Here is a 71,895-nt window from a genome sequence, read left to right as displayed (position 1 = left end):
CCCCCCCCCGGGCAGCCCTGCCCTCAGCCTCCCCTCGTAAGTCCCCTGCCCCCTAATCATTTTTGTTGCCCTCCCCTAGACTCTCTCCAATTTGTTTCTGTAGTGGGGGGGGGGCGAAAACTGGACGCAATGCTCCAGATGTGGCCTCACCAGTGCCGAATAGAAGGGAATAATCACTTCCCTTGAACTGCCGGCAATGCTCCTACTAATCCAGCCAATACGACCAGGTACCCATATTGAATGCAGACCAAGCAATATTTGATAAATTGGTTACTGTCCATTCAGGAGGTTATTTCCCACCTATTCATAAATAATGGAGATGCTCTAAGCGGAGGGGAGAGAGCTGTCCCGTCCGTGTAGTTAATCCATCTCCCCGAGAGGTGGTAGCTATGTCGCTGGGGGAAGCTATGGGGGTGGGTGTGCAAGCTGTGGTGTTTACATGGATCTATAAGTTTAATCAAACCCCATTTTTAAAAGCACTGTGGTCTGGGAACAGAACAGGAGATCTCTGAGGCAGGGCCTGTCCTTCAAAATCTTTAAGATCTCTGACTTACCTACATAGCAGTCATGGGGATATAGCTCAGTGGTACAGTGTTTGATTGCAGTTTAAGTGGTCCTTGGTTCAAATCCAAGTGCCCCCTTACAAACCTCTTCCTTTAACAAAAGTAAGGGCATTTCCATTATGTTCAGGAGTTCCACTGAATAGGGATCCCTGAAATGAATAGAAACACTCAATGTTTTCCTGTGCAAATGCATAAAAACCTAGCAAACATGTGCCTCCACTGAAATCAGTTCCAATCCTCTAAAGGATTAAAGAATCCTTATTGAGGTTGCAGGAAAAAAACATCCCAATGTGTAGAAAGAATAGTAAATATGGCAGGCGACAAGTTTGGCTTAACAGTGAAATCCTTGCTGATCTTAAACACAAAAAAGAAGCTTACAAGAAGTGGAAGATTGGACAAATGACCAGGGAGGAGTATAAAAATATTGCTCAGGCATGCAGGAGTGAAATCAGGAAGGCCAAATCACACTTGGAGTTGCATCTAGCAAGAGATGTTAAGAGTAACAAGAAGGGTTTCTTCAGGTATGTTGGCAACAAGAAGGAAGTCAAGGAAAGTGTGGGCCCCTTACTGAATGAGGGAGGTAACTTAGTGGACAGAGGATGTGGAAAAAGCTAATGTACTCAATGCTTTTTTTGCCTCTGTCTTCACAAACAAGGTCAGCTCCCAGACTGCTGCACTGGGCAGCACAGTATGGGGAGAAGGTGACCAACCCTCTGTGGGGAAAGAAGTGGTTCAGGACTGTTTAGAAAAACTGGACGAGCACAAGTCCATGGGGCCAGATGCGCTGCATCCGAGGGTGCTAAAGGAGTTGGCGGATGTGATTGCAGAGCCATTGGCCATTATCTCTGAAAACTCATGATGATCGGGGGAGGTCCTGGATGACTGGAAAAAATCTACTGTAGTGCCCATCTTTAAAAAAGGGAAGAAAGAGGATCTGGGGAACTACAGGTAAGTCAGCCTCACCTCAGTCCCTGGAAAAATTATGGAGCAGGTCCTCAAGGAATCAATTCTGAAGCACTTAGAGGAGAGGAAAGTGATCAGGAACAGTCAGCATGTATTCACCAAGGGCAACCAATGCCGAATAGAAGGGAATAATCCCTTCCCTCGATCTGCCGGCAATGCTCCTACTAATCCAGCCAATACGACCAGGTACCCATATTGAATGCAGACCCAGCAATATTTGATAAATTGGTTACTGTCCATTCAGGAGGTTATTTCCCACCTATTCATAAATAATGAAGATGCTCTAAGCGGAGGGGAGAGAGCGTGCTTATGAGGGATTGAAATACCCACATATCTGCTGGGAACACACACACAGACACTGTGTCAGTCTATACCCCTGTGTTCACGCTTCTAGAAAATTATGATCAATTTTGTACGCAGTATGGCTTGTGAGGTTTCATTTGAAAATGCATAATCTACTGAATATTATCCTCCTGTTAAAATGTGCAGTAACACTGTATGTAAAGTTATGAGATTTTACAGTATGAGATTACTGAAAATGTTACAATCCTGGGGAACACCCACAGAGCAGTTCCTCAGAGACAGCAAGGCAAACAGCTGGTCAAACAGCCATTCTCCTGCAGGGGGAAGGTGGGAAGAAGACATTTACATTCCATCACAGGGATCTCTTGAAATTGTTGCGGAAAACGACCACACGATTGATTTTGAATCAGCTCAGCCTGAGGCTCTTTTCTTGGTTAAAAGTGCGCAGGGGGCAACAGCTATTGGAATACTGTCCCCCTGAGCTAAAAATCACACAAGCCTTTTAAAGCTTAAAACCCCAAACAATGACACATACGTTGCACGTTAATTTCCTTATTTGGAATATATTGCAAAATGTGATGCAGGTCAAAAGCAAGCTGAACAATCAGTTTTCCATATTCGGCCTTTCCTCTTATTGTTATTACACCTGGTGATATGGGAGCAAGACTCTGCATGTCTCAAGAAATGTCACTACCAACCTAGGCCATTTTCACATGCTGGGTGCAATCCAGAGCAGTCAGGAGTTGTTTCATCTGTAATCGTGGGTGAGATTCAGTGTTCTGCTGCTGGAGCTCCCCTGTCTGGATACCCCCAGCCAGCATTCAAGGACGCACCGAGTGTCTGTGTGATAAGTAAACCTGGACCGGCAGCTCTGACTCCAGCCACCTGCTTGTTACAGCCCAAGCACATTCTGGTTTGGGTAGAGAAGGCTCAGGGTTTGAGAGAAGGCCGGGGGTAGGAAGCTTCTGTTTGTTATGCTGGACCTAACCCCCAGTTTTACTTGAGTAAAGAGGAGATATTTGAGACTGTTAGAATAGTAGAAAATTGGTAAAGAAAGCTATCAGAAATCAATGACCAATCAATGACAATAAGAAGGAAGTTTTTAAAAGTATATTAAGTACAAACTTTACTAGACAGAAATGGCAGAATTATCAAAAATAACACAGAAGAGGTAAAAGTCCTCAATAAATATTTCTCTCCTGGATTTGGAGAAAAACAGATGATGTACTCGTATCATAAGATGTTGACAACAACACTCTTTCCATTCCAACAAGAAGTCATGAGGACATTAAACAGCAGCTATTAAAAATCAGACATGTTTAAATCAGCGGGTCCAGATAACTTGTATCCAAGACTTTCTAAAAGACCCTGACATCTATACTCATCAAGAGAATGAAGCAGCCAATACTGGATTTCATTCATTAATAAAGAATCAAAGAAGGGTAATATGATTAGTGCCCATTAACAAAGGTTTAGAGAAAATAGATCCTATCAAACTAATGGGATATCCTTATTGGATGAGATCAAAAGTTTGGTTGCAGCTAATAGTATTGATGTAATATACCTAAACTTCTGTAAGAGATATGACTTGATCAGCACAATATTTTTACTAAAAAAAATTAGAATGATACAAAATAAACATGGCATACATTAAATAGATTAAAAACTCTGACAGTAAATGGGGAACCATGGTCGAGTGGATTTCTTTCTAGCAGGTTCCCGCAGGGACTGGTTCTTGGCCCTGTGCTGTTTAACATTCTTATCCATGAGCTAGAAGTGAGTATAAAATCATCACTGATAAAGTTTGCAGTTGCCACAAAGATTGGGGTTGGTGATAACTAGTGAAGTGCCAGTAGATTCAGGCTCCATCACTGGGAGTCTGGGAAGTTGTCCCAGCCCTGGCTGGAGGGTTATTTCCTGTTCCACAAAGAAGGGAAGTTCCATTCCCAACTCCTATGCCTTGAAATTAGGCCCTATCTGACACTACACCCCCATATTCATCATAGTGGTATGGTTATAATATGATTAGGACATAATTATGATGTATTTTGTACAAGATGCATTATGTGTGGTGTCACTGGAAAAGTTATGATTTGCTGAAAATGATTATCCTATTTGTGTGCATGGATCATGTTTGTATTTGAAGTTATGGATATTGACTCTGTATCTGTATTTCAAATGTTACTCTGGGTAACACCCACAACGAGCCTTTCAGGTAGAACAATGAAGAAGCCAGACAGTGTTCATGGCTCATCAACAAAGACAATGGACTGTGGAAGAGCTTAGCCTTCCTGTGAATGTTTCAGCCAGCCTATGAGTCATGGCTACTATGACTCAGCAGGCCATGCTAGGGCCTGTGACCAGACCACATGACACTAAACTCCATTTTGGTACCTGTATTTTTCCACAGACTGGACTGGGAACTGAGTTTGGAACAAAGGGTTCCTGCCATATGGAAAAGCTACGTAAGGTGGGGTGTGACATCATCTCTTGGTCTCATTCCCCACACAAGAGAACTCCTGGAAACACCTAAGAAACAAAAACTGAAGTGGGGGAAGTGCTGGTCCCAGGGAAAAGGGTTTTCTAGCTTGTGTATGGAAACTTGGTGGTCTGCTTGTATCATCAGTCAGGGTGAGAAACTGCTAATTCAAATTCTATCCAGATAATATGTTAGGCTTAGTTTGAGTTTCAGTATTTGCTAAATAATCTACTTTGATCTGTTTGTTATCACTTATAATCAATTAATCTACCTTTCTGCAGTTAATAAACTTGTTTTATGCTTTATCTTAACGAGCGTATTTTGAGTGAAGTGTCTGGGGAAAATCTCAGCTGGGTTAGCACAAGCTCGCTGTGCACATCTTTCCCATATCGAGGGGAAGGCGAACTATATTAATGAGCTGACATTATAGAGATCCCTGTTCAGTATAAGAGGGTATAATTCTGAATTTATACTACAGCAGGGGTGCAAGGTTGGGGAGCTGGGAAATTGGCTGTTGTCTCTATCTCTCCTTGAGTGTCTCAGGTAAAGCACTCAGGTAGCTCAGTTGGGTGTATGGTGCCACCTGCTGTCATGCTGGGTGATAACAGGCCCTGGAGAGGCTGGCTGAATCTCCAGCAAAGCAGTGTGAGAAGGGCCAGCCCAGCTTGAGGGTTAGAGGCCACAGCGGTTCCCAGACTGCCCCCTGGGGGTGACAACCCATCACACCCTAAACTACACTAGTGTCAGCAGGTTTGTCACATCCTATCCCCTCCCTTTCTCCACCTGAGATATTTCCTGCCTCCTACCACCTCTAGCAATTCCCACCCTCCTATGCATTTACTACTCCTCTCCCTCCAAGCAGAACCCACCACCAGCTCCCTGATAATCCCTTACCTGAGCCAGCTCCATTGCAGCCATTTCCTTCCCCCTGGGAGGACGGGATGCTCTGGAGCAAACCATGGACGTTATTCTGTAGCCTGCTGGGGTGAAAAGGGCAAGGTGTGAGAATTCAGACGGGGCTTTTGTCCATTCCACAAGCCGATTCCCCCCAGGTTTTCCCCTGCTAATGGACATTCTAGGTTCTGCCACACTGTGAATCACAGAGTGACCTTATCCTAGTACAGGCCTAGTGCCCTCCCACCAGGGTGTAACCCTCTGACACATGGTGAAACCCTCCCAGTAACAGTCTCTCTGTTACACTTATCAAGTTTGTGGACAATACCAAGCTGGGAGGGGTTGTAAGTGCTTTGGAGGATTGGATTAAAATTCAAAATGATCTGGACAAACTGGAGAAATGAGCTGAAGGAAAGAGGATGAAAATCAGTGGGGACAAGTGCAAAGTACTTCACTTTGGAAGGAACAATCAGAGACCAGAGAAGAGCAGAATCCAAGGAGTCACTTTGGGGGATTCTCCCTGTCATTGTCCCCAAGGCAGCTCTCTCAGGTTTACAAAGTTGTTTGATGTTCCAGCCTTTATACAGTCTCTCCTGGGAGTGCCCCTTTCATCGGCTGGGCCTAGTTTTAGATTTCGGTAGTTAACAATCTTGGTTTATTGTTTATCTAACCAGTGTGTTTGGATTAAAGTGTGTTGGAAACTCCGTTTGGGATAACAAGGCTGGCGCATGTCATTTTCCACTGATGAAATGACAGACTTCATATGAGCTTGCTTTGTTCAGTAGCGTGCTGGACAGTGCAAGATGCACATTTCTGGGGGAAATTTGGGCACTTGAGAATTTGCTGGTTTTCTCCTGAGGTGTAATTCAGGAGTGGCTGTCTAGCAGCACTCAATACTGTGTAGCTGGGAGTGAGTTCCATGCTGGAAACTGTGTGTTAATTGGCCAAGAGGGGCTGTTCTCACGGGAAAACAGTGGAAAAGGCACCCCAGGTTGGAGAACTGAGGGGACACAGCTATTTAACAGTCCAGATTGTACTCTGGCTAATGTCACAGACCCTCATTATGACAGAGCCTCTTACAACACAGAGAAAGTAAATCCATGTCCCAGAAATCGAAGACTCCAGACAGAGGGCAACTGTCCATGGCACTGCTTCTTTCTGACAGAAAGGTTCAGAGACAGTGAGAGAGTCCTGGGGAAGCTGGGAACAGGAAGCATGGGCTGGTGGGGTTCAGTGGAGAAAGGGAACAGGAAGGGCAGGGATATCACTGAATGCAGGATCTCAGCAGTGCTCGATGACAGGATAGCACATAGTGCAGCCCATTGGAAAACATAATCCCAACTATACATACAGAATGATGGGGTCTAAATTAGCTATTTCCACTCAAGAGATGGATCTTGGAGTCACTGTGGATAGTTCTCTGAAAACATCCATTCAAGTTGCAGCAGCAGTGAAAAAAAGCGAACAATCTTGGAAATAATTAAGAAAGGGATAGATACGACAGAATATATCATATATCATAATTGTAAAAACAGCAAATAAATCCATGATAACCCACATCTTGAATACTGCATGCAGATGTTGTCGCCCCATCTCAAAAAAAGTTATATTGGAATTGGAAAAGGTTCAGAAAAGGGCAACAAAGATGATTAGGGGTATGGAACAGCTATGCCAGACCTAACTCCCAGTTTCACTTGAGCAAACAGGAGCTATTTGACACCCTGCAATACGGCTCCTGTGCTCTGTTCCCAAAGTGTTCTGCAGCAGGAGAGGGTCTCTGGTAGTGTGTGTGTGTCACTGGCATATTGGGGTGATGCTGAAACAGGATAGAGTAGAGGTGGCATTGTGGGCTGGCATGAACCTTAACTCTTCATTTCCCCTTCCAAGATCTGAGGGGACAGGAACCCTTACCCAGCGAGGTCACAGTTTCATAGTTCTCCTGCATGACATCCCAGTAGAGGGCTCTCTGAGCGGGGTCCAGCAGAGCCCACTCTTCCCTGGTGAAATGCACAGCCACCTCCTCGAAGGCCACCGGCCCCTGAAAGAGCAAGAGTCCAACACTCAGTACCTGCTGCCCCACTCACAGCCCCACTATTTGTTGCAGAGAGGAGCAAATCAAATGGAAGCTCTGGGTGGATCACAGTCCACAGAGTCCCACCCCCACCCCGCTCAGCGTATCCAGCAAATACCAGGTTGAGGGGACGAAGAGAGAGCCCCTTGTCTCTCCCAGCAGATCCATCACACACCTACTGGCCACCGACCGATACAGGAGATGGAGCCCCTAGCAGGGTTTAGGGAGAGCTCGCTGGTAGGAAGCCCAATAACCTCCTCATTGTGAGGAGCGGGATATGACGGGAGAGGCAGCTCCAATAAGCCTGACTCATGGGTTCCCCCTTCATATCTCACAGCAGCCGCTGGTTAGTGAGCTCAGGCTCCAGCACTGGGAGTCTGGTCGGTTTGACTAGCTCCATGTAGGTGGGCTATTTTCTTTCTTCACAAATTAGGGCATTTCCACCTCCAAACCTCCTGGGTCTGTTCCTAGAATCTAGGGCACTTATTAAATAACTCCCAGCAGGTTTGCCACACCCTGGCCTCCTCCTTTCCCCACCCTGTGCATTTCCTGCCCCGCACCAACCTCCAGACCAGACTGTGCAAACCTTCCCATCTCCGGTGTATTTGCTGTCCCTCTCCTCCAGCAGGAACCCACCAGCAACCCCCCGATAATCTCTACCTGAACTGACTCCACTGCAGCCATTTCTCTTCCCTGTCCCACGCCAGGCTGGGATGAGCTGGAGCAAAACATTCTGCAGCCTGTCTGGGGGAGAAGGGCAGTTGTGGGCGTTTCAGAACCAGTTTTAGTTAATTTCACATCACAATTCCCCCAGGCCCCTTCCCTGCACACAGACACCCTAGATTCTGCCATGCTGGGAAATGCTCAGTCTGTTTATTACAATGTAGACCTGGCCCCTCCTGCCAGGCTAAGCCCAGACACACTTTTAACCTCCCTTCTCCCTCCCCTCACCCCGTAACAAAGTCTATGAACACAAGGCTAGAAAAGAGCAGAACCAAAGGAGTCACTGTGGGGGATTCCCTCGGACACTGACCCCACGGCAGCCACACCCCAGCAGGGGGAATATGGAGTCAGGAACTGGCTTTTCCTCTCTCTGATCCTTGTTTTGTTCACTGGAAAGTGGTTCTGCCCAGGGATGCAGCAATACATGTGTCTGGGTGGATTAGAGAGCTGGAAATCTCTCCCCCCTCATTTCTCCCACTGCCCCTTTCAGTCTCTCCTTCCCCTGTCCTCTCTCCCTGCCCCTCTGGCTGGGACAGTCCCATTCCTGGGGGCTTTGCTCTCCCAGGGCTGGATTTTCTCCTGGCAATTGCTACTGGGAGGAGAAATGAGGAGGGGCTGTTTGTGCAGAGTCACTTTCTTGCCAGTCCCCAGCACTTTCCCTGAGGTCTTTCAGTTACCTGGAGACTCTGGCTCAGAATTTAGTATTAACAGGGCCCAGGGCTGCCCTAGGGGGCTAGGACCAGCTGGAGAAAGTCATCCCCTCGGCTGGGCAGAGAAGCAGCTTTAATTCAGGTCACATCCCAGCACAGAACCCCGCTGGGGGAGCAGCAGCTACTAAGCCTGGTCTCCCAGATCACAACAGAGGCTGCAGCGTCTGACCCAGGAAGCTGAACCCCAGTATCCTGAGCAGAGAGGGACAGAGCGTCTGAGCAGCTTCCCTCCTTTAGCTCTCTGGGGAGAGCAGCTAATGAGAGCCCCTCCTCACAGGGAGAATTGCTGATCTCATTTGCCCCACTGTCCATCCAGAGTCACTCCTTGTCTTTCCATACAGTCACTCTGGATTAACATTGGTCTCAATGAAACCAGAGTTCAGAAAGAATGAGTCCAGAATGCTGTGGAAGGGACCATTGTGTGGCAGTGCTGATCCCCCTTCCCACCTCCCTCACCCCCAGATCCAGGACAAGGACTGGACAATCTAGGACAATGGAACTGGACGTTCCTGCAGTTTTCAAGAAGGGAGAAGAGCAAAAATCTGTGATTTCACCTCACAGTGTCTGATAAGTGGCTAGAAAGTTATCACAGTGACTGGGCCTGGCCGGGGAATGTTGGGCAGTGCTTGGAGCCAGGATTCTGGCATAAGCTAATCAGGTAGAAGAAGCGAGGCCCCAGAGCCCCAGCCCCACCCCCAGATATTCCCTGGGACCCAGCCCCCAGAGTCCCTGGCCAGGGACCTCAGATACCCCTCAGAGCCCCACCGGCCAGAGAACCCCCACCAGACCATCATTGACAGGTTGGGAATCCCAAAGTGTTCCCCCCACCAAGAGACCCCAACAGCCAGAGACCCCCCAAAAGGGACCCCCACTGGGAACTCAGTCCCTCACTGCCTGCCTAGTATCCCCCCCCCCGCCCTCCAGCAGGATCTGCCCTGCCCTTTGCCTGGCACCCCCTCTGCCCCCCTGCGGGATCCCCTGGTGCTTTACAGGGGCACCCCCTGGCCTAGCGCTGGGGATTCTCCCACACACACTCTGTGCACTGGGCACGGCAGCGATCCCAGGAGTCTGCGGGGGAAGCCCAGACGGAGCCCCTGGCACAGCGCCAGGCTCCCTCTAACCCCCTGTCCCGCCTCCCCAAGAGACGCCCACCCCGGCTGTTCTGCAGCCAACAGGCCCCCAGCGATACCCACCTCCAGGACCCACAGCCTCAGGGCTGGGCACATCACAACCACCCCCTGAAATCCCAAACCTCCAGAACCCACCAACTTCACTAGAGTACCCTGCCCAGCCACCCAGAGGCCTCCCCCCACCACAATCCCCCTTCAGCTGCTATCTCCCCCCACAGCCCCACCCCCACCCAGCAACACTGTTACCTCACAGTGCCTGAGAAGTGGATAGAAAGTGACCACCGCCCCCTGCTGGCCAGTCACACAGGCAGAGGGAGCCCTGGGGGATGCTTCTTTAACAGGAGAATGGAAAACCTGGAGGGACAAAATAGGTAAGAAATGTCCATGGCCTGTCACTAGCAAATAATGGCCACCATGGATCCACCCCAGAGGTGGCTGCATCTTAGCACTGCGGGAAGCAACCCCTCACAGAGGCCATTTGCCATGGGGTTTGGGATACTTCTCAACTCACACTGCACTCAGAGTGACCTCCTCATCCCGTGCCAGCTGGAGAAAAGAAAAGAGTCCAGCCAACTCTCTCGTTACCAGCTGGGAACCACTGATCCCCAAACAGGGGGAGGCCTCTGGCTTTGATGTGTACTAAATATCTGGCTGGTCTCTTTCTTCGGCAAACATTTTAACAGAGGTAAAGGAGGGACCAAATGATTCACAAAGGAGTCGGGAAAGATGATCTCTGGGCAATTTCACCCCCTACAACATCCAGGATGGAGAAGGACTCAGGGCAACAGGTTCCCTCGAAGGAAGAAGTTGGTGGGATTTAGAAACACGGGGAACAACCCCAAACCTGAGAGGATTTTTAATTGACATTTGATAATGACATAGAAAGAAGCAAAACCTGAGCTTTGAGAGCAACATTCAGAAATGAAAGAGAAAGGGTGGAAATCTGAGAGATTTTGGATCCATTTTGCAAATTATAGAGAGGAAAGTGGAAAATCAGAGGGATTTTATATCAGTTGTTGATAGGAGGCAAAATCTGAGTGTTTCACATCTATATTTGATAAATGAATAAAGAGGAAATGGGCAACATTTGCAAACATTTTATATCCAGGTTCAAGAAGATGAGAAAAGGTGTAAATCTGAGATTTTCTTGGTATTTTATAACTAGAGAGACAGGAGGAAATCTCAGGGCATATTCAATTAGAAACAGACAACTAGAGAGCAGTGGTGCAAATGTTTAGGTTATTTTATATGAATCTTTGAGATTTGCACAGAAAATGTGCCACAAACTGCGTATTTGATAACATGAGAGAAAAACACCAAGATCTGAGGGGATTTTATATTGCTGTTAACGAACTAGTGGAAAAGGGGGACTGTTGGACTGGATTTTATACGACTGTCCAATACATAAATACAAAGTGATGGTTGCCCCACCCCCACCATTCCCATGGGCAGCAGGGAGCCCTTTGAGGAGCTGATTAAAAGGGAGCGGGAGGGGGAGCTGAAAGGTCCCTGGATAAAGGAAGGGGGCAGCAGTGGGGGATGGGCGGGTGACTGGCAACTGATGGTTGGGGGCAACTGTGTTGGTAGTTAGGGGGCAACAACTGGGATTGGGAAACGGGGTCTGGGCAGTCCCCACGGGGGACACGTGCGCCTCCCTTCCAGTGATGAGCTGCGAAAATCTTAACAACCAGTTCCCTATAAAAAGTTCTGATTTAAGAGATGTGCCACAGTATGGATTTTTTGTACCAATAGGGTTACCATACGTCCGTATTTTCCCGGGAGGAATTTTTAAAATTTACCACCCAGACAGCGATTTAAGAACCTAAAAGCCTGACATCTCTGGGAAAATACAGATGTATGTTAACCCGACCTACAGTTCTTTTTTACAAAGATGGGCCTGAACTAGAACGGAGCTCCATTTCCCATGTGTGGGTCCCCGCCACTCCCTGGGGTGTGCTAGGGTGACCACATGTCCCAATTTTATTGGGACAGTCTCAATTTTGGGGTCTTTTTCTTATATAGGATCCTATTACCCCTCACCCCCTGTCCTGATTTTTCACACTCGCTGTCTGGTCACCCTTGGGTGTGCACAGGTGTGGGTCCCAGCTGCTCCCTGCCCCCCCCCCATTGAAGCAGGTGTGCAGGGTTAGTGCCCTGGGAACTGCAGGGCACCAGTGGCCATGGGGCTGGCTGCAGACAGGGGCATGGGGCAGGGCTCGCTGGAGGCAGGGAGTGTGACACGGGCTGGCTGCAACAGGAGCTGGCTGTGGGCAGGTGGTGCAGACAGGCTGTGGCGGGGAAAGGGGCTGTGGCAGGGGTCGGGGGAAAGCAGGGGGCAGGGACTGTGGCAGGAGGCAAGGGAGGTGGCAGGGGCTGTGGCCGGACGGATGGCAGGGGCTGGCTCTGGCCAGGGGGTGCAGACAGGGGCTGGCTGGAGGCGGGGGCGGCAGAGGCTGCGGGTGGGGGAGGGTGGCAGGGGGCAGCTGTGGGCAGGGAGGAGCGGGGGGGTGCAGACACTCACACAGGGGGAGCAGCTGGGAGCAGGAGGTGGCTGCAGGCAGGGGGTGCAATGGGGGTGGCAGGGCAGGGGATGCAGACAGGGGCTGGGGGCAGGGGAGGGTGGCAGGGCAGGGGGTGCAATGGGGGATGGGGGCAGGGGGTGCAATGGGGGTGGCAGGGCAGGGGGTGCAGACAGGGGCTGGGGGCAGGGGAGGGTGGCAGGGCAGGGGGTGCAATGGGGGTGGCAGGGCAGGGGGTGCGGGCAGGGGGTGCAATGGGGGGTGGCAGGGTAGGGGGTGCAATGGGGGTGGCAGGGCAGGGGGTGCAGACAGGGGCTGGGGGCAGGGCTGGGGGTGCAATGGGGGGGTGGCAGGGCAGGGGGTGCAATGGGGGGGTGGCAGGGCAGGGGGTGCAATGGGGGGTGGCAGGGCAGGGGGTGCAGACAGGGGGCAGGGCAGGGGGTGCAATGGGGTGGCAGGGCAGGGGGTGGAGACAGGGGCTGGGGGCAGGGCAGGGGGTGCAATGGGGGGTGGCAGGGCAGGGGGTGCAGACAGGGGCTGGGGGAGGGTGACAGGGGCTGGCTGCGGCGGGGGGGTGCAGGCAGGGGGCTCTGGGCGGGGGAGGGGCGCAGACACTCACACGGGGCGGGGGGCTGGGAGCAGCAGGACGCAGCCGGGCACCCACCAGGCAGCAGCAGGAGCCCCAGGGCCAGAGCTCCAAACAGCAGCAGCAGCAGCAGGGCCAGGAGGCAGCTCACGTGGCTCCCGCAGCGCCGCCCCCCGCTGGCCGGGAGGAGGAATTGCACCTTCCCAGCCAGAGCCCATGCAAGCGACCCGGCTCCAGCTCCCCCTGCCCCCTTCCCTGCCCTGGCAGAGACCCGGCATCTCCTAGAATATCAGGGCTGGAAGGGACCTCAGGAGGTGTCTAGTCCAACCCCCTGCTCAAAGCAGGACCAAACCCCAACTAAATCCCCATATGGCCCCCGCAAGGAGTCAGCTCCCAGCCCTGGGTTTAGCAGGCCAGTGCTCCAACCACTGAGCCATCCCACCCCCACTCCAGGGGCAGCCATGTGCTGGGGAATGACTCAGGGCAACAATTTCCCACCTAAACAAGGACAAATCGCTGCAGATGAAATGGGGGGAAAATGCCCCTCACTAGAGAAGATTTTAAACTAACGTTTGAGACTCATGGGGAGAAGGGGGGAAATCGGGGGAGACGGGAGAGCTGATCACTGGAGGGGAAAGGGGGGAAATCGCCCCAGATTTTATAGCCCCGTGTGAGACACTGAGAGAGAAAAGGGGCAGAACTGGAGAGAATTTGTATCGGGGGCGAGAGGCAAGTGGCACAAACAGGGACAGGATCCAATTAACTCCCCTCCCCCCTTCGCCCGCCCGCCACTTCCCCCCCCCCCTGGGAATTTCCTGGCTGCCCAGAGACAGTTCAACACCCCCCCGCGTCCCACTGACCTTCCCCCCCTACAACTCCAGCTTCTCCCCTCCCTGCCTGACACCCCCCATCTCCCCCCACACCACAGGGGATCCCCCCCGCCAGGCCCCAGTCTCTGCCCCCCAAATCCCACTGGGGCTGAGGCAGCTCTGAGGCTTCTCCCAGGTTCCCTGGGGCAGAGTCACTTTCCTGCCCCCCCCCGTGCCCCCCCGGGGTCTCTCACTCCCCGGGGGGCTCCGTGGGAGGCTGGACACCAGGGATGCAGGACGGCAGGAATGGGGGTGACAGGCATCCTGTTCCTCAGTCTCACGGCGGGACCCAGGGGGCTCGTCACTCTCCGGCTCGGGAGCGCTGGGAAGACCCGACTGTGGAGGGGCCGTCGCTGGGGGGGGGACGGCCCCGCGCAGGCGCAGAGCACGTCCTTATATCACTTCTGTGGCGGGAAAAGTGCTGAGGAGATGGAATGCTGAGGGCTGGTTTTGGCGGGAAAAACCGGTTTGGACTGGTTTGAGCCTGTGTCCTGATGGTAAACAAGTCCCCTCTCAGAGATGGAGTCCAGGGGTCAATAGTTCATATGCTCCAGATTGGATCTTATTTTAAAGCCAGTGATTTACTTCATAAACATCTTATTAACCAACTAATTGAACATATTGAACAGTTTATACTTCTTACACCTAACAATGAGATTAAAAAAAAAACCAACACAGACAAACCTTATCGGTAACAGCTAATGTCCTAACTGGGAAATCAGCAGCTGTTTGTAGCGGGGGGAGCGCACAGTCTGAATGTGTATGACCCGACCCCAGCCCCCAGCCCCACATAGCAGTGGGGCTTGGCACTCTCTGTGCATTGGTGTGGTGGCTGAGTGGTTAACCAAACAGTGACAATCCAAGGAGGTTCCCTGAGTCAGTCTCACTCCTGACTCCAACACTGTGGCCTTTAATTTCAAAAGGGGGAACTATACAAAAATGAGGGGGTTAGTTAGGCAAAAGTTAAAAGGTACAGTGACTAAAGTGAAATCCCTGCAAGTTGCGTGGGCCCTTTTTAAAGACACCATAATAGAGGCACAACTTCAATGTATACCCCAAATTAAGAAAAACAGTAAAAGAACTAAAAAAGAGCCACTGTGGCTTAACAACCATGTAAAAGAAGCAGTGAGAGATAAAAAGACTTCCTTTAAAAAGTGGAAGTCAAATCCTAGTGAGGCAAATAGAAAGGAGCACAAACACTGCCAACTTAAGTGCAAGAGTGTAATAAGAAAAGCCAAAGAGGAGTTTGAAGAACGGCTAGCCCAACACTCCAAAGGTAATAACAAAATGTTTTTTTTTAAGTACATCAGAAGTAGGAAGCCTGCTAAATAACCAGTGGGACCCCTTGACGATCGAAATACAAAAGGAGCATTTAAAGACGATATAGTCATTGCGGAGAAACTAACTGGATTCTTTGCTTCAGTCTTCATGGCTGAGGATGTTAGGGAGATTCCCAAACCTGAGCTGGCTTTTGTAGGTCACAAATCTGAGGAACTGTCACAGATTGAAGTATCACTACAGGAGGTTTTGGAATTAATTGATAAACTCAACATTAACAAGTCACCGGGACCAGATGGCATTCACCCAAGAGTTCTGAAAGAACTCAAATGTGAAGTTGCGGAACTATTAACTAAGGTTTGTAACCTGTCCTTTCAATCCGCTTCGGTACCCAGTGACTGGAAGTTAGCTAATGTAACGCCAATATTTAAAAAGGGCTCTAGGGGTGACCCCGGCAATTACAGACCGGTAAGTCTAACGTTGGTACCGGGCAAATTAGTCGAAACAATAGTAAAGAATAAAATTGTCAGACACATAGAAAAACAAACTGTTGAGCAATAGTCAACATGGTTTCTGTAAAGGAAAATCGTGTCTTACTAATCTATTAGAGTTCTTTGAAAGGGTCAACAAACATGTGGACAAGGGGGATCCGGTGGACATAGTTTACTTAGATTTCCAGAAAGCCTTTGACAAGGTCCCTCACCAAAGGCTCTTACGTAAATTAAGCTGTCATGGGATAAAAGGGAAGGTCCTTTCATGGATTGAGAACTGGTTAAAGGACAGGTAACAAAGGGTAGGAATTAATGGTAAATTCTCAGAATGGAGAGGGGTAACTAGTGGTGTTCCCCAAGGGTCAGTCCTAGGACCAATCCTATTCAATTTATTCATAAATGATCTGGAGAAAGGGGTTAACAGTGAGGTGGCAAAGTTTGCAGATGATACTAAACTGCTCAAGATAGTTAAGACCAAAGCAGATTGTGAAGAACTTCAACAAGATCTCACAAAACTAAGTGATTGGGCAACTAAATGGCAAATGAAATGTAATGTGGATAAATGTAAAGTAATGCACATTGGAAAAAATAACCCCAACTATACATACAACATGATGGGGGCTAATTTAGCTACAACGAGTCAGGAAAAAGATCTTGGCGTTATCTTGGATAGTTCTCTGAAGATGTCCACGCAGTGTGCAGAGGCGGTCAAAAAAGCAAACAGGATGTTAGGAATCATTAAAGGGATAGAGAATAAGACTGAGAATATATTATTGCCCTTATATAAGTCCATGGTACGCCCACATCTCGAATACTGTGTACAGATGTGGTCTCCTCACCTCAAAAAAGATATTCTAGCACTAGAAAAGGTTCAGAAAAGAGCAACTAAAATGATTAGGGGTTTAGAGAGGGTCCCATATGAGGAAAGATTAAAGAGGCTAGGACTCTTCAGTTTGGAAAAGAGAAGACTAAGGGGGGACATGATAGAGGTATATAAAATCGTGAGTGATGTTGAGAAAGTGGATAAGGAAAAGTTATTTACTTATTCCCATAATACAAGAACTAGGGGTCACCAAATGAAATTAATAGGCAGCAGGTTTAAAACAAATAAAAGGAAGTTCTTCTTCACGCAGCGCACAGTCAACTTGTGGAACTCCTTACCTGAGGAGGTTGTGAAGGCTAGCACTATAACAATGTTTAAAAGGGGACTGGATAAATTCATGGTGGCTAAGTCCATAAATGGCTATTAGCCAGGATGGGTAAGAATGGTGTCCCTAGCCTCTGTTTGTCAGATGGTGGAGATGGATGGCAGGAGAGAGATCACTTGATCATTGCCTGTTAAGTTCACTCCCTCAGGGGCACCTGGCATTGGCCACTGTCGGTAGACAGATACTGGGCTAGATGGACCTTTGGTCTGACCCGGTACTGCCGTTCTTATGTTCTTGTGTTATGTTCATGAACAACTCCAGTGGTCCCTGCAAACTGCTCTGCTGGGGCAGCAAAGAGCCACCAAATGTTCTGAGGGCTGGAGAAAAATGCCTTCTAGGGAGCTATTGAAAGAGCTCAACCTGTTTAGCTGATCAAAAGAAGATTGAAAGGTGACTTCACTGAAGTGTTGAAGGGCCTTCAGGGAGAGAAAAGATTGGGTATTAAAGGGGTCTTTAATCGAGCAGAGAAAGGCATAACAAGACCCAATGGCTGGAAGGTGAAAAGAGACAAATTCATATTACAAATAAGGCACAAATGTTCAAAGCAAGGATGATTCACCACAGGAACAAGCTACCAAGGAAAGTGGTGGATTCTCCATCTCCTGATGTTATTTAATGAAGACTAGATGCCTTTCTGGAATGTGTTAGCTTCAAAAAGTAGCTAATGTGTCATACAGGAGGCCTGTGATATGCAGAGGGTCAGATTAGATGCTCTAATGGTCTCTTCTGGCCATAAAGTCGACTAATTTCTGAAAAACTGAGTATAGCATTGGGAGCAGCGTCTGATGTTTCCCTGTCTAGCCGGCTTGCTGCCTAGAACGAACACTCCTTGAGTGGGGTGAGCCACAGGGAGTAGCTCAAACCTGCAAAGTGCCTGGCCAGGGGCAGGACATTGGCACAGCAAGGGAGGGGTGTGGCAGTGACATCAGAAAGGCCTTTTGCAGGACCTCAGCCTATTGGTCCAAGGTGGTGGGGAGGTGGTGACCTCACAGAGAGATGCTGACATGAGCCAGGCAGGACGGGCGAGGGGCCAGGGAGACCTCAGAGACCCCTGTGGCTTTGCTTCAGCAAGTCTCCTTCTCCAGGTCTCTCTCTGAGAACTGAGAGAGTATTCGGGTTCACGGACGTGAGCACCAGGAGGAGCCTCTTTCGAGTTTTCTCCTTCCCTTTTAGTGATTTTACTAGAAAACAGCCGTCCCTGTTTAGAAGGTAAGAGCCTCCTGGAGGTTTGAAACCTGTTCAGTCTGATCCATCTGGTGACAATTGAATTCTAGGCATGGAAAACATGAGGTTAAGGAGGCAGAATTTTATTCCGCACCTGGGATTTTGTCCCTTAGAATCATTGGGGACATTAGGGTTTGTCCTTTTTGTTTCACCTTTTCCTTCATCCCTCCCTCCTTTCTCTTTGTCTCTTGCTTCTTTTGTCCTTTCTCCTGTTCCCCTCCCAACATCAGGTTTTTTTCTCTTGCTGATAACAGCTCACGTTAACTGATCGCTCTCGTTATAGTGTGTATGGCAACACCATTTTTTTCATGTTCTCTGTGTGTATATATATCTTCCTATTGTATTTTTAACTGCATGCATCCGATAAGAACATAAGAACGGCCATACCAGGTCAGACCAAAGGTCCATCTAGCCCAGTATCTGTCTACCAACAGTGGCCAATGCCAGGTGACCCAGAGGGAGTGAACCTAACAGGCAATGATCAAGTGATCTCTCTCCTGCCATCTATCTCCATCCTCTGATGAACAGAGGCAAGGGACACCATTCTTACTCATCCTGGCTAATAGCCATTTATGGACTTAGCCACCATGAATTTATCCAGTTCCCTTTTAAACATTGTTATAGTCCTAGCCTTCACAACCTCCTCAGGCAAGGAGTTCCACAAGTTGACTGTGCGCTGCGTGGAGAAGAACTTCCTTTTAAACAAATAAGTGGGTTTTAGCCCACAAAAGCTTATGCTCAAATAAATTTGTTAGTCTCTAAGGTGCTACAAGGACTCCTTATTCTTTTTGCAGATAAATTAATGATCACACTGGTCCCTTCTGACCTTAAAGGCTCTGAGTCTAACAGGGAGAGGGAAGTAAAGGAAAAAAACATCAACCAAACATTGTAATACCAGGATGACTCCACCTGCTCACTCTATAGTCCCGCCCCCTTCTTCCTCCACTGGGTGTTTAATGACCTGCAGGACATTGATTCTCTCCTTCCATTGATAAACTGATACAATGTGACTGAAATTAAACCAATTCCCACCTCAGAAAATGTCACCTCACAGCATTGGCTGGGAATCGAACACAAGTCAACTGCTTAGAAGGCAGCTATGCTCACCACTCTACCACCAATGCAGCTGGCAAAAGTACCGCTTATGCTTGCCCAATGAGGCTAGACCAGAATTGAGGCGTTTTCCTATCTGTTAAAATGCACTTGATTCTCATCACTAAACAAACACCTCCATCTTCACCTGGGTTTGAACCATCAGCCTTTCCATTAGCCACCAATGTTATTAATCACAGACACAGGTAACTGCCTACTTCCCACCTACAGGGGTACAACTGGCTACTGAGGGAGGCGCACTGCTGGGGTTATGAGTTCAGGCCTGACCCAGAGCATCGGTTTTCATTAGCCATGGAGCTTCCCCGACTTGCTTTGTCTCAGTCACATGGAAAGTGCCATACGAGGGTGATGAGAGTAAATTCTAAACTCTGAAATGTGGAGGTTGGCCCAGAGATTGGGATAAGGGGTTTGAAGAGAAAAATCTCTAAGAATATAAAACCAGACAGTCTCCAGGGGCAGATTTGGTATCTAGGTACAGGGAGCCATTGGGGTGGGGGTTCACTTCCTCTGTTCAATGTCCTGAGAGGTATTTGAAGGTGAAGATAACGCCATGGCTAACAGGTGACTGTCACGTCCTGGGTTAAAGAAAGGAAGGGACTTGGGTTAATAGTCTGAAGATTTGCGTTACCATCACTGTCTGACCCCCCTTCAGTGTGGAGCAGGTTTGTACATTGCTGAGTGGAGCGCACAGACTCCTGGAGAGCAGGGGCAGCTGTTTCCATGGCAGAGAGCCTGGCACTTAGGAGACTTCCTACACTTGCTGTTTTGAAGCAATTCAATAAAATAACGGTGGAGCTACAATGTCCGGTCCAAAATTTCAGCTCCCCGCTGCAAAAATGCTATTTTAGGATCTAAACAGGAGGCTTCCAGCGCTAGGACACCTGAGCAGAGAGCTGGGGGCGGGGGGTAACAGCTGCTGACTCTGAGGGTCCTGGGCTAAATCCACTTGCAGGTGGAAGTGTTTTGATTTATTTGATTTATAATGAGCACCAGCTACCAGGGGAGAAGCCCTGCAAGCTGCTGCCACTGGGAAGGGGCAGGGGAGAGGGAGCAAGAGGAGAAAGGTAGACATATTGGAGACAAGGAATTGGGGGGAGAAGAAGGAGAGAACAGAGAGACAATAAATGATTGAAGCAGAACAGGTGTCCCAACTCAGTCTTGATCATCACAGGTGTTCACAGAGACAGGTAGTTGCGGGTTTTCCAGTGTCAAGTCTGAACTTTGATTCTAACAATGTGCGTTGAAATATCAAGGGGATCGCCACATACCTGATCTCTTCCCTCTCCCCTTTTTTGTATTAATTTTTATTTTGACGTGTTTGGCTTAACCGTGATCATCTCTTTCCCCACCTGTATTGCAATTTGGGGTTTATGTTTATTTTGCCTCCCTTTTGTTCATGTCATTATAATTGTAACAGCAAGGGAACCTGCAGGAGCAAAAACTGACTCAAAACTTCATTTCCCCATCATGCCGGAACATCCTACAAGCAGCTCATACAGCTGGAATCATAACACGCAAGGCCAGGGGATGGGAGATGCATGTTTCCAAGTGTTCTGTCTTTCTCAGATGACACATTCCAGCCCCTTGTGTGCCTCCATCCTGTATGACCTGCTGGACTTTGACACATTTATTGTTTCATTCTATAGATAATGTGATTGTAACACAATGTGACTGAAATTAAACCACTTCCAGACAAGGAAACAAGAGAAGAGAAAAGCCATTATTGTATTGGCTGGGAATCAAACCCAGATCAACTGTTTGGACGGCACCTACACACACCACTATACCCCCAATGCATCTGGCAGGAGTAGCTTTCCTGCAGGCTGTGTGTGCTGGCAATGGGGTGACACATGACCACAGAGTTAGTAAGCAGGGTGGATGGGCTGGAAACTGCCTGACAGCTGGGAGCAGAGTTACCATCCCAGAGTGACTGAAAGGGGGCAAAGGTGAAAACAGATCTCATTGGGCGCTGGCCCCACACCTGCCCCGCCCCAGGAGAGAGGAACTGAAGCTCAACTTCAATCACAGAAAAATCTTCCCTGAGAAGGAAGGGGACAGCTTGTTTTAAAGACCAGGTTTGTGTTTGTTCCTGCTACGTACGGAGGGGCTGGGTAGTGCTGATTCCAGCCCCGTCTCTGGGAGGATAAGGAACAAATTCAGGCTGCCAGTGATCTGCAGGAGGGAGATGATCTTTTGACAGTGACGGACGCCTCATCCTAAAGGCCTTGGCCTGCCCCCTTCCAGTGACTGTTTGGTACAGGAATGCAGCCCCCACTCCTGGGTCTCTCCTGGGGAAATAATCTTTCTGTGCAAAACACCAAAGCTTTTAACAGAAAGGAAGAAAAGGAAATGGCCACATGATGGGACTAGCACATAAGGAATGAAACACAAAATCCTTCTCCCATGTGCATTGACTTTTAACCTTGTTTGTGGTGGTGTTGTATCCATGTTGGTCCCAGGGGTCCTCTGGGGCGCCGGGCATTGGCCACTTTTGGGAGAGTGGGCTAGATGAACTGGTCTGACTCAGTGTGGCTGTTCTTATGTTCTAACTGCTGGTTATGGAAGAGACGACCTTCCAGGCTACACAGAACTGAAGAAGCGTGTGAGGTTAGCTCCACAGCTTGTCTCTTTCACCAACAGAGGTTGGTCCTCTGCAAGCTCTTACCCTCACCCGCCTTGTCTCTCTTGGACTCTGAGAAGTGCTTTCTCCCCACTCCCCTTGGAGAGACGTTAAGTTTTCCCTTTGGGCAACTATCAGGCTGAAGCAATTGTATTGACTGTGACACTAGAATTGAAGATTTAATATTATAAATAAATGAGTCTAAACCTGAGGTTCTGGTTTTCACATTGGTTTTTCTAACTCAGTTCCCAATTCTCTTCTAGAAAGGCCTCCAGGCTGCCTGCCCAGCCCAGCAAAAGTGGCCAGGAGAAAGCCCACACTGCTGCTCTTTCAGGTAGTTGAAGGCTGCTATCAAATTCCCCCTCACTCTGTCAGTCCCCAGTCTGTGGCAGTGCATAGGATTCTTCCGTCCTAAGTGCAGGACTCTGCACTTCTCCTTGTTGAACCTCCTCAGATTTCTTTTGGCCCAATCCTCCAATTTGTCTAGGTCGCTCTGGACCCAAACCCTGTCCTCCAGCGCTTGGATTCTTTACATGCTTTCACAGAGCAAAGAGCACATGTTCCATGATTTCATAGGGCAGAGTTTTGTGCTATTGGGAGCTTTCCCTGTGTGAATTTGACAGGTGGATCAACACAGAGACACACTGTGACCCTTCTCAGGGTGCTGAGGACTGTGAGTCTCCTTGTTGCCACCTGCCACAAGGAAGAGGGACTTTTGCATTTGGCAGCTGGATGTTAGTGACCAAACTCACCAGCCTGCTGGAACTCAAGGACCCTCCTCTGAGCTACAGCAGCCACCTTAACCCTTGAGTTCCTTCAATGTGTCCCCCTCTGGGGTCCAGCCCGGATCACCAGATACTCGGTGAAATCCCAGATCCTCTCTTCCCCAAGTTCCCAGGTTACTAGTTTTACTGTGGACCATTGCTACTGTATCTCACACAACACCTGAGTACAGTTATCGAACAAGCAAAACATTTATTTCACAACGGATAGAGATTTAAACAAACAAATGTGAGTGATGGAAACCAACTGTTACCAACTAAACAAAGGCAGAAAATGATAGAATAGAAAGGCCAGCACAAAAAACAGAAAGAGGAACAATAAGATACTAAAAGGACAATGGTTGGAACTCTCCATTTTTCTCAGTCTTTGGATTGATGGGTACTAGAGCTGTAGCAACAGTTGAGGAACCAGGGTAAATTAAATCTAAGGTTTGAATTGCTAGTGAAGCATTTCCCACACTCACGGCATTCATAGGGCCTCTCTCCTCCGTGGATTGTTTGATGCCTAATAAGGTGCGAACTGCGATTGAAGGTTTTCCCACACTCAGTGCATTCATAGGGCCTGTCCCCTCTGTGGATTCTCTGATGTACAGAAAGGGCTGAGCTGTGAGAGGTTTTTCCACACTCACTGCAAGTATTTTTTCTCTTTCGCCTGAGGATATCCTGCTGTGTTGTGGTTTCCATGAGGACCTTCTGTGTTCCCCAACAGGAAATAAATTTATCCACTTTCTTCCCTGGCTGGTTTCCTTGATCTGTTTCTGGTCTGTGCTGAATCTCCCAGGATTTTACCTGCTCATGACTCCTGGACACATTCCTTTCCGATCTTTGAGATAATGCTCTGTTTTTACCACTGGCTCAACATTTTCAGGCTGAGAATTCTGCTCCTCTTTCTCACATGCCATTGCATCACCTGCTGTGACAGAGACAGAAACCTCAAACAGGGATGGAAAGGGGAAGACCAAACAAAAACAAGTGCTGAAGACAGGTCAAATAAAAATCAGGAGCTGAACTCCCCCAAACTCTTCCCCCAAATAGGAGAGAGGAAGGGGATGAATTCAGCCTTCACATCCCATCCAAATATCCAGCGGGAAGGGAAGAAGCTACTGCCTGGTGTCTGCTAGGATCTATAGGAAGCCATGAACTATATTTACCCTGAGGATATGACCCCTGCAAGGGACAATAATGAACTGAGAAACTTCCCCAAGGGCTTTGTTGGGCATCCCAGATGTTTCCTTCAGGCACTTACAGATTCTGTTTCCTCACCTGTACAGGGAGATCTCAGGATCTCTCTTTCCTCTGAACCCTGGAGGTCTGGGACCCATGGCTCTTCCCCTTGTTCCAGCTGGGAGATCACATCATGCTGGAAAACTAGAAACCCTGCTCAGATGAAAGAAAACAAAGGAGTTCAGATGATTTCATAAGACTTGGTCATAAAAAAAACATTCCATTCATTTAACTTCAGTGCTTAGTGTGACCATGTGGCCTGTACTTCCTGTGTTCCAAACACAAGATTCACAGCACATGGGCCAGGGGCAGTTCTCACTGAAAATGCCAAGATCAGGGCAGGCTGAAAAAGGGAGAGCAGATGCTCCCAAAACTGCTGGTTAACACTGAAGTTAAACTCACCGACCAGTCACAAACTGTGCTTCTGATCCCCCACACGGGTAATCGAGAAACTGAAAAAAGAAATCACACGGCCCCCTTTATTCCATCCCAGTTCTCTGGCTCCTAATCAGCAGCTAGGTCCAGTACAGTGAGAGGTTATTTAAAAACTCTGCTCACATAAACAAAGTGTTCCTCTGACCCCAAAGAGTCAGCCACATCACCAGGTCAGTATAGGTTTGGATATTACCAAAAATTCCATCCTTCCAGCCAATCCTTTAGCATCTAAACTAAAGGTTTAAAGGAAAGAAAGACAGAAAGAAGTTAAATGGGAAAGCAGTCAGATACATTCCAAAATGGATATATCAGGTTCTTAGCAGTATTGGTGAGTTGCTGGCTTGAAAGTCCGTCTGGAACACATCCATAGCTTGGATGGGTCATTCAGTCCTTTGTTCAAGGCTTCAGTTTGTAGAGAAGTTGCTCCAGAGGTAGGAAGGGGGATTGAAGACAAAATGGAGATGATGCAGCTGCCCTTTATATTCCTTTTGCCATGTGGCCTGTACTTCCTGTGTCCCAAACACAAGCTTCACAGCACATGGCATGGAAAAGCCTTGGAGTTCTCAGTAGATAGGCATACCCCGGCATGTCTTGCTGACTCAATAGGTGTATCCCCTTGGTCCTTTCCATGGGCTCATTGTACAGATGATGATCGTCAATGGGCCATCAAACAGGCTAGGCAGTGTTGATCCCAATATGTCTGGGGGTGCCACCCAGAAACACTGCACAAGTCTGGAAATACAGATATACCCTACATATCTATAACTCACAATACAAAGGTGATACAAACATAGAAACAATATTATCATACTTCGCAAATCATAACATTTTTACTGACACCTTACATGGCATATCTAGCATGATTCATTGCAATTTTATCAGATTATATTATTATTTTATTATTAATACCAAAGTGTCTCACAATTCCATACAGTGTCACACTTGGTAAACCAGTGAAATCCCAGGACCAGTTCCCCAGGTCCTTGAAGATGCCGAACACTATGCTTATAAGGGATTGAAATACCCACATATCTGCTGGGAACACACACACAGACACTGTGTCAGTCTATACCCCTGTGTTCACTCTTCTAGAAAATTATGATCAATTTTGTACACAGTATGGCTTGTGAGGTATCATTTGAAAACGCATAATCTACTGAATATTATCCTCCTGTTAAAATGTGTAGTAACACTGTATGTAAAGTTATGAGATTTTACAGTATGAGATTACTGAAAATGTTACAATTCTGGGGAACACCCACAGACCAGTTCCTCAGAGACATCAAGGCAAACAGCTGGTCAAACAGCCATTCTCCTGTAGGGGGAAGGTGTGAAGAAGACATTTACATTCCATCACAGGGACCTCTTGAAGCTGTTGTGGAAAACAACCACACGTTTGATTTTGAATCAGCTCAGCCTGAGGTTCTTTTCTTGGTTAAAAGTGCTCAGGGGGCGACAGCTATTGGAATACTGTCCCCTGAGCTAAAAATCACACAAGCCTTTTAAAGCTTAAAACCCCAAACAACGACACATATGTTGCACGTTAATTACCTTATTTGGAATATATTGCAAAATATGATGCAAGCAATGTTGGAAATAATTAAGAAAGGGATAGATACGACAGAATATATCATATATCACAATTGTAAAAACAGCAAATAAATCCATGATAGACCCACATCTTGAATACTGCATGAAGATGTTGTCGCCCCATCTCAAAAAAAGATATATTGGAATTGGAAAAGGTTCAGAAAAGGGCAACAAAAATGATTAGGGGTATGGAACAGTTATGCCAGACCTAACCCCCAGTTTCACTTGAGCAAACAGGAGCTATTTGACACTGTGCTATACGGCTCCTGTGCTTTTTTCCCAAAGTGTTCTGCAGCAGGGGAGGGTCTCTGGTAGTGTGTCTGTGTCACTGGCATATTGGGGTGATGCTGAAACAGGAGAGAGTAGAGGTGGCATTGTGGGGCTGGTGTGAACTTTATCTCTTCATTTCCCCTTCCAAGAACTGAGGGGACAGGAACCCTTACCCAGCGAGGTCACAGTCTCATAGTTCTCCTGCATGACATCCCAGTAGAGGGCTCTCTGAGCGGGGTCCAGCAGAGCCCACTCTTCCCTGGTGAAATACACAGCCACCTCCTCGAAGGTCACCGGCCCCTGAAAGAGCAAGAATCCAACACTCAGGACCTCTTTCCCCACTCACAGCCCCACTATTTGTGGCAGAGAGGAGCCAATCAAATGGAAGCTCTGGGTGGATCGCAGTCAACAAAGTCCCACCCCCACCCCGCTCAGCGTATCCAGCAAATATCAGGGTGAGGGGACGAAGAGAGAGCCCCTTGTCTCTCCCAGCAGATCCATCACACACCTACTAGCCACCGACTGATACAGGAGATGGAGACCATAGCAGGGTCCAGGGAGAGCTCCCTGGTAGGAAGCCCAATAGCCTCCTCCTTGTGAGAAGCGGGATATGAAGGGAGAGGCAGCTCCAATAAGCCTGACTCATGGGTGCCCCCTTCACATCTCACAGCAGCCGCTGGTTAGTGAGGTCAGGCTCCAGCACTGGGAGTCTGGTCAGTTTGACTAGCTCCATGTAGGTGGGCTATTTTCTTTCTTCACAAATTAGGGCATTTCCACCTCCAAACCTCCTGGGTCTGTTCCTAGAATCTAGGGCACTTATTAAATAACTCCCAGCAGGTTTGCCACACCCTGGCCTCCTCCTTTCTCCACCCTGTGCATTTCCTGCCCCGCTCCAACCTCCAGACCAGACTGTGCAAACCTTCCCATCTCCGGTGTATTTGCTCTCCCTCTCCTCCAGCAGGAACCCACCAGCAACCCCCCAATAATCTCTACCTGAGTTGGCTCCACTGCAGCCATTTCTCTTCCCTGTCCCATGCCAGGCTGGGATGAGCTGGAGCAAAACATGGATGCCATTCTGCAGCCTGTCTGGGGGAGAAGGGCAGTTGTGGGTGTTTCAGAACCGGTTTTAGTTAATTTCACATCAGAATTCCCCCAGGCCCCTTCCCTGCAGACAGACACCCTAGATTCTGCCATGCTGGGAAATGCTCAATCTGTTTATTACAATGTAGACCTGGCCCCTGCTGCCAGGCTAAGCCCACAGAGACATTTTTAATCTCCCTTCTCCCTCCCCTCACCCCATAACAAAGTCTGTGAACACAAGGCTAGAAAAGAGCAGAACCAAAGGAGTCACTGTGGGGGATTCCCTCAGACACTGACCCCACGGCAGCCACACCCCAGCAGGGGGAATATGGAGTCAGGAACTGGCTTTTCCTCTGTCTGATCCTTGTTTTGTTCACTGGAAAGTGGTTCTGCCCAGGGATGCAGCAATACATGTGTCTGGGTGGACTAGAGAGCTGGAAATCTCTCCCCCCTCATTTCTCCCACTGCCCCTTTCAGTCTCTCCTTCCCCTGTCCTCTCTCCCTGCCCCTCTGGCTGGGACAGTCCCATTCCTGGGGGCTTTGCTCTCCCATGGCTGGATTTTCTCCTGGCAATTGCTACTGGGAGGAGAAATGAGGAGGGGCTGTTTGTGCAGAGTCACTTTCTTGCCAGACCCCAGCACTTTCCCTGAGGTCTTTCAGTTACCTGGAGACTTGGCTCAGAATTTAGTATTAACAGGGCCCAGGGCTGCCCTAGGGGGCTAGGACCAGCTGGAGAAAGTCATCCCCTGGGCCGGGCAGAGAAGCAGCTTTAATTCAGGTCACATCCCAGCACAGAACCCCGCTGGGGGAGCAGCAGCTGCTAAGCCTGGTCTCCCAGATCACAATGGAGGCTGCAGCGTCTGACCCAGGAAGCTGAACCCCAGTATCCTGAGCAGAGAGGGACAGAGCGTTTGAGCAGCTTCCCTCCTTTAGCTCTCTGGGGAGAGCAGCTAATGAGAGCCCCTCCTCACAGGGAGAATTGCTGATCTCATTTGCCCCACTGTCCATCCAGAGTCACTCCTTGTCTTTCCATACAGTCACTCTGGATTAACAATGGTCTCAATGAAACCAGAGTTCAGAAAGAATGAGTCCAGAACGCTAGGGAAGAGACCATTGTGCAGCAGTGCTGACCCCCCTCCCACCTCCCTCATCCCCCAGATCCAGGACAAGGACTGGACAATCTAGGAGAATGGAACTGGAAGTTCCTGCAGTTTTCAAGAGGGGAGGAAAGCAAAAATCTGTGATTTCACCTCACAGTGTCTGATAAGTGGCTAGAAAGTAATCACGGTGACTGGGCCTGGCCGGGGAATGTCGGGCAGTGCTTGGAGCCAGGATTCTGGCATAAGCTAATCATGGAGAAGCAGCAAGGTTAGGAGCAGCCCCCAGAGCCCCAGCCAACCCTCCCCCCCCCCCCAGATACTCCCTGGGACCCAGCCCCCAGAGTCCCTGGCCAGGGACCTCAGATACCCCTCAGAGCCCCACCGGCCAGAGAACCCCCACCAGATCTTAATTTCCAGGTTGGGAATCCTAAAGGGTTCCCCCCACCAAGAGACCCCAACAGCCAGAGACCCCACAAAAGGGACCCCCACTGGGAACTCAGTCCCTCACTGCCTGCCTAGGATCCCCCCCCCGGCCCTCCAGCAGGATCTGCCCTGCCATTTGCCTGGCACCCCCTCCACCCTCCTGCGGGATCCCCTGGTGCTTTACAGGGGCACCCCCTGGCCTAGCGCCGGGGATTCTCCCACACACACTCTGTGCACTGGGCACGGCAGCGATCCCAGGAGTCTGTGGGGGAAGCCCAGACAGAGCCCCTGGCACAGCACCAGGCTGCCTCTAACCCCCTGTCCCGCCTCCCCAAGAGACGCCCACCCCAGCTGTTCTGCAGCCACCAGGCCCCCAGCAATACCCACCTCCAGGACCCACAGCCTCAGGGCTGGGCACATCACAACCACCCCCTGAAACCCCAAATCTCCAGAACCCACCAACCTAACTAGGGTACCCCCTGCCCAGCCACCCAGAGGCCTCCCCCCACCACAATCCCCCTTCAGCTGCTATCTCCCCACCCAGCAACACTGTTACCTCACAGTGCCTGAGAAGTGGATAGAAAGTGACCACCGCCCCCTGCTGGCCAATCACACAGGCAGAGGGAGCCCTGGGGGATGCTTCTTTAACAGGAGAATGGAAGACCTGGAGGGACAAAATAGATAAGAAATTTCCATGCCCTGTCACTAGCAAATAATGGCCACCATGGATCCACCCCAGAGGTGGCTGCATCTTAGCACTGCGGGAAGCAGCCCCTCACAGAGGCCATTTGTCATGGGGTTTGGGATACTTCTGGACCCACACTGCACTCAGAGTGACCTCTTCATCCCATGCCAGCTGGAGAAAATAAAAGGGTCCAGCCAAATCTCCCATTAATAGCTGGGAACCACTGATCCCCAAACAGGGGAAGGCCTCTGGCTTTGATGTGTATTAAATATCTGGCTAGTCTCTTTCTTCAGCAAACATTTTAACAGAGATAAAGGAGGGAACAAATGATTCGCAAAGGAGAAGGGAAAGATGATCTCTGGGCAATTTAAGCCCCAGCGACCTCCAGGATGGAGAAGAACTCAGGGTAACAGGTTCCCTCGAAGGAAGAAGTTGCTGGGATATAGAAACACGGGGAACAACCACAAACCTGAGAGGATTTTTAACTGACATTTGATAATGACATAGAAAAAGGCAAAACCTGAGCTTTGAGAGCAACGTTCAGAAATGAAAGAGAAAGGGTGGAAATCTGAGAGATTTTGGATCCACTTTGCAAATTAGAGAGAGGAAAGTGGAAATTCAGAGGGATTTTATATCAGTTGTTGATAGGAGGTAAAATATGAGTGTTTCACATCAATATTTGATAAATGAATAAAGAGGAAATGGGCAACATTTGCAAACATTTTATATCCAGGTTCAAGAATCTGAGAAAAGGTGTAAATCTGAGATTTTCTTGGTATTTTATAATTAGAGAGACAGGGGGAAATCTCAGGGCATATTCAATTAGAAATAGACAACTAGAGAGAAGTGGGGCAAACATTTAGGTTATTTTATATGAACCTTTGAGATTTGCAAGTAAAATGTGTCACAAACTGCGTATTTGATAACATGAGAGAAAAACACCAAGATCTGAGGGGATTTTATATTGCTGTTAACGAACTAGTGGAAAAGGGGGACTGTTGGACTGGATTTTATACGACTGTCCAATACATAAACACAAAGTAATGGTTCCCCCACCCCCACCATTCCCATGGGCAGCAGGAAGCCCTTTGAGGAGCTGATTAAAAGGGCAAGGAAGGGGGAGCTGAAAGGTCCCTGGATAAAGGAAGGGGGCAGCAGTGGGGGACGGGCGGGTGACTGGCAACTGATGGCCCCCGCAAGGAGTCAGCTCCCAGCCCTGGGTTTAGCAGGCCAGTGCTCCAACCACTGAGCCATCCCACCCCCACTCCAGGGGCAGCCATGTGCTGGGGAATGACTCAGGGCGACAATTTCCCACCTAAACAAGGACAAATCGCTGCAGATGAAACGGGTGGGAAAATGCCCCTCACTAGAGAAGATTTTAAACTGACGTTTGAGACTCATGGGGAGAACGGGGGAAATCGGGGGAGACGGGAGAGCTGATCATTGGAGGGGAAAGGGGGGAAATTGCCCCAGATTTTATAGCCCGTGTGAGACACAGAGAGAAAAGGGGCAGAACTAGAGAGAATTTGTATCGGGGGCGAGAGGCAAGTGGCACAAACAGGGACAGGATCCAATTAACCCCCCTCCCCGCTTCCCCCGCCCGCGTCCCACTGACCTTCCCCTCCCTACAACTCCGGCTCCTCCCCTCCCTGCCTGACACCCCCCATCTCCCCCCACACCACAGGGGATCCCACCCACCAGGCCCCAGTCTCTGCCCCCCAAATCCCACTGGGGCTGAGGCAGCTCTGAGGCTTCTCCCAGGTTCCCCGGGGCAGAGTCACTTTCCTGCCCAGCCCCAGTGCCCCCCCCCGGGGTCTCTCACTCCCCGGGGGCTCCGTGGGAGGCTGGACACCAGGGATGCAGGACGGCAGGAATGGGGGCGACAGGCCTCCTGTTCCTCAGTCTCACGGCGGGACCGAGGGGGCTCGTCACTCTCCGGCTCGGGAGCACTGGGAAGACCCGACCGTGGAGGGGCCGTCGCTGGGGGGGGGGCGGCCCCGCGCAGGCGCTGAGCACGTCCTTATATCACTTCTGTGGCGGGAAAAGTGCTGAGGAGATGGAACGCTGAGGGCTGGTTTTGGCGGGAAAAACCGGTTTGGACTGGTTTGAGCCTGTCCCCTGATGGTAAACAAGTCCCCTCTCAGGGATGGAGTCCAGGGGTCAATAGTTCATATGCTCCAGACTGGATCTTATTTTAAAGCCAGTGATTTACCTCATAAACATCTTATTAACCAACTAATTGAACCTATTAAACAATGTATACTTCTTACACATAACAATGAGATAAAAAAAAAACCAACACAGACAAACCTTATCGGTAACAGCTAATGTCCTAACTGGGAAATCAGCAGCGGTTTGTAGCGGGGGGAGCACACAGTCTGAATGTGTATGACCCGACCCCAGCCCCCAGCCCCACATAGCAGTGGGGGTTGGGACTCTCTGTGCATTGGTGCGGTGGCTGAGTGGTTAACCAAGCAGTGACAATCCAAGGAGGTTCCCTGAGTCAGTCTCACTCCTGAGGAGATTCTGCACCAAAAAAAATCTGTGCACAATATTTTAAAATTCTGCAAATTTTATTTGTCAATAAATAAATGTAGAGGCTCCAGCATTGCAGGGGGGAGCACAGGCTGCTGGATGCACGGAGGTGGGAGATCACCCTGTAGCCCCCACTCTCCTCCAGTGAAACAGACTTGGTGGTGAAGCTGCACCTCTCTGCTGCCTACTTCAGGAGCCCCAAAAAGACTCCCCAGAACTGCTCATGAGGGGCACATGTGCCTTCCCCTTGCTTCCCCATCAGGAAGTCAGAAAGCCTGAGCAGCTGGCCCCGGGCGATTTGAAAGGGCCCGGGGGCTCCTGCCACCACTACCGGCAGCACAGCGGGACTAAAGTGGATTCCTGCCCACCCTGGCTCCGCACGGCGCACCACTCCCAGAAGCATCTGGCACATCCCTGCAGCCCCCGTGGGGTGTCTCTCTCGCTCGCTGCCCCCACCCCAAGTGCCAACTCTGCCATTGGAACTTCAGCAATGGGAGCTGCAGGGGTGGTGCCAGCGGGCAGTGGTGCCAGGAGACCCACGCCCCCCAGGACTCCTCCATGTAGGAGTTGCTGCCAGATGGGGGTCTGGGTCACTTTCGGGAGCTGCCCAAGATAGGTGCCACACCCCAACCCTCTGCCACAGCCCAGATCCCACACCCTGCCCACACCCAAACTCCCTCCCAGAGCCCACCACTGCCCCCCAACTCCCTGCCCCAGCCCAGAGCCCACATCCAAACTCCCTCCCAGGGTCCACACCCCCACCTTCCCTGCACCCCAACCCCCTGCCCAGCCCAGAGCTTGCACCTCATGTACCCAAACTCCCTCCCACAGCTTTGGGGGGGTGGGCGAGGAAGGACAGGCAGGACTTGGACCATTCTGGGCATCACCAAAAGTTATATAAACCTGGTGACGCTGAGCTGGAGCCCTAGTCACTGCACATCTCTCTCCTTACAGGGGGGACTCTGTGGGGCAGGGCGCTGCTGGGGGTTTATTCCTTCTGTTGGTGCCACTAGGCCTGAGTAAACCAAAGTTGTGACTTTGGGCCTGAAGTGAACCAAAGTTCTTACATGCTGTGAACTTTAACCAGCCTAAGATGCTAACAGACTGTAAGCAAAATGTGTAGCTGTCAGCAATCTCTGCTTGCAAATGTAGGAGTTTGAAACAGCAGAAGCGGCGGGGAGGGGGGAAGGAAAATCTGTATGCGTTTGTTCTGTCAAGGCCACAGATAAGCTTGTGGATGAGAACCTTTTCTAACACGCTGAAATGTAATGCCTAATGTAGCTGCTGCTGGGAAGGGAGGGAGGGGTGAGGGGGAAAACCGAACAAAAGGCTTACACAACAAGGGGGGTATAAATGCTGGGATCCCGCCTGCGCGCGGGTGTGCAGGATTTGAGAATGCTTTTCTCCTTGGCACCTATTTGGGCTCAAATAAACCTGGTTTTGCTTCTCCACCCTGGTGTGATAATTAGTGCGACGCACACCGGGCAACGAACCCTGCTGTTGCTCCGCCTCGGGCTCTTTGAGCCGGCAACAGTTTTGGCGTCCCTGGGTGGGCTCGAGGCAAAATTGTGCCTTGCCCGGACTCCTCCAATGGCCGGTGGACGATGGTCACAGCCGATGCCTAGCGCGCACTGGTGTCTTTACCGGGGCCTCGGCAGAGACGCGTCAGGCTGACCTTGGAGGACACAACGGTGCAACGCACTGAGATAGTGGAGAAGCAGCTGCGGGCGACGGTGAGGATAAGGTAGGAACAGTCCAGTGGTGTGGACTTTTGCCTGAGACTCGGGACGCCCAGCCGTTGTAATTCCCACTAGACGAGAGAGCGTCCTATAGTGGGTCAAGGGCAAGCCCATGGTATGGGGCAAGGACAGGGTAAGGTTAGTAGGGCAAGGTGTACGCCCCTAGAATGCATTCTAGCAAACTGGAAGGTATTTGGTTTGGATCCAATGACTAAAAGTGAACTGAAAAGATTTTGTACAGTAGACTGGCCTCAGTATCAGTTAGAGAGCCAGGAAAGGTGGCCACCAGAAGGATCACTTAATTACAACATGATCCTTCAATTACTTCTGTTTTGTCAGCGAATGGGTAGCTTCTGAAGCTGTTTGTATGTAGAGCTCTTGTAAAAAAATCCCTCATCATATGCCCCAGAGCTGCACTGGGAGGAGAACTGTCCGTGGGAATGTCTGTCTCTGCTGGGCTCATGCCATTTGAATTTATTGACTGTGCAGCAAGATAAGATGCATTGTGGCAATAGGAAACAGGGGCGGCTCTAGGCACCAGCAAAACAAGCTGGTGCCTAGGGCGGCAAAATGTAGGGGGCGTCCCCTGTCGCCGGGGAGGGCGGGAGTCTGGGCCGGCGGACCTGCCGCAGACTTGCCTGCAGCAGGTCGACCGGAGCCCGGGACGAGCGGACCTGCCGCAGGCATGACTGCGGTGGGGGCGCTCGTCCCGCGGCTTGGCTGGACCTCCTGCAGACACGCCTGCGGCAGGTCAAGCGGAGCCGCGGGACCCGGGCAGTCGCCGCAGTCATGCCTCCGGCAGGTCCGCTCGTCCCGGGCTCCGGTCGACCTGCCGCAGGCGTGTCTGCGGGAGCTCAACCGGAGCCGCGGGAAGAGGGGACCCGCCGCAGGACCGGGGAAGGGCGGCGCAGCGCACCGCGCTGCTTGGGGCAGCGTGATTTCTAGAGCCGCCCCTGATAGGAAACAATGGCCTTGGTGTGTGTGTGTGTGTGTATACCTGTGTGAGTGTTCGTTACTGGAAGACGCCCAGATTACCCTGTGAAGCGATTGCTAATGATCAGGAGTAGTCTAACGCAAGCCCAGTAACTAGTGGATCTTTAGGAGATCCGACCCACGGTGGGCTGACTCAGCCTGTCATCGTCCGGCGAGGAAGCTGCCTGGGTCTAGGAATGTGTGAACCCATCTTCCCTCCCCCCCTTCCTTTCCGTGTGGGCTACTGACAGTCTGATCATCTCATTGGATGCAATTAGAGTATACGGCGCTGTGTCTCCCAGAGACTAGCCGACGCTCTTTGCTGAAAGGGGATGTAGGAGAGTCAGTCATCCTCGTTAGTCTCTCCTGTGTGAATGTTCTGTAGGGAGAGATTCTTAGTTTATGAGCCGCTAGCGCGGACAGGGTACCCTCTCTGTGTGTGTAAGTGGAAAATGGGTAAGAAACAGTCTAAAAATTCTACCTCACCCCCTAAGGGTACCCCAGCATGTTCCATGTACGTACATTATGGTCCTAAAACCTGCAGGTATTTAGAGAATTGGAATCTTCACATGTGTGAAAATCCATCTAAACAGTGCCCATTAGAAGGTATCTTCAATCTAGATAAGATCATATATCTCAGAGGAGCTTTTAATCACAAAGAAAAGTCTCTGACACGGTGTGAGCAATTTGTCTAGGAACGGGTTAATTTGAAATCCAGCTTGTCTCAGAGCTGAAGGGAAAAGTTGCTTTATGTTCAAGGTCAAGAACCAGCACACAGACTATGCTAAGTAAAACTGCTTTCAGCCCCAGCTGGTTGTGGAAAATAAAGAGAGGCAAACCAAAGGCAGTACAAGTTACAAAACTGAGATTGCATTTGCAAAGCTTAACGGTTCAGTGAGATCCAACAGTTTTTGCAACCCCGAAGCCATAGGGCAGCTGACCTGAACTGGAATCTCTGAAAGAGACGCCGCAGGAGAGTCCAGGGTGTAAAAGAACAGCCATCCCAAGAGTGGAAGCATGTTGGAAATTCTGGACAAGCTGTATACAGGATAATCTCCCGTCCACCTATTTCCCTTCTCTGACCATTATACACAGACGTGGCCAGTCTGGATATGTGTAAGTATTAACGTGGCTTAAGGCTTGGGGCATTCATATTTTTCCTGAGTGATGTGGGAGTGTTCCCAATACTCTCCATTGTTGTTTTATTATTTTTAATGAAGCTTTAAAATTTGGTTATATGGTGTGATTTCTCTATTCCCCCCGCCCCGTCCTGCAATGTCAGTTTGATCACCTGACATAAGGGATAATTGGTAACAGAAATTTGTCACAGTTTGGTGAGCAATAGAGAATGGGGGAGCCCTGCAGAATTTACACCATCTATCTGTTTTACCCTTGTTATTTTATGTTTGCTTTGTTTGGTATTGCTGGTGTTATATGATAAGGATTGTATAATTAAAGGTGAGCCCTAATAGAATAAGGAAACACTATCTGGTTTTGGTGTACTATCTGGTTCTAGTTCTATTCTGTTTAACCGGTTACTGTTGTTTTTCTGCTCTGTTCATTTGGGCGTTAGGTGTGTGGGCGGAACTGAACTTCTCGTTTGTAATTCCTCAGGGTGGAAGCCATGTGTGCGATGAAGCTCTGAGGTTGTATTGAGATCTTTCTGTCCTGCCCCCCCCCCCCCCCGTAACGGACAATGTAATAGAAGTAGGAAAAATCTGGCTTAGACTGTAATTTTCTCTGCTCTCTGTGTAATTTTCTTTTCTGTTTAAGTGTCAGCAGACAAATGGGTGGGTCTCTGGGTAGACCCCCTTTAGGGGTTTGGATTATGTGTTAAGTAAATGGCCTTTACCCAATGGCCATGTATTTTTGCCAGGTGGCAAGCCTTACTAGGGAGGACTCGAGTAGTTTGGGAGTAAAATGTTTTAGGGAAAAGACCAGAAGGGTGGGGGTTAGCTCCTAGCTAAACTGGTAGTGGAATAAGTTTGTGTCCAGGATAGGGACAATTCAGCGAGAAAAGCAGGATTGGGCCCAGGCGGACAGGCAACAGAGAGATGGGAAAACAGGTTGGAAACTTTTGAGGGTGTAGTGGAAAGAAGGAGTAAGTGAGTATAAGCATGGAAATTTCAAATACTCAGAAGGATATTTGGAATGGTGATTTGAATTGGTAAGTGGCTGCTGAAGGAAAAAGCAAGTGATTTAAGGAGAGAGCAAGTGATTTTTAAGGGAAAGTGAAAAGTTAACTCTTTAGTTGCTGGAGGGAACAGCAGTTGAACTTTGTAAAAATGCTAAAGAGAGAAGTTTTTGGTGTCTTTCAAATGTTTGTAAATAAATTCAGGCAAAGAAAATATGGGGTAATTCTCCTGAATTAACAAGAGTATTTGTATATTTTAAGTAATGATTGACTGCCCAGAAGGGGTAGACTTTTGTTTTGTCTTTCAGATAATCAAAGAAAACTAATGCCAGCTGAACAGCATTCAACATATCATGCATTTACTGACAGAGTAACAATTGTTTTGTGTTCTATGTTCTGTCTTGTGGTGTTTGTCTCAAGTGGCCAGAATTGTTGTGTTTAATATTTTTATGGGATGGTCTAATTTAAAATCAAGTGGCAGTGTTAAATTGAAATGCAGATACTTGTTTTGTTCAATTTAGAATACAAAGTGTTTGGATATATCAGAAAAATGTGATATACTAAAGTCTAATACATTTTCCTAAGTAAGAGAAAGAAACTTTATTAGCCAAATCTTTTAATTGAGAATTGTTATTAAAATTTGCATACTAACAGTCTTTAAAAGCAAGGACATGGAAAGTTAACCCACTCCCCATATTGTACATGGGATCCTTCTGGCTACCTCAGACTTCTAGCCAGAGGGCTGGGGATGGTGGAAAGCTATTGGACTAGAGGTTATATTGAATGAACTCATCAAAGTGGGTGTGCTTGTCCTGGCTTGTTGTTCTAAAGCTCTGTAATGAGGTTATTTTAATGAAAGGGTATATGTGGCATATATTAAATAAGACTAATGTACTGTGTATGTGTTTATTGTTAACAAAAGGTGTATAAGTAAAAGTTTCCTTTATAGGTTAAAGAAAAAAAATGGAAAAAGGAAAAGGAAAAAGAATGAGTTAACTGAAAAAAAAAAAGAATGAGTTAACATGCTAAAATAAACTGGCCAAGATTTGTGCTGAGACAAACTTAAAGTGGCCAGATGCCCTTCCTTTGGCACTAATAAGTATAAGAACCATTACTTGGCTAAAAACCAGAAAAAGGGGGGACTTAAATTTGCCCATGCAGCTATAAAATTTGTAAAATCTGCAAAGACACTAATGCAATGTGTTAGGGTTTTTTTTCTCACAGGTAAAGAAGAAACAACCCAAAGATCCTAGCAGCCCTGCCCACTCCTTGGAACCAGAAGACTGGGTCTACATAAAGATCCATCAACGAAAGACTGCCTTGGCTCCACCCTGGAAAGGCCCTTTCCAAGTCCTGCTGTCTACCAACACTGCTGTGAAGTGCCAAAGACTGACTGCTTGGACCCAGGATTCTCACTGCAAAAAGACCCCTCCACATCAGAAGAATTTTCCTATTGATGATTAGCCTATTCTTTCTTCTAGTTCTACTGTGCTTCTGGACAGCAGGGAAAAAGGACAAGGTGACGTACTGGCAACCTCTCCCTTGTCCACTGACAGACCAACTGTGCCTTTAGACTTTTCTAGAAAAAGCACAGCTATTACAGGGTGATATGTGCTGGCAACCTCTCCCCTGTAGGATGCTAAACTACAATTGTTTTGGGAAAGAAGAAGAAACACTCACTCCACTGACATTGCCAAAGTCCAGGAATTCCTGACTAAAAGGACATTGAGAACTGACCCTGGTGAAGAAACAAAGAATTGTACACTGGCAAGGAAGAAATTTATGGGACCCATGATTGGGAATGTGGTATTAATTGAATTTTGGGGTTTAATCTACAGGCTGTGCCCTATGTTTTGGATAAATCCTTCAGTATGTATTGCCCTCCCTAATTGGATTTTAAATGACATTGCCCTTATCAAGTTTTCAAATCACTTCTACATACCCAGATTGCTCACAAGGGGCTGCCATTAGATTAGCACAACAGAGGGCCTGGGTTATTTCCTCTGGAAGAAAGAGGATTGAGCAGATCCCTGTGGGCTAGGGCCAATATCTTAAAAGACAAGAACATGATAAGAAATTGGGCCAACTAGAAAAGGCTACTAGCCTTATTCTTGAAACTCAGCTATCTTAAGTACAGGCTGGAGTTGGTGAGTTACATGTCATTTCAGCCCTTAGTTCTATGACCCAGAAGTTACTGACAGAGATGGTATTGCATATCACTGAGGCTGGGAAGGTATTGCAGTGGGATCTAGACCAGACTTGGCCCACTGCCCTTACAGATGCATCAGGAGTACCATCTGATCTGTGGTCATGAAGACATACTTGGACACTTTCTGAATGGAAGTGGGGACATTCAGAGTGCTCCTTCCAAGCATATGGACCGGTTAGGGTGGGTGTGGGCTCCCACATACCGAATCCTGCTGGGTCCATGGGGAGGATGCATGTGAAACTAAATTATTCACCAAGACATCTGGGAAATTAAACCACTTGGTATACCTACCTGATTTATAGTCAGTGTCCCAATCCCTTAGTTGTTAAATGAACATTCCACACTTTTGTCCATGCATTCATTCCTGGGTTGGGGGTGACTAAGCTCAAAAGAGCAGTTGTACATATATCTGTAAAGCTTCATAGTTTTTTGTTTGTAAAGTTTGAGAAAACTCGCCAAAAGTTTGTTGAGTATTCTCAAAGGGGGGAATTGTTGGTGCCACTAGGCCTGAGTAAACCAAAGTTGTGACTTTGGGCCTGAAGTGAACCAAAGTTCTTACATGCTGTGAACTTTAACCAGCCTAAGATGCTAACAGACTGTAAGCAAAATGTGTAACTGTCAGCAATCTCAGCTTGCAAATGCAGGAGTTTAAAACAGCAAAAGCGGCGGGGAGGAGGGGGAGAGGGGGAAGGAAAATCTGTATGTGTTTGTTCTGTCAAGGCCAGAGATAAGCTTGTGGATGAGAACCTTTTCTAACACGCTGAAATGTAATGCCTAATGTAGCTGCTGCTGGGAAGGGAGGGGGAAAACCGAACAAAAAGCTTACACAAACAAGGGGGGTATAAATGTTGGGACCCCGCCTGTGAGCGGCGTGCAGGATTTGAGAATGCTTTTCTCCCTGGCACCTTTATTTGGGCTCAAATAAACCTGGTTTTGCTTCTCCACCCTGGTGTGATAATTAGTGCGACGCACACCGGGCAACGAACCCTGCTGTTGCTCCGCCTCGGGCTCTTTGAGCCGGCAACAGTATTAATAATGAATTGTGCTAGATATGCCATGTTAGGTGTCAGGGAAAATGTTATAATTTTCCAAGTATGATCATTTTTTTTGTTTGTATCACCTTTGTATTGTGAGATATAGATACGTAGGGTATATCTGTATTCCAGACTGTGGACTGTGTTTCTGGGTGACACCCTCAGATCTATTGGCATCAGCACTGCCTAGCCTGTTTGATGGCCCGTCCAGGGTCATCAGCTGTACAATGAATCCATGGAAAGGATCAAGGGGATACACCGATTGAGTCAGCAAGACATGCCTGTGTAACGAGAACGCCAAGGATTTTCCAGGCCTGTAACACTCGCTTCCTTCCCTCTGCAGAAACGGAGCCTTAGAGCAGCCCGGATCCAGCATGGGAGCTGAGACCCCACGGGGCCCTGGGAGCTGTAGTTCCTTGGCTAGCTCCCTGCCTTGGAGCAGGGAAGGAACTACATTTCCCAGCATTCCCTTGGCTGCTATCAACAGGAAAGGGAGGGGGGAAGCTGCGAGACTCCATGTGCTGCAGCTTGCTGTGGCTGGGGAGCTGGCTGCTAGAAGTGGGTGGCAGTGTGAATGGGGAACAAGTGTGCCCAAGGAGTAGAAGGCTTTGGCCCAGGTAGCACCCTCAGAAGACTTCCCCAGACTGGCTTAGGGATGCTGGTGTGACCTCGCCTGGCAGCCCCCAAGGAAGGAACTGGGTGGACTAAATGGACAGTGTCCCCTTCTATCTGAAGCCTGGCAAGGGAGATACGTGGATCCCACCAGAAGTTAAAATGGTAAGTAAGGGAGGGGAGGCCTTACTAGAGGACCTGGGCAGCTTCAGAAACAGCACAGGAGGATTTCCACTTCTGAGCCATGAAAATAGAAATTGACTTTTTCCTTTCCAGATTTAGCTAATGTTCAGAAAGGGAATCTAGCGCCTGCCTTCCAGATTTGAACACCCTCAAAATTCAGGAGTGCTCAAGCTCAATTTGGGCAGCTGTTACTTCATTTCTCCCAAATCAAATATGCTGATCCACTATCATTTGCTGTAGAAAAAGTAGGATAAAATTGAGCAACAAATGCTGGGGTCTTCCCAGTGCTCACTAGGGCTAGAACAGCCATTACCATTTTTTTTTTGTTTTTTAGTTTTGCTTGTTTAAAAGGAAGACAGTGATATTGCACTGGCAAATCCCCCATAGAAACAAAGAGTGGAACAAAAGAATAATAAAGGCACCTCAAGTTTTCCTCATTTATGTAGGACAGTCTTATAAGATGGATCCAGACATCTTCCAATCACACAAGCTGAAAATTATTCCACTTTACTGCAGTAACCATGCGGGAACCAGTCCTGTCTGTGTTCTGTGCGCATCCAAAATCCCTGCTGAACTCAGAATCACCATCTCACCATCTCTTTTGTGACCATCTCACCTGATATGTTCAGCCCTTGTAAGGGAAGCAGGTTCACATTTAGTAATTGGGTGGAAAGCGTCTCAGAAAAAGTTAGGTGCTGTAGGAGGTGTTGCTTATTCACTAGTGTAACCTTCCTGTTACACTAGTAAACCAGTGCTGCACAGCAGGCACTTTGCTCCTGGAGTCTAGAATGGGGCCTTTGCGTCTATACGCAGCCCATTAAAGACAATGAAAAGCCTCCCACTCACTTCAACAGGCTTTGGCCAGAACTGGTTATACACGGGGTAACCCCTCTGTCTTCACAGGGTCCTGGTCTCATAGCGGAGGGGGGGCATGTGAGCTTGTTGCAGAGCTGCTGCTCCGGGACGGGAATCTCCTGGCATCCCAGCCTCCAAAATCATCCAGGCTTCACTTTCGGCATGACTAGGTGCTGGCTGAGGGGGGCGTGGGAATTGGTGGCCTCTGCTGCAGGTGATGGGAATCGCAGGTATTTAAAGCCATGGCCTAGAGGAGGGAAGTGCCTAACTGCAGAGTCTGCAGCTGCCTAGGGCCAGGGCTGAGGATTTAGAGTCCCTAGTGCTGCCGTTGCAAGGTTCAAGCAATGCTGTGACTGGTGACATGGGGGGCGGGGGTACTGGAGACATGGCTAGAGAAGGTCTGAATGAGGAAGGAGATAAATCTGTGGGGAGTTTCCTTGATCACTATGAAAGTTCTGCTCACTGTGGACACTGGTAAACCCACATGGGTGTACAGCTCAATAAGAAAACGCGGGGGCTGAGGGAGCTGTGTATGGCAATGCGTACAGTCATGGAGAGGTGTGTGATCAAAATGAAAAATGTCTCTGAGGTTCAGTAGCGGGTATCCTCTGGCACCAATGGCACTGCCCCACCAGGCCCACACTCGGAGCCCACAGTGACTACATAGGGGCCTACAAATATGTTTGGTACCAGGACCCACAGAAGGTTAATCTGGTCCTGACTGCCTGAGCACTATTTCAGTCCCACATTTTTGGGTGGACCTCCCACAGTGGGAGCTGCAGAGCCCTCCCCCGCAAAACACACACCCACCCCATCCTACTTCCGGGTGTTGGGAGGGGAACAGGAGAAAGGACAAAAGAAGCAAGAGAAGAAGCGGAGGGAGGGAGGGAGGGATGGAGGAAAAGGTGAAACAAAAAGGACAAACCCTAATGTCCCCAGTGATTCTAAGGGACAAAATCCCAGGTGTGCAATAAAAATCTGCCTCCTTAAGCTCGTGTTTTCCATGCCTAGAATTCAACTCCCACCAGATGGATCAGACTGAAAAGGTTTCAAACCTCCAGGAGGCTCTTACCTTCTAAACAGGAACGGCTGTTTTCTAGTAAAATCACCGAAAGGGAAGGAGAAAACTCGAAAGAGGTTCCTCCTGGCGCTCACGTCCATGAACCCGAATACTCCCTCAGTCCTCAAAGAGAGACCTGGAGAAGGAGACTTGCTGGAGCAAAGCCACAGGAGTCTCTGAGGTTTCCCTGGCCCCTCGCCCCTGTCCTGCCTGGCTGATGTCAGCATCTCTCTGTGAGGTCACCACCTCCCCACTACCTTGGACCAATAGTCTGAGGTCCTGCAAAAGGCCTTTGTGATGTCACTGCCACACCCCTCCCTTGCTGTGCCAATGTCCTGCCCCTGCCTAGGCACTTTGGAGGTTTGAGCTACTCCCTGTGGATCACCCCACTCAAGGAGCTTTTCTGCAGAGCATCCTCAGATGTCTGAGCACACGAGTGCCATGGCAACGAACTGACACACATGACACCAAAATGAGATCATTAATATACTAACCTAGAGGAGAAGGACACTGCAGCATTAGTAGGGGAGAACCCCCTACTGAACATGCATTACACCTGGCAGCGTCAGCAGAACATATCGGCTACACAACTAAAGAAAGGGATCTGCACGTTGCTGTAGACCAGTGGCTCCCAACACGGTGCCCACGAGCGCCATGGCGCCCGCCGGGGCATTTATGTGCGCCCACCTACTGCCCAGCAGGGGAGAGAAGCTGTGGCCCTGCGCCTGACGGGGACAGAGAACTCAGGCTGCAGGCGCCGGTGCTCTCTGTCCCTGGCAGGCACGGGGCTGCAGCCTGCTGGTGCCGGTGCTCTCTGTCCCTGGCAGGTGCGGGGCTGCAGCTTCTCTCCAGCTTCTCCAGGGCTGCAGGCGCCGGTGCTCTCTGTCCCTGGCAGGCGCGGGGCTGCAGCTTTTCTCCAGCTTCTCGGGGGCTGCAGGCTGCAGGCGCCGGTGCTCTCTGTCCCTGGCAGGCGCGGGGCTGCGGCTTCTCTCCAGCTTCTCCGGGGCTGCAGGCGCCGGCGTTCTCTGTCCTGGCAGGCAGGGGGCTGCGGCTTCGAAGCTGGAGAGAAGCTGGAGCCCAGCCCCGGCCGGGAACAGAGAACTCTGGGGCTGCAGGCTTCAGTCTATGTTAAAGGAAGGATAATAAATATATTTGGACCAGCAGTTCAGCAATGTTTTACTTTTTTAAAAATAAAGAAGATGAAAATTGTTTATATTGATTTTGTAAAATATTTTGTAGATAAAAAAGAGCAAATTGACATGGGAAGGTGAAAGAGTAATTGCCGAATAATTTAGTTAATACCTTTTACATGTAAAATTACCGTTTTTATCTTATGGATTCATATATTATGTAATATTAAATATGACTTTTTTTGTATATTTAATGTACAAACAGAAAATAAGCCTTGAAAAATGGTTGGCGCCCGCCACACTCTTCTGAAAACCTGAATGTGCTACTGGCCACAAAAAGGTTGGGAAGCACTGCTGTAGCCAGATCAATGCAAAGCTCCACTCACTGCACAGCGGCCAGCAAAAAAGCGAACGTGTTCAGATCCATAAGGAATGGGATGGAGAATAACACGGAACGTTTGTATATAAATCACGGGGGCAGCCTCGGATATCCAGGGACCACCATGGTTACTACAGCACTGCACCCGGAATATTTTAAATCTATCCTTGAGAACTGGGGAAGAAATAGGTCGAAAAAGAAATATTTGATAATGAGAGAAAAGCACCCGGTTCTGAAGAGATTTTATACCAAGTGACAGTAGTTGGACAGTGTGACGGGATTGTATATGGAAGTTCCATAAACAGACAGTAATAATTCCCCCCCACCACCCCCATCCTTCACATGGGCAGCAGGGAGCCCTGTGGGGAGGTGCTTTAAGAGGGTACGTGAGGGGAGTATGGAGGAGGAAAACTCCCTGGCAGTGGGGGCAGCAGCAGCAGGGTGGGGGGTGACTGGCAGCTGGGGGGGCGCTGGGCAGGGGGGGCACCAGCAGTAGCAGGGTGGGCGGGTGACTGGCAGCTGGGGGGCGCTGGGCAGCGGGGGCACCAGCAGTAGCAGGGTGGGCGGGTGACTGGCAGCTGGGGGGCGCTGGGCAGGGTGGGCACCAGCAGTAGCAGGGTGGGCGGGTGACTGGCAGCTGGGGGGCGCTGGGCAGGAGGAGGCACCAGCAGTAGCAGGGTGGGCGGGTGACTGGCAGCTGGGGGGCGCTGGGCAGGGAGGGCACCAGCAGCATCAGGGCAGGGAGGGTGACTGGCAGCTGGGGGGGCGGTGGGGAGTGGGGGCACCAGCAGCAGCAGGGCGGGGAGGGTGACTGGCCGGTGGGGGGGCGCTGGGCAGTGGGGGCAGCAGCAGCAGGGTGGGGGGCGACTGGCAGCCGGGGGGGGCGCTGGGCAGTGGGGGCAGCAGGGCGGGGGGTGACTGGCAGCTGGGGGGCGCTGGGCCGGGGGGGGCAGCAGCAGCAGGCCGCGGGGGTGACAGCCAGCTGGCGCGCACTGGGCGGGGGGGCAGCAGCAGGGAGGGGGTGACTGGCAGCTGGGGGGGGCGCTGGGCAGTGGGGGCACCAGCAGAAGCAGGGTGGGCGGGTGACTGGCAGCTGGGGGGCGCTGGGTGGGGGGGGCACCAGCAGCAGCAGGGCGGGGCGGGTGACTGGCAGCTGGGGGGGCGCTGGGCGGGGGGGCAGCAGCAGCAGGGCGGGGGGGGTGACGGGCAGCTGGGGGGGCGCTGGGCCGGGGGGGCAGCAGGGCGGGCGGGTGACTGGCAGCTGGGGGGGCGCTGGGCAGGGGGGCCAGCAGCAGGGGGGGTGACTGGCAGCTGGGGGGGCGCTGGGCAGTGGGGGCAGCAGCAGGGCGGGGGGGGTGACTGGCAGCTGGGGGGGCGCTGGGCGGGGGGCAGCAGCAGGGAGGGGGTGACTGGCAGCTGGGGGGGCGGTGGGCAGGTGGGGCAGCAGCAGGGCGGGGGGTGACTGGCAGCTGGGGGGCGCTGGGCAGGGGGGCAGCAGCAGGGCGGGAGGTGACTGGCAGCTGGGGGGGCGCTGGGCAGGGGGGGCGGGTGACTGGCAGCTGGGGGGCGCTGGGCGGGGGGGGCGGGTGACTGGCAGCTGGGGGGGCGCTGGGCAGTGGGGGCAACAGCAGTAGCAGGGTGGGCGGGTGACTGGCAGCTGGGGGGCGCTGGGCAGTGGGGGCACCAGCAGTAGCAGGGTGGGCGGGTGACTGGCAGCTGGGGGGGCGCTGGGCAGGGGAGGCAGCAGCAGGGGGGGCGGGTGACTGGCAGCTGGGGGGGCGCTGGGCAGGGGGGCAGCAGCAGGGGGGGCGGGTGACTGGCAGCTGGGGGGGCGCTGGGCAGGGGGGCAGCAGCAGGGGGGGCGGGTGACTGGCAGCTGGGGGGGCGCTGGGCAGGGCGGGCAGGCAGCAGCAGGGGGGGCGGGTGACTGGCAGCTGGGGGGGCGCTGGGCAATGGGGGCAGCAGCAGGGGGGGCGGGTGACTGGCAGCTGGGGGGGCGCTGGGCAGGGCGGGCAGCAGCAGCAGGGGGGGTGACTGGCAGCTGGCGGGTCTCGGTCTCTGGCGCGAGGGGGACGCGTCCCAGCCGGGCTCAGGCCCCGGCGCGGGCAGGGACCGGCACACGGGGAGGGGGGCCGGGGGGGCTCCGGCCGGGGCCGCTGCTCCTGGGGGGGCGGGGTTTCTGCGAGGAGGGGGGATGAGATGGGGCCTCCTTTACCTGGGCTGCGGGGAGGGGAGGGCGGAAGCGCCCCCGGGGCACGCTGGGAGTTGTAGTTCCTGATTCTCCACGGAGCGGAAGTGACGTCACGTGGGGAGGCGGAGCCGGGCTGCGAAGGAGCGTTGGGCGCTGCGGCTCTGCCTGGCTCGCGCGGGGCCGTTGGAGCCTCTCCCGGGCCGGAGAAGGGTTGGTGCTGTTGGAGCTCTGGGCATGCGCAGATCGCGGCGGGAGAGCCCTTCATTAACCCTGGGGTCCCTGTGTGGGGCCGGGCGGGAAATGTCTGTGCAGCCCGGACGTGGCCGGGGGGGCAGGTGACCCCCCGAGGAGCGGGGAGAGAAAGGGGGGGGCTGAGATCCCCTCGGATTTACCGCTGCCCCCTCCCGTGGGGACCCCCCTCCTCCCCCGTCCTGCCCCCTTTCTCCCTAGAGAGCCACGAGCAGCGCCCAGGGTGACCCCCCCTCCCCCAACCCCTGAGAAGTTCCCTGCCCCCCCCCCCCGATTGTGCCCCATTTTCTCTCCCCTTCGCCAGTGGCCAGTTCAGGTCTCAGGTTTGGGGGGTTTCCCCCATTTCCACCTGCAGGGATTTGTCCTTGTGCGGGTGGGAAATGGTTCCCCCCAGTGATTCCTGAGCTGGGCAGAGGGTGAATGGGCAGAGGCTGGGGGGGCCCTGAGACAGGGACACCTCTGGGCTGCGCTGGGGGGGGCCACTCTCTGCTGGCAACGGGGCCTGGGAAGGGCCAGGAAGGGGAGGGAGGAGCAAGTGTCCAGCTCTCACTGTGGCTCTGGGGGTGTCTGGGGGCCCTGGCTGTGGGGTCTGGGTACAGGGGGGTGTCTGGGGGCTGCTACTAACCATGATCCTTCTCCCTGATCAGTTTGTGCCAGAGTCCTGGCTCCAAGCACTGCCCGACATTCCCCGGCCAGGCCCAGTCACTGTGATAACTTTCTATCCACTTATCAGACACAGTGAGGTGAAATCACAGATTTTTCATTTTCTCCCCTCTTGAAAATTGCAGGAACTTCTGGTTCTGTTTGGAAAATTTGTGCCCCCAGCCCTTGTCCTGGATCTGGGGGCTGAGGGAGGTGGGGGGGGGGTCAGCACTGCCGCACAATGGTCTCTTCCACAGCGTTCTGGACTCATTCTTTCTGAACTCTGGTTTCATTGAGACCATTGTTAATCCAGAGTCACTGTATGGAAAGACAAGGAGTGACTCCGGATGGACAGTGGGGCAAATGAGATCAGCAATTCTCCCTGTGAGGAGGGGCTCTCATTAGCTGCTCTCCCCAGAGAGCTAAAGGAGGGAAGCTGCTCAAACGCTCTGTCCCTCTCTGCTCAGGATACTGGGGTTCAGCTTCCTGGGTCAGACGCTGCAGCCTCCATTGTGATTGGGGAGACCAGGCTTAGCAGCTGCTGCTCCCCCAGTGGGGTTCTGTGCTGGGAAGTGACCTTAATTAAAGCTGCTTCTCTGCCCGGCCCAGGGGATTACTTTCTCCTGCTGGTCCTAGCCCCCTAGGGCAGCCCTGGGCCCTGTTAATACTAAATTCTGAGCCAGAGTCTGCAGGTAACTGAAAGACCTCAGGGAAAGTGCTGGGGACTGGCAAGAAAGTGACTCTGCACAAACAGCCCCTCCTCATTTCTCCTCCCAGTAGCAATTGCCAGGAGAAAATCCAGTCCTGGGAGAGCAAAGCCCCCAGGAATGGGACTGTCCCAGCCAGAGGGGCAGGGAGAGAGGACAGGGGAAGGAGAGTCTGAAAGGGGCAGTGGGAGAAATGAGAGGGGAGAGATTTCCAGCTCTCTAGTCCACCCAGACACATGTATTGCTGCATCCCTGGGCAGAACCACTTTCCAGTGGACAAAACAAGGATCAGACAGAGGAAAAGCCAGTTCCTGACTCCATATTCCCTCTGCTGGGGTGTGGCTGCCGTGGGGTCAGTGTCCGAGGGAATCCCCCACAGTGACTCCTTTGGTTCTGCTCTTTTCTAGCCTTCTGTTCAAAGACTTGTTACAGGGTGAGGGGAGGGAGAAGGGAGGTTAAAAATCTCTCTGTGGGCTTAACCTGGCAGGAGGGGCCAGGTCTACACTGTAATAAAGAGATCAGGCATTTTCCCAGGATGGCAGAATCTAGGATGTCTGTCATGATGTGAAATTAACTAAAGCCTGTTCTGAAACCCCCACAACTGCCCTTCTCACCCAGACAGGCTGCAGAATGACGTCCATGTTTCACTCCAGCTCATCCCATCCTCTCATGGGAGGGGGAAGAGAAATGGCTGCAGAGGAGCCTGTTCAGGTAGAGATTATCGGGGGGTTGCTGGTAAATTCCTGCTGGAGGAGAGGGACAGCAAATACACCGGAGATGGAAAGGGTTGTGCAGTCTGGTTTGGAGGTTGGAGCGGGGCAGGAAATGCACAGGGTGGGAAAGGGAGGAGGACAGAGTGTGGCAAACCTGCTGGGAGTTGTTTATTAAGTGCCCTAGATTCTAGGAACAGACCCATGAGATTAGGAGGTGGAAATGCCCTAATTTGTGAAACAGAAAATAACCCTCCTACATGGGGCTAGGAAAACTGACCAGACTCCCAGTGCTGGAGCCTGACCTGACTGACCTGCGGCTGCTGTGAGATATGAAAGGGGCACCCAGCAGTGAGGTTTAGGGGAGATGCCCCTCCCTTCACATCCAGCTCCTCACAAGGTGGAGGGTGTTGGGTTTCCGACCAGGGAGAGCTCCCTGGTCCCTGCTAGGGGCTCCATCTCCTGTATCAGTCTGTGGCTAGTAAGTGGGTGATGGCTCTGCTGGGAGAGAGGAGGGGCTCCCTCTTCGTCCCCTCACCTTGGTGTTTCCAGGATGCTCTGAATGGGGTGGAGGTGGGACTCTGTTGACTGTGATCCACCCAGAGCTTCCATTTGTTTGGCTCCTCTCCTCCACGAATAGTGGGAGTGTGAGTGGGGCAACAGGTACTGAATGTTGGACTCCTGCTCTTTCAGGGACCGGTGACCTTTGAGGAGGTGGCTGTGTATTTCACCAGGAACGAGTGGGCTCTGCTGGACCCTACTCAGCGAGCCCTCTACGGAGACGTCATGCAGAAGAACTATGAGATTGTGACCTCGCTGGGTAAGGGTTCCTGTCCCCTCAGTTCTTGGAAGGGGAAATGAAGAGATAAAGTTCACGCCAGCCCCACAATGCCACCTCTACTCTGCCCTGTTTCTGCATCACCCCAATATGCCAGTGACACACATACTGCCACAGACCCTCCCCTGCTGCAGAACACTTTGGGAACAGAACACAGGAGCAGTATCACAGTGTCAAATATCTCCTATTTGCTCCAGTAAACTTCTTTGAGATGGGGTGACCACATCATAGACTTTAAGGTCAGAAGGGACCATTATGATCATCTAGTCTGACCTCCTGCACAATGCAGGCCACAGAATCTTACCTATCCACTTCTATAACAAACCCCTAACCTATGTCTGAGTTATTGAAGTCTTCAAATTGTGGTTTGAAGACCTCAAGCTGCAGAGAATCCTCCAACAAGTGACCTGTGTCCCACACTGCAGAGGAAGGCGAAAAACCTCCAGGGCCTCTGCCAATCTGCCCTGGAGGAAAATTCCTTCCCGACCCCAAATATGGCGATCAGTTAAACCCTGAGCATGTGGGCAAGACTCACCTGCCAGCATCCAGGAAAGAATTCTCTGCAGTAACTCAGATCCCATCCCATCTAACATCCCATCACAGACCACTGGGCATACTTACCTGCTGATAATCAAAGATCAATTGCCAAAATGAATTGCCAAAATTAGGCTATCCCATCATACCATCCCTTCCATAAACTTATCAAGCTTAGTCTTAAAGCCAGATATGTCTTTTGCCCCCACTACTCCCCTGGGAAGGCTGTTCCAGAACTTCACTCCTCTAATGGTTAGAAACCTTCGTCTGATTTCAAGTCTAAACTTCCTAGTGTCCAATTTATACCCATTTGTTCTTGTGTCCACATTGGTACTAAGCTTAAATAATTCCTCTCCCTCCCTAATATTAATCCCTCTGATATATTTATAAAGAGCCATCATATCCCCCCTCAACCTTCTTTTGGTTAGGCTAAACAAGCCAAGCTCTTTGAGTCTCCTTTCATATGACAGGTTTTCCATTCCTCGAATCATCCTAGTAGCCCGTCTCTGAACCTGTTCCAGTTTGAATTCATCCTTCTTAAACATGGGAGACCAGAACTACACACATTATTCCAGATGAGGTCTCACCAGTGCCTTATATAACGGTACTAACACCTCCTTATCTTTGCTGGAAATACCTCGCCTGATGCATCCTAAAACTGCATTAGCTTTTTTAACAGCCATATCACATCATGATCATCCTGTGATCAACCAATACTCCGAGGTCCTTCTCCTCCTCTGTTACTTCCAACTGATATGTCTCCAATTTATAACTAAAATTCTTATTATTAATCCCTAAATGCATGACCTTGCACTTTTCACTATTACTCCAGTTTACAAGGTCATCCAGATCTTCCTGTATGAGATTCCGGTCCTTCTCTGTGTTAGCAATACCTCCCAGCTTTGTGTCATCCGCAAACTTTATTAGCACATTCCTGCTTTTTGTGCCAAGGTCAGTAATAAAAAGGTTAAATAAGATTGGTCCCAAAATGGATCCCTGAGGAACTCCACTAGTAACCTCCTTCCAGCCTGACAGTTCACCCTTCAGTACGACCCGTTGTAGTCTCCCCTTTTACCAGTTCCTTATCCGGCTTTCAATTTTCATATTGATCCCCACCTTTTCCAATTTAACTAATAATTCCCCATGTGGAACTGTGTCAAATGCCGTACTGAAATCGAGGTAAATTAGATCCACTGCATTTCCTTTGTCTAAATAATCTGTTACCTTCTCAAAGAAGGAGATCAGGTTGGTTTGGCACGATCTACCTTTTGTGAAACCATGTTGTATTTTGTCCCAATTACCATTGACCTCAATGTCCTTAATTACTTTCTCCTTCAATTTTTTTTCCCAAGACCTTACATACTACAGATGTCAAACTAACAGGCCTATAGTTACTCGGATCACTTTTTTTCCCTTTCTTTAAAATAGGAACTATGTTAGCAATTCTCCAGTCATACGGTACAACCCCTGAGTTTACTGATTCATTAAAAATTCTTGCTAATGGGCTTGCAATTTCATGTGCCAGTTCCTCTAATATTCTTGGATGAAGATTATCTGGGCCCTCCAATTGTCCCATTAAGCTGTTCGAGTTTGGCTTCTACCTCAGATGTGGTAATATCTACCTCCATATCCTCATTCCCATTTGTCATCCTTCCATTATCCCTAAGCTCCTCATTAGCCTTATTAAAGACTGAGGCAAAGTATTTATTTAGATATTGGGCCATGCCTAGATAATCCTTAACCTCCATTCCATCCTCCGTGTTTAGCGGTCCCACTTCTTCTTTCTTTGTTTTCTTATTATTTATATGGCTATAGAACCTTTTACTATTGGTTTTAATTACCTTTGAAAGGCCCAACTCTACATGGCTTTTGTCCTTTCTCACTTTATCCCTACATGTTCTGACCTCAATAAGGTAGATTTCCTTGCTAATCCTGCCCATCTTCTACTCCTTGTAGGCTTTCTGCTTTTTCTTAATCACCTCTCTGAGATGCTTGCTCATCCACCTTGGTCTACAACTCCTGTCCGTGATTTTTTCCCCCTTTCTTGGGATGCAGGCTTCTGATAGTTTCTGCAGCTTTGACTTAAAGTAATTCCAGGCCTCCTCCGCCTTTAGATCCACAAGTTCTTCAATCCAATCCACTTCCCTAACTAATTTCCTTAATTCTTTAAAGTTAGTCCTTTTGAAATCAAACACCCTAGTCCCAGATCTATTTTTGTTTATCCTTCCATCTAGTTTGAACTGAATTAGCTCATGATCACGCGAACCAAGGTTGTCCCCTACAACCATTTCTTCTATGAGGTCCTCACTACTCACCAAAACCAAATCTAAAATGGCATCCCCTCTTGTTGGTTCTTCAACTGTGTGGTGAAGAAATCCAGAAAAATCACATCCAGAAAAATCTGAGCCCTATTATTGTTACTAGCACTTGTCCTCCAGTCTATATCTGGGAAGTTAGTCTCCCATGATCACACAATTCCCATTAGAGTTTACTTCATTAAAAACATTAAAGAGGTCTCTATCCATATCCAAATCAGATCCTGGTGGTCTGTAGCACACCCCAAGCACTATCTCAGGGGAGGCTCTAGTAGTTCTCTTTCCCAGTGTGATTTTTGCCCAGATAGACTCTGTCTTATCCATTCCATCATTTCTTATTTCTTTACAGTTAACTTCATCATTGATATACAGTGCTACTCCACCACCTTTGCCTTTATTTCTGTCTTTCCTAAACAGCACATACCCTTCAATACCTGTACTCCAGTCATGATCTACTATTCCACCATGTTTCTGTTACCCCTATAATATCCAGTTTCACTTCCTGCACCAGTAGCTCTAGTTCCTCCATTTTGTTACCTAGGATCCTCGCATTAGTGTACAGACATCTTAATTCCTGCTGTTTGGCTTCACTGACATTCTTTACCTGGGGGTTAGGCACAGACATTCTACCACCAGCATCACCTATTAGACTGGTATCTACACTACCCTTCCTCCTTATGTCCATTCTTCTGCCCACGGCTGTATCCTCTCTTACTTTGTTTTCTTCCCTCTCAATGTTAAATTCCAGCGTGGAGATTACCTGGACATCTCCCCCAAATTCCTAGTTTAAAGCTCTCTTAATCAGTTGTGCCAGCCTCCATCCTAGAAGTCTATTTCCCTCCTTACTCAGGTGGCGTCCATCCCGAGAGAACAGTCTTCTGTCCATGAATGTTTCCCAGTGGCTGTACGTCCCAAAGCCGCCCTCATAGCACCACTGCCTGAGCCATCTGTTGGTCGCCATAATCTTCTCACACCTTTGTTGCCCTTCTCTAGGAACTGGCAGAATCCCACTGAAGATCACTTGAGCCTCGATTTCCTTAAGCGTCTTCCCCAGCTGGCATAGTCTCCCTTGATACGTTCCAGCGAGAATCTAGCCGTACCATTTGTTCCCACATGAAAGACAATCAACAGATTCTTTCCCGCTCCCGTTAGGATCCTTTTCAGCCTCAGGTCCACATCCCATATCTTAGCACCTGGCAGACAGCACACCCTTCTGTTCTCCGGATCAGCTCTAGTTACAGGCCTGTCTATTCTTCTTAGTCAGGAGTCCCCAATCACGTAGACCTGCCTTTTCCTGGTGACAGTGTGATTCTCCGGTCTATCCCCTGCTCCCACTGGCTGCAAGTCCTCTCGATTCCTATTCACCCTTGCAATCCTCCGCAACCCTTCCCGTATCCTCCTGGGGCTCATATTTGGTGTTGTCTCCATTGACTCTTCCCCTCTTCCTGTAGGACTAGCAGCTCTTCTCTTTTTCCTTGCCCTCTCACCTTCAGTGACCACCTGCTGTGCCCCTTCTTCATTTTCCAACTCTGCAAACCTGTCCCTGAGCTCTATTTCTCCTTCACTGGCCTGTCTTTTCCTCTGCCTGGTTCTCTTAGTCACATGCTTCCACCGTCCACTTTCCTCACCCAGCAGTCTCCCCTCAGAGTTCTTTGGTCCTGCTGCCATCTGCAAGTCTGAGCTTATCCCCTCAGCCTCCTCATGTCTTTGCTCCATCATCTGCTCAAACCGCCTTCTAAACTTGACCAGAGTTTCCACCTGCATTGGCCTGCTAAACCCAGGGTTGTGAGTTCAGTCCTTGAGGAGGCCACTTAAGGATCTGGGGCAAAAATTGGTCCTGCTAGTGAAGGCAGGGGGCTGGACTCGATGACCTTTCAAGGTCCTTTCCAGTTCTAGGAGATTGGTATATCTCCAATTATTACCTTTATTACCTTTATCAGCTCTATCAGATGGCACTTCATGCAGACAAAACTCTTTTCAGGTACCCCCTCCAGGATCGTGTACATGCCGCAGCTTCCACATCCAGTCATCCTCATTGTGTCTTTCCCTGCTGCCTCTGTATCGGTCATAGCCTTCCCACCTAAAATGTGTTAGTCCAAGAAACACAAAACAAAACAAACCCCCAAAAGGCACCAGAACACTGGCAGACCACCACCCACTCCCTTCACTAGCCTGTCAGTTCCTCTGCCTAGGTCTCTTAGTCTCCCAAGTAAACTCCCTCTGAAACTCCCCTGTTTACAGCTCTGTTTGCTGGCTGCTGTGCCGCTGCAGCTGTCTATGCATCTGCACACAGTGTTCGAGATGTGGGCGTACCATGGATTTATATACAGGCAATATAATATTTTCTGTCTTTTTATCTATCCCTTTCTTAATGATTCCCAACATTCTGTTCGCTTTTTTCACTGCCGCTGCACATTGAGTGGATGTTTTCAGAGAACTATCCACAGTGACTCCAAGATCCGTCTCTTGAGTGGAAACAACTAATTTAGACCCCATCATTCTGTATGTATAGTTGGGATTATGTTTTCCAATGGGCTGCACTATGTGCTATCCTGTCATCTAGCACTGCTGAGATCCTGCATTCAGTGATATCCCTGCCCTTCCTGTTCCCTTTCTCCACTGAACCCCACCAGCCCATGCTTCCTGTTCCCAGCTTCCCCAGGACTCTCTCATTGTCTCTGTCTCTGGACCTCTCTGTGAGCAAGAAGCAGTGCCGGGGAGACTTGCCCTTTCTCTGGAGTCTTTGATTTCTGGGACATGGATTTACTTTCTCTGTGTTGTAGGAGACTCTTTGAAATTGAGTGTCTGTGACATTAAGCACAGTGCAACCTGGACTGTTGAACAGCTGTGTCCCCTCAGTTCCCCAGGCTGGGGTGCCTTTTACACTGCTCTACTGTGAGAGCAGCCACTCCTGGGCAGTTCACACGCAGTCTCCAGCATGTAACTTGCTCGCAGCTACACAGTATTGAGTGCTGCTAGTCAGTGACTCACGAGTTACAGTGCAGCACAGGAGAACCCCAGAAAATGCTCTGCTCCCAGACTTCCCCCAGAAATGTGCATCTTTCGCTGTCCAGCACACTACTGAACAATGGGAGCTCATATGAAGTCTGTCATTTCATCAGTGGAAAATGACATGTGCCAGCCTTGTTATCCCAGATGGAGTTTCCATCACACTTTAATCCAACCACACTGGTTAGATAAAGAATAAAACAAGATGATTAACTATCAAAAAAAATATTTTAAGATACAGATAATGAGGCATAAAGCTCAGAATTGTTTACAAAAGAAATGCAAAGATAAAACACAAACTAACGTCTAAGTTAACCAGCTGAAACGGATTCAAGGCAAATGTTTCTCTCACCATGTGCTGAGACAGGCTGGTTTTCCTTTCAGCCAGGATTCCCCCTAACCTGCCCCTGCCGCCCACGTTCAGCTCTTCAGGAGTTGTCATGAGCAGAGGGAAAGGGGAGAGAGAGAGTCTCAAGCATTTTCCTCACCTCTTTTTATAACTCAGTCCTTTGTACTAGAAACAACTTCAGTTCTCAGCTGAGTCATGGTGCCAGGCTGTCTGTCAGAGATATGAGAATTGGGAGGGAAAGTCTACAGAAAGAGCTTTGGAGCTTTGGTCAAGCTAGTAGGCCTGAAGTATTAGCTGAGCTTGCTTCTCTGTGTAAAGGGCATAGAAAGGCAAAGTGGAATGGAAAATCCCCCAAATTGGGGAACAAGTAAAAGCAGGGGGCTGGACTTGATGACCTTTCAAGGTCCCTTCCAGTTCTAGGAGATTGGTATATCTCCAATTATTTATTTTAATTTAAATCCCCCAAATTGGGGAACAATGGCTTTGTGTGCATAAGGGGCCTAAGTAGGTGAAGTGGAAAGTCCCCAAACACACTGATTTGCAGTAACCAAGTGTAAACGGGCCGACTCACCCCTGCGGCGCCTCCTGCTGGTTGGTCTTGGAATTTCACTCAGTCCAGCCCTGGAGCGGCCTCGGCAGGCTGGTGATCCCCCTGTTCTCTGGCCCCGGCGTCCCTCCCTGGACCCGGTGCCCGCTATCTATAATTGGGTCCCCCCATCCCAGGGGAACCCCGCGCTACTATCCCCGCCTTGCCTCAGTAGTGGCTACTGACAGTCATGGTCTAGCCCCACACCCTGGGGCAGACTGCAGTATCAGCCCACTCATCACAGGCAAAGGGGGTTTGGACCTGCTGCTTCGCCCTACCCCTGGGCTGCCCTCTGCAACCCACAGTACCTATGGCCCTTCGCTAGGCCGCAGCCTGGGGCTGTCCTGGCTAGAGCTTCCCTGGCTCCTCAGCCTATCCCCCAGCTCTGCTTCCCTCAGGTATCTAGCCTCCAGCTAAGCAGCCAGGCCCATCCCTCTCTGCAGGCAGAGAGAGACTCCTTGGCTCCTGGCTTCCCTGCCTCTTATAAGGCCCTGTTCCTCAGTTTGGGGCGTGGCCCCCAGCTGCAGCCACTTTCCCCATTAGCCCAGCCTCCAGCCGCAGCTCTCAAGCGCTGCCAGGCTGCTTTTTCAAAGCCCTCAGGGCCGGAGCAGGGTCCACCCTGCTACACCGAGCTTGTGAAACATAACCACAGTGGAAGTGTTAGAAAAGTCAAACCACAAACTAGACTAGGAATAACAATAACAGGAAAGGCCGAATATGGAAAACTGCTTGTTCAGCTCGCTTTGACCTGCATCATATTTTGCAATATATTCCAAATAAGGAAATTAACGTGCAACGTATGTGTCACTGTTTGGGGTTTTAAGCTTTAAAAGGCTTGTGTGATTTTTAGCTCAGGGGGACAGTATTCCAATAGCTGTCGCCCCCTGCGCACTTTTAACCAAGAAAAGAGCCTCAGGCTGAGCTGATTCAAAATCAATCGTGTGGTCGTTTTCCACAACAGCTTCAAGAGGTCCCTATGATGGAATGTAAATGTCTTCTTCACACCTTCCCCCTGCAGGAGAATGGCTGTTTGACCAGCTGTTTGCCTTGTTGTCCCTGAGGAACTGGTCTGTGGGTATTCCCCAGAATTGTAACTTTTTCTGTAATCTCATACTGTAAAATCTCATAACTTTACATACAGTGTTACTACACATTTTAACAGGAGGATAATATTCAGTAGGTTATGCATTTTCAAATGATACCTCACAAGCCATACTGTGTACAAAATTGATCATAATTTTCTAGAAGAGTGAACATAGGGGTATAGACTGACACAGTGTCTGTGTGTGTGTTCCCAGCAGATATGTGGGTATTTCAATCCCTCATAAGCATAGTGTTCGGCATCTTCAAGGACCTGGGGAACTAGTCCTGGAAATTCACTGGTTTACCAAGTGTGACACTGTATGGAATTGTGAGACACTTTGGTATTAATAATAAAATAATATAATCTTATCAAATTAAAATGAATCATGCTAGATATGCCATGTAAGGTGTCAGGGGAAATGTTATGATTTTCGAAGTATGATCATTTTGTTTCTATGTTTGTATCACCTTTGTATTGTGAGTTATAGATATGTAGGGTATATCTGTATTTCCAGACTTGTGCAGTATTTCTGGGTGACACCCCCAGACATATTGGGATCAACACTGCCTAGCCTGTTTGATGGCCCATTGAGAGTCATCAGCTGTACAATGAGCCCATGGAAAGGACCAAGGGGATACACCTATTGAGTCAGCAAGACATGCCGGGGTATGCCTGTGTAATGAGAACTTCAAGGCTTTTCCATGCCACGTGCTGTGAAGCTTGTGTTTGGGACACAGGAAGTACAAGCCACATAGCAAAAGGAATATAAAGGGCAGCTACATCATCTCCATTTTATCTTCAATCCCCTTTCCTGCCTCTGGAGCAACTTCTCTACAAACTGAACCCTGGAACAAAGGACTGAATGACCCATCCAAGCTGTGGATGTGTTCCAGACGGACTTCCAAGTCAGCAACTCACCAATACTGCTAAGAACCTAATATATCCATTTTGGAATGTATCTGACTGCTTTCCCATTTAACTTCTTTCTGCTTTTCTTTCGTTTAAACCTTTAGTTTAGATGCTAAGGATTGGCTGGCAGTGTGGTATTTTGGGTAAGATCCAAACCTATACTGGCCTGGTGATGTGGCTGACCTTTGGGGTCAGAAGATCATTTTGTTTATGTGAGCAGAGTTTTGAAATAACCTCTCACTGTACTGGGCCTAAGTGCTGATTAGGAGTCAGAGAACTGGGATGCAATAATGGGGGCCGTGTGATTTCTTTTTTCAGCTTCTCGATAACCCGAATGGGTGATCCCTTTTTCAGCCTGCCCTGATCTTGGCATTTTCAGTGAGAACTACCTCTGGCCCACCAGGTCACACTAAGCACTGAAGTTAAATTAATAGAATGTTTTTTATGACAAAGTCTTATGAAATCAAGTGAACTCCTTTGTTTTCTTTCATCTGAGCAGGGTTTCCAGTTTCCAAACCTCATATAATCTCCCAGCTGGAACAAGGGGAAGACCCATGGGTCCCAGACCTCCAGGGTTCAGAGGAAAGAGAGATCCTGAGAGCTCCCTGCACAGGTGAGGAAACATTAAACCACCCAGAATCTGTAAGTGCCTGAAGGAAACATCTGGGATGCCCAACAAAGCCCTTGGGAGGTCTCTCAGTTCATTATTATCCCTAGCAGGGGTCATATCCTCAGGGTAACTATAGCTCATGGCTTCCTATAGATCCTAGCAGACACCAGGCAGTAGCTTCCTCCCTTCCCCCTGCGTATTTGGATGGGATGTGAAGGCTGAATTCATCCCCCTCCTCTCTCCTATTTGGGGGAAGAGTTTGGGGGAGTTCAGCTCCTGATTTTTATTTGACCTGTCTTCAGCACTTGTTTTGGTTTGGTCTTCCCCTTTCCATCCCTGTTTGAGGTTTCTGTCTCTGTCACAGCAGGTGATGCAATGGCATGTGAGAAAGAGGAGCAGAATTCTCAGCCTGAAAATGTCGAGCCAGTGGGTAAAAACAGAGCATTATCGCAAAGATCGAAAAGGAATGTGTCCAGGAGTCATGAGCAGGGAAACTCCTGGGAGATTCAGCACAGACCAGAAACAGAGCAAGGAAACCAGCCAGGGGAGAAAGTGGATAAATTTATTTCCTGTTGGGGAACTCAGAAGGTCCTCATGGAAACCACAACACAACAGGAAATCATTAGGCGAAAGAGAAAAAATACATGCCCTGAGTGTGGGAAAAACTTCATTCACGGATCAAACCTTTCTGTTCATCTGAGAATCCACACAGGGGAGAGACCCTACAAATGCCGTGAGTGTGGGAAAACCTTCAATCGCAGTTCACACCTTATTGCCCATATGAAAATCCACACAGGGGACAGGCCCTATAAATGCTGTGAGTGTGGAAAATACTTCACTGAGAGTTCAGACCTTTCTGTACATCAGAGAATCCACACAGGGGACAGGCCCTACAAATGCAGTGAGTGTGGGAAAACCTTCAATCGCAGTTCGCACCTTATTAGGCATCAAACAATCCACACAGGGGACAGGCCCTACGAATGCAGTGAATGTGGAAAATGCTTCACTAGCAGCTCAAACCTTTCTCAACATCAGAGAATCCACACAGGGGAGAGGCCCTTTGAATGCTGTGAATGTGGGAAAACCTTCACTTACAAATCAGGCCTTTCTAGACATCGGAGAATCCACACAGGGGACAGGCCCTATGAATGCAGTGAGTGTGGGAAAACCTTCAATCGCAGATCAGGCTTTTCTAGACATCAGAGAATCCACACAGGGGACAGGCCCTATGAATGCAGTGAGTGTAGGAAAAGCTTCACTAGCAGCTCACACCTTTCTAGACATCAGAGGATCCACACAGGGGAAAGACCCTACGAATGCCGTGAGTGTTGTAAAACCTTCAATCGCAGCTCGCACCTTATTAGTCACCAAACAATCCACACAGGGGACAGGCCCTATGTATGCAGAGAGTGTGGGAAAACCTTCACTCAAAGTTCAGCCCTTTCTGTTCATCAGAGAAGCCACACAGATGAGAGGCCCTATGAATGCAGTGAGTGTAGGAAAAGCTTCACTAGCAGCTCACACCTTTCTAGACATCAGAGGATCCACACAGGGGAAAGACCCTACGAATGCCGTGAGTAGTGTAAAACCTTCAATCGCAGCTCGCACCTTATTAGTCATCAAACAATCCACACAGGGGACAGGCCCTATGTATGCAGAGAGTGCGGGAAAACCTTCACTCAAAGTTCAGCCCTTTCTGTTCATCAGAGAAGCCACACAGATGAGAGGCCCTATGAATGCCGTGAGTGTAGGAAAACCTTCACTCACAGATCAACCCTTTCTGTTCATCAGAGGATCCACAGAGGGGAAAGGCCCTACGAATGCAGTGAATGTGGGAAAACCTTCACTCAAAGTTCAGCCCTTTCTCTTCATCAGAGAATCCACACAGGGGAGAGGCCCTATGAATGCAGAGAGTGCGGGAAAACCTTCAATCACCGCTCACACCTTATTACCCATCAGAGAATCCACACAGGGGAGAGGCCCTATAAATGCTGTGAGTGTGGAAAATGCTTCACGAAGAGTTCAGCCCTTTCTCAGCATCAGAGAATCCACACAGGGGAGAGGCCCTATGTATGCCATGAGTGTGGGAAAACCTTCTCTTGGCACTCATCCCATGTTAGCCATCAGAGAATCTGCAAGAGAGATCAACATTGTAAAAATCTCTAGGGCTATCAGTACTTTGTTTTTTTTAATACTTTTCCTGATTCCCACATAGTAACTTTTAAAGCTCTTTGAACTGTTTGCAGCACCATTATCCCTCAGCTTGTCCAGATGAGTGGCCCATTTTTGCCTTTTGCAGTTCGCCCTCTTTTGAGATGGACCTATTTGTCCTTTCTATTGTCCCACAAGTAATTTGAGTGTGCCCTTCCTATGAGGAACAGGGGGCATCACGTTTATACCATTCCTCCTATTGCAAAGTTATTGTTAGAGTCACCAGTGATACAGATTGTTTCCTTGCAAGTTGTTCTCACATTGCTCTGGGTTGTGCTGAAGAGCAGTTATATTGGGAATTTTTCAAATTATATGTAAATGAAGAGGAGCAGGGGCAGGAAAAAAGTATAATTACAGCTTCTGTGACACTGGAAGGAGATGGGGTGACTCAGAGATTCCCTCCTTCCCCATCACTGCAGAACTCTTAACTTTTGCCTGAGCCAGGCAGAGTTTATCTTCATCACATTCTATCCATCCACTTCTCAAAGTGTCATGTGATGAAGCATTCTCCGTTGTCTGTGCTTGCAGATGATGTTTTGACTTCTTTAATCCTATATCAGAGACGCTATGACTGGAGATGAAAGTGTCAAAGACCTGGGAGGGGAATGGATCCCAAATACAGTGTGATCATTTAGAGTTTAAATTCCAGGTTCCATCTATTGTAAAGCCACTTCTGGCAAGAGGGCTGTTTTTCCCTTATTATGGGGATGCTACGATACTAAAAAAAATTGTAAATAACATAACTGACTATTGAGACAGGGATGAGGGAAGCAGGTTTGAATGGATCAGAGGAGAATGTGATGGGAGACTCTCTTGTCCCGATTCTGAATAATCAGATGTAACCTGCTCTGGAATTTCACTTGACACTTTCTTTGTCATGTATTCTCTCTCTGTGATGCGGGTTTCTATCTTTCCTGAAGGCTGTGTGGTCACCCAATTGGATATTAGTTCATTTGGTAGGATGTAGCTCAGATTTATTGAAGAATTTAAGACAATGACCCTTTGCTAAAGTCCTCATTTATGATTTCAGCTTTGCTTTTTCCCCATCCCTCCATGATGACATGGAGAAAGTTGAAGTGCAGTTCTATCAACAGGAGAGAGCTCTCTAATTTACTGGACAGGCTAACAAAGAAACAGCAGTGATTTAAAATCTCCACTCAGAAATGGTGAACAACAGCAGAACCCCAACTAACTGAAGGAAGTGCATCTGATCACAGTGTATTTCAGTTGTTTAAGGCAATATTGTCTCCGATGATCTGGGAAGAGAATTCCATGGTAAGTGGTTTTGAACTAGGCAAAATGCCCGTGTGTTTGGTTCCCAAAGCATTTGTAACCCAGGCCCTACAGAAGATCTCTCCTAGCTAATCCTATGCTATGGGAAATGCAGCCCCTCATGACACAGATGTTGAGGAAATAGAAGTGGAGTTTTTAGTTGAATTTATCCTTTGTAGGCGCTAAAGATGTGTACAAAATGAAACCAGTGTTGAAAATGTAATAGCTTCTGAAAAATAGCCATGTTTGAATAGAATCTCCAGCTCTGGTAACTAACGAAGATTCTGATCCCAGGCCTGTATCCAGTCCCTTCCCTGGACCTGTGCCACCAAATTAAAGAAAAGCTGGGCATGTTTCAGGAAGCCACTCCTCATTAACATTGCTGAGATTTTAAGTGGTTTTGTAAAGTATTCTTCAGAGAAGTGTAAATCTACCCTATCCAAAACCAAGGATTTGGAAAGAGCTGAGGTTGAAAGAGTCCACACCCAGTTCTTGGTTTCCACCCCAGTAAAGGAAGCTATAGTGACCCAAGGAAAATGGTTTGTACAACTCCACTTCCTAGTTCAGTGTCACTGATTACACTTCCAAAGTATGGCAGGGTTAGATTGAGAACAGTCATCCTTCATTGTTTGGATGCAAAGAGAGAGTGCTTCATAGGACATTCCTTCCCTGTGGATCCCAAACTGGCTGCCTGGTTGGCACTGCTATAACAGATGCTCTAAGCCAATGAGAGAGATTTCTCTCATCAGACTTGATTAGTCCAGCCCCCGCAAGCGGCGGTGGCTATGTTGGCAGGAGAAGCTCTCCCGCTCATGTAGCACTATCTACACAGGGGGTTAGGGCTGTGTAACTACGTTGCTCAGCTGTGTGGATTTTTCACACCCCTAAGCAATATAGTTATCCCGATAAATGTCTTTAGTGTAGACCAGGCCTTAGTTTTCTCTTGTGTTTTATGCATTTACCTTACTTCTCTACCTCCTCCTACTTTGAAAGATTAAAAAGTGTGAAAAGAGAGGTATTTTTCTCCATGATGCAAACATTGTGACATAGAAGACCCCTTCTACCAACACACATGGCAGAAGAACCCGAGATATATGAACTCACAGAAGTGTTGGGACTCACGTTGGAAGAAACCACAACTTGAGCCAAGGTTCAGTTGTTGGCAATGGGGATTAAAAGAAAACTAACATATATGACAAGAATTTGTGATCTTTGAATATGTTATTGTTACCAGTTAAAATGAAATTATAGGTGAAGTTATTGGATAAAGAGTAAGAGACTGTGTGATTATGTGAATTATTTTGGAAAACTGAAAGTCATCTTGTTTTTGTGTTTTGTTAGTCATACAGGAAATGATGGCTAATCTTGAAAAGTTAATTTGATTTAATTTACCCTGGTTCCTCAACTGTTGCTACAGCTCTAGTACCCATCAATCCAAAGACTGAGAGAAATGGAGAGTTCCAACCATTGTCCTTTTACTATCTTATTGTTCCTCTCTCTGTTTTTTGTGCTGGCCTTTCTATTCCATTACTTTCTGCCTTTGTTTAGTGGTAACAGTTGGTTTCCATCACTCACGTTTGTTTAAATCTCTATCTGTTGTGAAATAAATTTTTTGCTTGTTCAATAACTGTACTCAGGTGCTGTGTGAGATACAGTAGCAATGGTCCACAGTAAAACTAGTAACCTGAGATACTTCGGGAAGAGAGGATCTGGGATTTCACCGAGTATCTGGTGATCCGGGCTGGACCCCACAGGGGGACACATTGAAGGAACTCAAGGGTTAAGATGGCTGCTGTAGCTCAGAGGAGGGTCCTTGAGTTCCAGCTGGCTGGTGAGTTTGGTCACTAACATCCAGCTGCCAAATGCAAAAGTCCCTCTTCCTTGTGGCAGGTGGCAACAAGGAGACTCACAGCCCTCAGCACCCTGAGAAGGGTCACAATGTGTCTCTATGTTGATCCACCTGTCAAATTCACACAGGGAAAGCTCCCGATAGCACAAAACTCTGCCCTATGAAATCATGGAACATGTGCTCTTTGCTCTGTGAAAGCATGTAAAGAATCCAAGCGCTGGAGGACAGGGTTTGGGTGCAGAGCGACCTAGACAAATTGGAGGATTGGGCCCAAAGAAATCTGAGGAGGTTCAACAAGGAGAAGTGCAGAGTCCTGCACTTAGGACGGAAGAATCCCAGTCACTGCCACAGACTGGGGACTGACTGAGTGAGGGGGGTTTGATAGCAGCCTTCAACTACCTGAAAGAGCAGCAGTGTGGGCTTTCTCCTGGCCACTTTTGCTGGGCTGGGCAGGCGTCCTGGAGGCCTTTCTAGAAGAGAATTGGGAACTGAGTTAGAAAAACCAATGTGAAAACCAGAACCTCAGGTTTAGACTCATTTATTTATAATATTAAATCTTCAATTCTAGTGTCACAGTCAATACAATTGCTTCAGCCTGATAGTTGCCCAAAGGGAAAACTTAACGTCTCTCCAAGGGGAGTGGAGAGAAAGCACTTTTCAGAGTCCAAGAGAGACAAGGCGGGTGAGGGTAAGAGCTTGCAGAGGACCAACCTCTGTTGGTGAAAGAGACAAGCTTTGGAGCTAACCCCACACCCTTCTTCAGTTCTGTGTAGCCTGGAAGTTCGTCTCTTCCATAACCAGCAGTTAGAACATAAGAACAGCCACACTGAGTCAGACCAGTTCATCTAGCCCACTATCCCGAAAGTGGCCAATGCCCGGTGCCCCAGAGGACCCCTGGGACCAACATGGATACACCACCACCACAAACAAGGTTAAAAGTCAATGCACAGGGGAGAAGGATCTTGTGTTTCATTCCTTATGTGCTAGTCCCATCATGTGGCCATTTCCTTTTCTTCCTTTCTGTTAAAAGCTTTGGTGTTTTGCACAGAAACATTATTTCCCCAGGAGAGACCCAGGAGTGGGGGCTGCATTCCTGTACCAAACAGTCACTGGAAGGGGGCAGGCCAAGGCCTTTAGGATGAGGCGTCCATCACTGTCAAAAGATCATCTCCCTCCTGCAGGTCCCTGCAACCTGAATTCGTTCCTTATCCCCCCAGAGTTTGGGGGCTGGAATCAGCACTACCCAGCCCCTCCGTATGTAGCAGGAACAAACACAAACCTGGTCTTTAAAACAAGCTGTCCCCTTCCTTCTCAGGGAAGATTTTTCTGTGATTGAAGTTGAGCTTCAGTTCCCCTCTCCTAGGGGCGGGGCAGGTGTGGGGCCAGCTCCCAATGAGCTCTGTTTTCACCTTTGCCCCCTTTCAGTCACTCTGGGATGGTAACTCTGCTCCCAGCTGTCAGGCAGCTTCCAGCCCATCCACCCTGCTCACTAACTCTGTGGTCATGTGTCACTCCCTCTGCCAGCACACACAGCCTGCAGGAAAGCTACTCTTGCCAGATGCATTGGGGGTATAGTGGTGTGTGTAGGTGCCATCCAAACAGTTGATCTGGGTTTGATTCCCAGCCAATGCGATAATGGCTTTTCTCTTCTGTTGTTTCCTCGTCTGGAAGTGGTTTAATTTCAGTCACATTGTGTTACAATCACATCCAAAGAATGAGGCAATAAATGTGTCAAAGTCCAGCAGGTCATACAGGATGGAGGCGTCCAAGGGGCTGGAATGTGTCATTTGAGAAAAACAGAACCCTTGGAAACCTGCATCTCCCATCCCCTGGCCTTGCGAGTTATGATTCCAGCTGTGTGAGCTGTTTGTATGATGTTCCGGCATGAAGTTTTGAGTCAGTTATTGCTCCTGCAGATTCCTTTGCTGTTACAATTATAATGACATGAACAAAAGGGAGGCACAATAAACATAACCCCCCAATTGCAATACAGGTGGGGAAAGAGACGATCACGGTTAAGCCAAACACGTCAAAATAAAAATTAATACAAAAAAGGGGAGGGGGAAAGAGATCAGGTATGTGGAGATCCCCTTGATATTTCAACACACATTGTTAGAATCAAAGTTCAGACTTGACACTGGAAAACCCGCAACTACCTGTCTCTGTGAACACCTGTGATGATCAAGACTGAGTTGGGACACCTGTTCTGCTTCAATCATTTATTGTCTCTCTGTTCTCTCCTTCTTCTCCCCGCAATTCCTCGTCTCCAATATGTCTACCTTTCTCCTCTTGCTCCCTCTCGCCTGCCCTTTCCCAGTGGCAGCAGCTTGCAGGGCTTCTCCCCTGGTAGCTGGTGCTCATTATAAATCAAATAAATCAAAACACTTCCACCTGCAAGTGGATTTAGCCCAGGACCCTCAGAGTCAGCAGCTGTTACCCCCCCCCCCCAGCTCTCTGCTCAGGTGTCCTAGCGCTGGAAGCCTCCTGTTTAGATCCTAAAATAGCGTTTTTGCAGTGGGGAGCTGAAATTTTGGACCGGACATTGTAGCTCCACCGTTATTTTATTGAATTGCTTCAAAACAGCAAGTGTAGAAAGTCTCCTAAGTGCCAGGCTCTCTGCCATGGAAACAGCTGCCCCTGCTCTCCAGGAGTCTGTGCGCTCCACTCAGCAATGTACACACCTGCTCCACACTGAAGGGGGGGTCAGACAGTGATGGTAACGCAAATTTTCAGACTATTAACCCAAGTCCCTTCCTTTCTTTAACCCAGGACGTGCCAGTCACCTGTTAGCCATGGCGTTATCTTCACCTTCAAATACCTCTCAGGACATTGAACAGAGGAAGTGAACCCCCACCCCAATGGCTCCCTGTACCTAGGTACCAAACCTGCCCCTGGAGACTGTCTGGTTTTATATTCTTAGAGCTTTTTCCTCTTCAAACCCCTTATCCCAATCTCTGGGCCAACCTCCACATTTCAGAGTTTAGAATTTACTCTCATCACCCTCGTATGGCACTTTCCATGTGACTGAGACAAAGCAAGTCGGGGAAGCTCCATGGCTAATGAAAACCGATGCTCTGGGTCAGGCCTGAACTCATAACCCCAGCAGTGCGCCTCCCTCAGTAGCCAGTTGTACCCCTGTAGGTGGGAAGTAGGCAGTTACCTGTGTCTGTGATTAATAACATTGGTGGCTAATGGAAAGGCTGATGGTTCAAACCCAGGTGAAGATGGAGGTGTTTGTTTAGTGATGAGCATCAAGTGCATTTTAACAGATAGGAAAACGCCTCAATTCTGGTCTAGCCTCATTGGGCAAGCATAAGCAGTATTTTTGCCAGCTGCATTGGTGGTAGAGTGGTGAGCCTAGCTGCTTTCTAAGCAGTTGACTTGCGTTCGATTCCCAGCCAATGCTGTGAGGTGACATTTTCTGAGGTGGGAATTGGTTTAATTTCAGTCACATTGTATCAGTTTATCAATGGAAGGAGAGAATCAATGTCCTGCAGGTCATTAAACACCCAGTGGAGGAAGAAAGGGGCGGGACTATAGAGTGAGCAGGTGGAGTCATCCTGGTATTACAATGTTCGGTTGATGTTTTTTTCCTTTACTTCCCTCTCCCTGTTAGACTCAGAGCCTTTAAGCTCAGAAGGGACCAGTGTGATCATTAATTTATCTGCAAAAAAGAATAAGGAGTCCTTGTAGCACCTTAGAGACTAACAAATTTATTTGAGCATAAGCTTTTGTGGGCTAAAACCCACTTATTTGTTTAAAAGGAAGTTCTTCTCCACACAGCGCACAGTCAACTTGTGGAACTCCTTGCCTGAGGAGGTTGTGAAGGCGAGGACTATAACAATGTTTAAAAGGGAACTGGATAAATTCATGGTGGCTAAGTCCATAAATGGCTATTAGCCAGGATGGGTAAGAATGGTGTCCCTAGCCTCTGTTTGTCAGAGGATGGAGATAGATGGCAGGAGAGAGATCACTTGATCATTGCCTGTTAGGTTCACTCCCTCTGGGGCACCTGGCATTGGCCACTGTCGGTAGACAGATACTGGGCTAGATGGACCTTTGGTCTGACCCGGTATGGCCGTTCTTATGTTCTTATCAGATGCATGCAGTTAAAAATTCAGTAGGAAGATATATATACACACAGAGAACATGAAAAAAATGGTGTTGCCATACACACTATAACGAGAGCGATCAGCTAACGTGAGCTGTTATCAGCAAGAGAAAAAAACCTGATGTTGGGAGGGGAACAGGAGAAAGGACAAAAGAAGCAAGAGACAAAGAGAAAGGAGGGAGGGATGAAGGAAAAGGTGAAACAAAAAGGACAAACCCTAATGTCCCCAATGATTCTAAGGGACAAAATCCCAGGTGCGGAATAAAATTCTGCCTCCTGAACCTCGTGTTTTCCATGCCTAGAATTCAATTGTCACCAGATGGATCAGACTGAACAGGTTTCAAACCTCCAGGAGGCTCTTACCGTCTAAACAGGGACGGCTGTTTTCTAGTAAAATCACTGAAAGGGAAGGAGAAAACTCGGAAGAGGTTCCTCCTGGCGCTCACGTCCGTGAACCCGAATACTCTCTCAGTCCTCAGAGAGAGACCTGGAGAAGGAGACTTGCTGAAGCAAAGCCACAGGGGTCTCTGAGGTTTCCCTGGCCCCTCGCCCCGGTCCTGCCTGGCTGATGTCAGCATCTCTCTGTGAGGTCACCACCTCCCCACCACCTTGGACCAATAGTCTGAGGTCCTGCAAAAGGCCTTTGTGATGTCACTGCCACACCCCTCCTTTGCTGTGCCAATGTTCAGCCCCTAGCCAGGCACTTTGCAGGTTTGAGCTACTCCCTGTGGATCACCCCACTCAAGGAGCGTTCGTTCTAGGCAGCAAGCCGGCTAGACAGGGAAACATCAGACGCTGCTCCCAATGCTATACTCAGTTTTTCAGAAATTAGTCGACTTTATGCCCAGAAGAGACCATTAGAGCATCTAATCTGACCCTCTGCATATCACAGGCCTCCTGTAGGACACAAGAGCTACTTTTTGAAGCTAACACATTCCAGAAAGGCATCTAGTCTTCATTAAATAACATCAGGAGATGGAGAATCCACCACTTTCCTTGGTAGCTTGTTCCTGTGGTGAATCATCCTTGCTGTTGAACATTTGTGCCTTATTTGTAATATGAATTTGTCTCTTTTCACCTTCCAGCCATTGGGTCTTGTTATTCCTTTCTCTGCTCGATTAAAGAGCCCTTTAATACCCACTCTTTTCTCTCCCTGAAGGCCCTTCAACACTTCAATGAAGTCACCTTTCAATCTTCTTTTGATCAGCTAAACAGGTTGAGCTCTTTCAATAGCTCACTAGAAGGCATTTTTCTCCAGCCCTCAGAACATTTGGTGGCTCTTTGCTGCCCCAGCAGAGCAGTTTGCAGGGACCACTGGAGTGGTTCATGAACATAACATAAGAACATAAGAACGGCCGTACCAGGTCAGACCAAAGGTCCATCTAGACCAGTATCTGTCTACCGACAGTGGCCAATGCCAGGTGTCCCAGAGGAAGTGAACCTAACAGGCAATGATCAAGTGATCTCTCTCCTGCCATCCATCTCCATCCTCTGACGAACAGAGGCTAGGGACACCATTCTTACCCATCCTAGCTAATAGCCATTTATGGACTTAACCACCATGAATTTATCCAGTTCCCTTTTAAACATTGTTATAGTCCTAGCCTTCACAACCTCCTCAGGTAAGGAGTTCCACAAGTTGACCGTGCGCTGCGTGAAGAAGAACTTCCTTTTATTTGTTTTAAACCTGCTGCCTTTTAATTTCATTTGGTGACCCCTAGTTCTTGTATTATGGGAATAAGTAAATAACTTTTCCTTATCCACTTTCTCAACATCACTCATGATTTTATATACCTCTATCATGTCTCCCCTTAGTCTTCTCTTTTCCAAGCTGAAGAGTCCTAGCCTCTTTAATCTTTCCTCGTATGAGACCCTCTCCAAACCCCTAATCATTTTAGTTGCCCTTTTCTGAACCTTTTCTAGTGTTAGAATATCTTTTTTGAGGTGAGGAGACCACATCTGTACACAGTATTCGAGATGTGGGCGTACCATGGATTTATATAAGGGCAATAATATATTCTCAGTCTTATTCTCTATCCCCTTTTTAATGATTCCTAACATCCTGTTTGCTTTTTTGACCGCCTCTGCACACTGCGTGGACATCTTCAGAGAACTATCCACGATGACTCTGAGATCTTTTTCCTGACTCGTTGTAGCTAAATTAGCCCCCATCATCATTAGCCCCGCTCACGAGGGGTTGGCTTAGAGAGTTGTAGTAATAACAGCAGCAAAGAGTCCTGTGGCACCTTATAGACTAACAGACGTATTGGAGCAGGAGCTTTCATGGGTGAATCCCCACTTCATCAGATGCATCAATAGTCCCATATGGGCTAGTGGTCAGGATTCTTGGTTTTCATCCACGGGGCCTGGGTTCAACTTCGGCTCTGGGAACCGTGCAGAGCTTTTGCCCAGAGTGGAGACAGGAAATGAAAGGAATAGGGAGGGATCCTGCCAGCAGGGGAGTTAGACAGTGTGGGGAGGGGATCCCAGAAGTGGGGGTGGGGAGCAGAGGTCTGGGGGGAGACCAGGGAAGGATCCCAGCAGTGTGGGAAGTTGAGAGCACAGGCCTGGCATGGGGGGTGGGGAGAGTGAATGTGTCCCTCTAAACCCACCAACTGCAGACTAGGCAGGACTGGAAGAATTACATATTTGTTGGTAATTGTCAATTTCTGTGTAAACACAGAACCCAATGGCAAAATATTTCCATTGATAATTATCAAAATTGGCAGATGGGCAAAGTAAGAAACATGCTGCTTGAGAACTTACCCTGTTGTAGGAGCAGCAGTGATCTGTGTGCTGCGTATCACCTGTATGCCCAAAAGGTCTGTTACACTCCCCCCATCCCCCTGCTTGTCTCCTCTCCCTCTCTGAATGCCTGTGAAGTGGCTTTCCCCCTCCCCCCCCCTCCTGCAATGCTTGTGGGATGAATGAGCTGGTTGAACAGCTGGAAGAGCAGAAGAGCTCCCAGGCAGACAAGGTGTCTGGGACTCTCATTAGGCAGCATTGTGAAAGCACAGCTGAGCACAGGGCCCCTTCCCCTTTTAAGGACCTGCTCCTCATGGCCTGCGACTGGAGATGACTTGGCTGCATCCGGTGGGGCACACTCCACCTCAGCCAGTGTCCATGCAGGGTCCACGTTCTGGGTGTGCGAGTGCTGCCTAATGAGAGTCCCAGACACCTCGTCTACCTGGGAGATCTTCTGCTCTTCAACCAGCCCCTTCATGCCACAAGCATTGCAGGAGAGAGCGGGAGGGGGAGGGGGAAAGCCACTTCACAGGCATTCAGAGAGGGAGAGGAGACAAAAGCGAGGGGGAGGGGAAGTATAACAGACCTATTGAGCATAGAAATCACTGCTGCTCCTACAACAGCAGGGACAGGCCACTAGGAGCTGAGAAAAGGAAGCCATCCTGTTTCTGCCTGGCTTTGAACCAGGGACCTTTTGCGTGTTAGGCAAACGTGCTAACCACTACACTACAGAAACTCTGTAATAGAGTTGTGCCCTTCCCTTCATAAGAACATAAGAATGGCCATACTGGGTCAGACC

The 71,895-nt window shown here is 49.2% G+C and overlaps 1 non-coding gene across 1 annotated transcript; it reads right to left on the bottom strand.

Annotated features, from left to right (window-relative positions):
* Positions 1-71,759: 71,759 nt before the first annotated feature.
* On the bottom strand, positions 71,760-71,832 carry TRNAV-AAC. The gene has a single exon. It is a non-coding gene; the product is annotated as a tRNA-Val (tRNA).
* Positions 71,833-71,895: the final 63 nt, after the last annotated feature.

The sequence above is a fragment of the Mauremys mutica genome, unplaced genomic scaffold (genome assembly GCF_020497125.1).
Source record: "Mauremys mutica isolate MM-2020 ecotype Southern unplaced genomic scaffold, ASM2049712v1 Super-Scaffold_100273, whole genome shotgun sequence".
Taxonomy (NCBI): Eukaryota; Metazoa; Chordata; order Testudines; family Geoemydidae; genus Mauremys; species Mauremys mutica.
Note: the sequence above shows the minus strand (reverse complement) of the source record. Positions and strands in the feature narration are given on the sequence as shown.